The sequence below is a fragment of the Callithrix jacchus genome, chromosome 22 (genome assembly GCF_049354715.1).
Source record: "Callithrix jacchus isolate 240 chromosome 22, calJac240_pri, whole genome shotgun sequence".
Lineage (NCBI taxonomy): Eukaryota > Metazoa > Chordata > Mammalia > Primates > Cebidae > Callithrix > Callithrix jacchus.
The window spans coordinates 38,982,055-39,043,002 of NC_133523.1; the positions used below are offsets into that span (position 1 = coordinate 38,982,055).

General features: G+C 54.8%; 3 protein-coding genes and 1 pseudogene across 8 annotated transcripts in view; 3 read left to right on the forward strand and 1 right to left on the reverse strand.

Moving 5' to 3' along the window:
• BCL3 (BCL3 transcription coactivator) overlaps window positions 1-7,542 on the forward strand; it is a 14,064-nt gene extending 6,522 nt beyond the window's left edge. For 2 of the 3 annotated variants that reach the window (XM_078360109.1, XM_035285134.3), the window contains exons 3-9: window positions 3,672-3,780; window positions 4,247-4,451; window positions 4,558-4,646; window positions 4,898-4,975; window positions 5,513-5,764; window positions 5,991-6,108; window positions 6,930-7,542. In XM_078360109.1, the coding sequence (XP_078216235.1) occupies window positions 3,672-3,780; window positions 4,247-4,451; window positions 4,558-4,646; window positions 4,898-4,975; window positions 5,513-5,764; window positions 5,991-6,108; window positions 6,930-7,117 (1,039 nt within the window). In that variant the 3' untranslated portion in view covers window positions 7,118-7,542. The remainder of the gene's footprint in view (window positions 1-3,671; window positions 3,781-4,246; window positions 4,452-4,557; window positions 4,647-4,897; window positions 4,976-5,512; window positions 5,765-5,990; window positions 6,109-6,929) is intronic. The other variant, XM_078360108.1, reaches the window with a different exon arrangement.
• A 7,037-nt stretch (window positions 7,543-14,579) lies between these two features.
• On the reverse strand, window positions 14,580-15,400 carry LOC144580871 (small ribosomal subunit protein uS5 pseudogene; annotated as a pseudogene).
• A 5,931-nt stretch (window positions 15,401-21,331) lies between these two features.
• Window positions 21,332-41,552, forward strand: CBLC (Cbl proto-oncogene C). 4 transcript variants are annotated; one of them, XR_616194.5, is made up of 12 exons: window positions 21,332-21,702; window positions 24,757-24,903; window positions 25,050-25,206; window positions 25,615-25,736; window positions 27,472-27,609; window positions 29,238-29,325; window positions 32,382-32,513; window positions 33,802-33,948; window positions 34,712-34,789; window positions 39,193-39,308; window positions 39,434-39,501; window positions 39,592-41,552. XR_616194.5 is itself a non-coding variant. In XM_008988235.5 (11 exons), exons 1-10 carry the CDS (start codon window positions 21,350-21,352, stop codon window positions 39,494-39,496), a joined length of 1,425 nt encoding a protein of 474 aa, XP_008986483.3. In that variant the 5' UTR covers window positions 21,332-21,349; the 3' UTR covers window positions 39,497-39,501; window positions 39,592-41,545. The 4 variants fall into 4 exon arrangements, 1 of the variants encoding a protein (XP_008986483.3); XR_013530980.1 differs by having other exon boundaries at window positions 24,757-25,206; XM_008988235.5 differs by lacking the exon at window positions 39,193-39,308 and having other exon boundaries at window positions 39,592-41,545.
• A 5,163-nt stretch (window positions 41,553-46,715) lies between these two features.
• Window positions 46,716-59,718, forward strand: BCAM (basal cell adhesion molecule (Lutheran blood group)). The gene is made up of 15 exons (XM_017967654.4): window positions 46,716-46,816; window positions 48,928-49,049; window positions 49,909-50,143; window positions 50,230-50,300; window positions 50,986-51,082; window positions 51,180-51,362; window positions 51,881-52,017; window positions 52,326-52,482; window positions 56,453-56,568; window positions 56,672-56,813; window positions 56,984-57,120; window positions 57,269-57,413; window positions 57,496-57,640; window positions 59,012-59,129; window positions 59,224-59,718. Exons 1-15 carry the CDS (start codon window positions 46,744-46,746, stop codon window positions 59,227-59,229), a joined length of 1,884 nt encoding a protein of 627 aa, XP_017823143.2. The 5' UTR covers window positions 46,716-46,743; the 3' UTR covers window positions 59,230-59,718.
• Window positions 59,719-60,948: the final 1,230 nt, after the last annotated feature.

Here is a 60,948-nt window from a genome sequence, read left to right on the forward strand (position 1 = left end):
TGAGTTCCCCCTTCCCCCGCCCCATTCTAGGATGGAAGTTGGGGTGCCGGGGGTGGCCAGGGTAGATCCCCGGCGAGACAGGCTTCCCTCCCCCGGGAGCAGGAAGCGGAGCCCCGCCCAGCAGACCTGTTACTGGAAGTCCGAGGGCTGGGTCGCCCCTCCCGTCCCCACTTCCTCCAGCCCCGCCCCACCCCCTGCGGCCCGCGCGTTTATGGGAACTCGGCCTGGACGGTTTCTCTGAAATCATTCGCTCCTTCTGCCCTCACTTAACCTCGGCTACCCCGAGAGGGACCCAGGCCAGGCGTCCTGGGAAATGGTCCCGGCCCAGGTCCCGCCCCTCCAGCAACATTTTTTTTTTTACATTTGGCTTTCACGGATTAGGATCAGGGTTCAGCAGTTCACCTGCACGATCTCACCCTGGCTTGTGGGCGCTGTACTTTACATAAGAGAAAACTGAGGCTTCGAAAGGCCCCCATGGCTTCGCCCTAGCACGCAGGGAGGCTAGGAGGGGTTGTGGCCCAATCTGCAACTCTGGCCCCAGGATTTCTGCACTGCCGTCAGAATCACCTGGGAGGCTGGTTTAAACTGGATTCTACAGACACATTTCATAAGAGAGGCGGGTGGTGGTGAGAAAGGAATTACTTAGTAAACAGACTTTAAATAAAGAACGTGCAGGCCGGACGAAGTGGCGCACGCCTACAACCCCGGCACTTTGGGAGGCTGAGGCAGGTGGATCACAAGGTCAAGAGATCAAGACCATCCTGGCCAACATGGTGAAACCCCATCTCTACTAAAAATACAAAGACTAGCTGGGCACGGCGGTGGGCGCCTGTAATCCCAGCTACTCAGGAGGCTGAGGCAGGAAAATCGCTTGAACCCAGGAAGTGGAGGTTGTAGTGAGCCGAGATCGTGCCACTGCACTCCAGCCTGGCAACAGTGCAAGACTCCATCTCAAAAAAAAAAAAAAAAAAATCGTGCAGCCCACCTCTGGCCCTCCACTCTGTCCCTCAGCCCCTGCAAACACATACAGGCACGCGCGCGCGCACACACACACACACACACACACACACACCAGTGTCCGAATAGCTGTTCTGGGTTGGGGTCTTTGGAAACTGAGCAGGAAGTTTATTGGAAATGCTCTCCATCAACACCTGTGGGATGAAGGAAGCCCATTTGGGCAGAGGGAGGTGGTGAGCTGCTGTGTCGTCTCCACACGGCCTCAGCCGTCCCACAGAGAATACTGAAGCTGGAGTGGCCTTCGGCATTAAGGCCAGGAGGCAAGGCCTTCTTTGCTGACATTAACCAGTGACTGGATCCCATTAGAGGGCAGCTGCCCTTGATCCACATGGGGTGTGACCTTGGGTGAGCGGCTCTCTTCAGCTGAGAGCAATTCCCAAATTGTCTGAAAGCTGACGATCGTCCCAGAAGCTGAGGGAGTGAGTCCTTCAGTCTGGAAGGGGGTTCTGGGCTGTACAACCTGCCTCGCCAACCCAATTTGTCCTCACCTCACTATTTTTATTTTATTTATTTTTTTGAGATGAAGTCTTGCTTTGTTGCCGAAGCAGGAGTGCAGTGGCACGATCTTGGCTCATTGCAACCTCTTCCCTCCCAGGTTCAAGAGATTCTCCTGCCTCAGCCTCCCGAGTAGCTGGGACTACAGGCGCATGCCACTGCATCTGGCTGATTTTTTATTTTTAGTAGAGACAGGGTTTCACCATGTTAGCCAGCCTGGTCTTGAACTCCTGACCTCAGGCGATCTCCCAGCTTCGGCCTCCCAAAGTGCTGGGATTACAGGCATGAGCCACCCCACCCAGCCACCTCCCTTTTAGTCAAAACTTTTGTTCCAGGCTGGGCATGGTGGCTCATACCTATAATCCAGCACTTTGGGAGGCTGAGGCAGGAGGATCACTTGAACCCAGCAGTTATAGACCTGCCTGGGCAACATAGTGAGACCCTCTCTCTACAAAAAATCAAAAATAAGCCAGGGTTGGCAGTGCATGCCTATAGTCCCAGCTACTCAGGAGGCTGAGGAGGTGGGAGGATCTTGAGCTTCGGAGGTCAAGCCTGCAGTGAGTCATGATTGCGACACTGTGCTCAACTTGGGCAACAGAGCAAGACCCCATCTCAAAAAAAAAAAGTTTTTGTTCCTCATAGGCAGCCCTTGTATCTCTTAGGTTGGAGGCTGATACGTAGTCACAACTAGCAGAGACCTTCATAGCACCTAGTTCGTCCCCATTCATTTCACAGATGAGAAAACTATGGCCTGGAAAGGGATTGGAACTTGGTTACCAGCTTCACAGATGGCCCAGGTGATCACTAAGATGGATTCATTAATTCAGAGCATGTTTGTGGAGCGTCTGCCCAGCATTAGGCACCATTCCAGGCATTGCCAAGGGCATGACGCAGGCAAAACACACCTATAATCCCAGCATTTTGGGAGGCCAAGGCGGGTGGATCACCTGAGGTCAGGAGTTCAAGACCAACGGCCAACATGGTGAATCCCTATCTCAACTAAAAATCAAAAAATCAGCAGAGCATGGTGGCAGGCACCTGCAATCCCAGCTACTCGGGAGGCTGAGGCAGGAGAATCGTTTAAACCTGGGAGGTGGAGGTGGAGGTTGCAGTGAGCCGAGATCGCAGCATTGCACTCCAGCCTGGCAGACAAGAGCAAGATTGAGTCTTAGAAAACAAAAAACAACAACAACAAAAAAAACGCCCTGCCCTGAAAGAAACGCCATTCTATGGGGGAGATTCAGACAGAAAACACACACTGTACAGTGTGTCAGATGATGACTGGGGAAAAGGAGCAGGGGGAGGGAGAGGGAGCAGCTGCTATACCATCTTAGCAGAGGCCCAAATGAGCGGGAGGAACCCTGCAGACATCTGGGGAACACTGTTCCAGGCAGAGGGAACAGCCAGTGCAAAGACCTTGGGAGGCAAGTGTGCTTTGTACATGGGAGAAACAGCAAGGAGCCTAGTCTGGTCCGGGAGAGGAAGGAGATGGGGCCAAAGGGGATTGATGAGGATGAGACAAGATCACATAGGGCCTACGGGCCACGGTAAGGACTGGGGGATTCATGATCTGACTCAGGTTCTAAAAGGGCCCCTCTGGGCCGGGTGTGGTAGCTCACGCCTATAATCCCAGCACTTTGGGAGGCTGAGGCAGTCGAATCACTTGAGGTTAGGAGTTCAAGACCAGCCTGGCCAACATGGTGAAACCCCATCTGTACTAAAAATAGAAAAATTAGGTGGGCATGGTGGTGCATGCCTGTAATCCCATCTACTCGGGAGGCTGAGGTTGGATGATAGCTTGAACCTGGGAGGCAGAGATTGCAGTGAGCCAAGATAGTACCACTGCACTCCAGCCTGGGCAACAGAGTAAGACTCCATCTTAAACAAATAAAATAAAATAAGTAGTCCCTCTGGCTGCTGTGTGGGGGACAGACAGTGGAGCACGGGTGGAAGCAGGGAGGCCATGAGAAGGGAACTAACTGTGCTAGCCCAGCAGGAAGCCAGTGGTGGCTGAACCAGGATGGAGGGAGTGGGTGGGGAGAAGTGCTTGGATACTGGGGACATTTCCAAAGTTTTCAACACATTGGAGTTAGCACTGCCAAAAGCATAGGGGCGAGAGGTGAGCAGTCTGTGATTCCTTCACCCCTCCCCCCACCCAGGCCTCTCCATATTGCTGTGGTGCAGGGTAACCTGCCAGCTGTGCACCAGTTGGTCAACCTCTTCCAGCAGGGGGGCCGGGAGCTCGACACCTACAACAACCTACGGCAGGTGAGGCTGGGGGCTGGGACTCCTGGGTCTGAGGGAGGAGGGGCTGGGAGCCTGCACTCTTGGGTCTGAGGGAGGAGGGGCTGGGGGCCTGGACTCCTAGATCTGAGAGAGGAGGGGTTAGGGCCTGGACTCCTGGGTCTGAGGGAGGAGGGGTTAGGGTCTGGACTCTAAGTAGCCAGGTGCTCCAGGCTCCTGGTTCCGGGGAAAGAAGGGTTCAGTGGCCTAAGGACCTCCTAGTTGAGGAGGGAGGGGGCTGGGGACCCAGAACCCAGGTACTAGGGAAAGAGGAGGTTGGAGGCCGGGTCTTCTGGGTCCCAGGGAAGGAGGAGCACGGAGAGGCGTCTCGGGTTTCTGTTCCTGGGTGAGACTGCAGGGATTGATAAGGAGTCAGGGTTCAGAAAACCTGAGGGAGGCGGGACTGGAGAGCAGGGCTGGACACAGGTCCCTCACCGTCACCGTTCCGCAGACACCGCTCCACCTGGCTGTGATCACCGCATTACCGTCTGTGGTCCGGCTCCTGGTGACGGCTGGTGCCAGTCCCATGGCGCTGGACCGCCATGGCCAGACGGCCGCCCACCTGGCGTGCGAGCACCGCAGCCCGACCTGTCTGCGAGCCCTGCTGGACAGCGCAGCTCCGGGCACGTTGGACCTGGAGGCCCGCAATTACGATGGTAAGCACCTACCGCGGGGCATGGCTGGGCTGTCCAGCGGACCTGGAGTCCATCTGTGGCCGCAAAACCCCAGGCCTAGGTTTCACCAAGCCTTCCCCTCCCTCAGGGCTCACCGCCCTGCACGTGGCAGTGAACTCTGAGTGCCAAGAAACCGTGCAGCTCTTGCTGGAGCGCGGCGCCGACATCGACGCAGTGGTGAGGCGCACTAGGAGCTGTGAGGGATGGGGGCTTTAGCAGGGGCGGGGCCTTCGCTGGGTGGGGTCTTTTTTGCGAGGGCGGGGCCAGTGTGGGGTTGGCGTGGGAGAGCGCCCGGGTGGGGCCGGGCTTGGAATATCGGACCCATGAGAGAGGCTTGGACCCCGCGAATGGGATGCGGACGGGATGCGGGCCACGGGCTGCTGGAGCAGAGCTTGGAGAGACTCAAAGACCTTCCCTCCCCGCCGCAGGACATTAAGAGCGGCCGCTCCCCGCTCATCCATGCCGTGGAAAACAACAGCCTTAACATGGTGCAGCTGCTGCTGCAGGTACGTACAGCCTCCCTGAGCCTCGTGCCCACGCCATCCCCTGACCCCTACCCGGCCCTGGTCCCAGCCCCTAGCGCTGACCCCGCCTTCCAGTTCTGGCTCCGGCTCCAGCTCCGCGTCCAGCTCTGACCCTTCCTTTAAGGCTCCCGCTCTCTCAGCCCTCGGACTCCACACCAGTGGCTGCAAACATGTCCCATTCCTCCCCTGCCTTCTCAACGGCCTAGGCCCTGCCCTGCGCTGGCCTGGCCGACCCCGCCTTCCATCTAGGCCCTGTCCCCGCACTGTGCTTCACCCCGTTAATTCCCCCCACCACCCCCGACTCCTTGGGGCGCAGGCCTCGGTGTCCAGCTCCGGTTCATTCAGCGCCGCCAGCGCAGTCCCGCTAGGCCCGCCCTTGCCTCTCGCTCCCACCTTCCTGTGACCCCACCCCGATCCGGTGCTGCTCCACGTACCGGCCACCCACCCGGGCCCCCAGCCTCTGTTCCCCTACCACTGGCGACCCGCGAGCCCCCCTGACCCGGCCCTCTCGTCCCGCAGCACGGCGCCAACGTGAACGCGCAGATGTACTCGGGCAGCTCCGCGCTGCACTCGGCGTCCGGCCGCGGGCTCCTCCCGCTGGTGCGCACGCTGGTCCGCAGCGGCGCTGACAGCAGCCTCAAGAACTGCCACAATGACACGCCGCTCATGGTGGCGCGCAGCCGCAGGGTGAGCCGGTGCGGCTGGGGGCATGCGCCTTGCACATCTGTGTCCGCGGGCAGGTGGCAGACGAGTGTGCCAGGGCACAGAGGTGTGAGTGTGCCTGTGCTGTTGCTTGGAGGGGAGTGGGTGAGCCTCTGAAAGTGCGGGTGTGAGTTCCAGACATGAGAGACTGGCACCAAGAAAGGAAGTGCCTTGCCTATCTTTTCTTGCTGAGAAATGGAGAGGCCCCCACCTGGATCCAGCGAGCTAAGAGGGATAGAAGGAGGGAGGGCTGTGAGGCAGGGGTGGCTCTGTGGTGACGCCCATCTTCCTACAGGTCATCGACATCCTGAGGGGGAAGGCCACCCGGCCTGCTTCCACCTCCCAGCCAGACCCCTCCCCTGACCGGAGCACCAACACCTCCCCAGAGAGCAGCAGCCGTCTCAGCTCCAATGGTGAGAAACCACTCCCAACCTCCAGCCCTGCCGCCTCCTCCCTCAGACCCAGGAATCCTAACCCATAGCCCCTCCTCCCTCAGACCCAGGAGTCCCGGACCCCAGCCTCCTCTCTCAGACCCAGGAATCCCAACCCATAGCCCCTCCTCCCTCAGACCCAGGAATCCCAACCCATAGCCCCTCCTCTCTCAGATCCAGAAGTCCAGGCCCCCAACCTCCTGACCCTCAGACCCAGGAATCCCAACCCATAGCCCCTCCTCCCTCAGATCCAGGAGTCCAGGCCCCCAGCCTCCTCTCTCAGACCCAGGAATCCCTACCCACAGCCTCTTCTTTCTCAGACCCAGGAGTCCAAGCTCCCAGACCCCTCTGTCCTCAGACCTCCAGCCTCCTACCCACCCAATCTTCTGACCCCAACTGGGCTCTCACCCCAGCCCCTCATGCTGACCTCCCCTTCCAGTTGTGGCTACCACTCCTGCTCTGTGTCCAGCTCTGACCCTTCCTTTAAGGCCTCATTCTCTCATCCCCTTGGACTCCATGCCCCTGGCTTCAAACCTGTCCCATTCCTCCCCTGCCCCCAAACAGCCTAGGCCACACCCTGTGACTGCCCCCGGCCCCTCCTCCCTCAGACCCCAGTCCCTCCTCCCTCAGACCCAGGAGTCCAGACCCCAGCCCCTCCTGCCTGAGACCCCCAGCCCCTCCTGCCTCAGACCCAGATGGCCCCAGCCCCTCCTCCCTCAGACCCAGGAGTCCAGACCCCAGCCCCTGTTCTCTGGGTCTAGCCTCTCACCACCCTCCCGCTTCTGTCTCTCTTCCTTCCACAGGTCTTCTCTCTGCATCACCATCCTCCTCACCCTCCCAGTCTCCCCCCAAAGACCCCTCTGGATTCCCCATGGCTCCTCCCAATTTCTTCCTTCCTTCCCAATCTCCACCTGCCTTCCTGCCCTTTGCTGGGGTCCTCCGAGGCCCTGGCCGGCCAGTGCCCCCCTCCCCAGCTCCAGGAGGCAGCTGAGAGGGATGGGGGGGCAGATCTTGGACTCATGAGGAGGGGCCCCCTGCTCTGTGGGGTCAACCCTTCTGGAAACTGTGAAGATCTCACTCTGCCCCCCCCCCATCTTCGGGACCAGGATTTGCACAGAAGCACATGCACCTCCCCATATACCCCTCTTCTGAGCACAGATGTTCCCCCATCTCGCCCCCTGCCCAGGACTCTGACCCTGTTACTCTCAGGCACCAGTCCCTGTCCAGAATTCCACCCTCATCTTCCATTTCCTTGTCCTCTCCCAGAGCTGGTGGACCCAGGGAACAGCCAGCCACTCTGCACTCTATCAGATCACTGAGGAGGGGGGAGGTGGGCCGTCACAGGCACAGATCATGATGTAAATTATTAAGCATTTTGGTTTGATTTCTTTTGTAATAAACTATTTTTGTACCATATCCCTTGGGTGCCTGGGCTCTTTCATGAGATGGACCTGGAGGAAGTGCATTCGCGTGTGTGCACACCCGCGCTGAGTCCAGCTGACTCCCAGAGCGATGCTGTGAGACTCAGACAGGAGCTTGTCTAATCAGTCTCCTGTGTGTCACTCCGGGACTCCTGGTGTGTTTGGTTATGAATGCTGCCATCATTGTCACTGTGCCATTGTTTCTAAGGAGGACATGATGTGATACCTTTTTTTTTTTTCAAGATGAAGTTTCACCATATTGGCCAGGCTGGTCTCGAACTCCTGACCTCAAGTGATCCACGCTCCTCGGCCTCCCACAGTACTGGAATTACAGGTGTGAGCCACCACACCAAGCCCAAATTTCTTTTTTTTTTTTTTTTTTTTTTGAGACGGAGTTTTGCTTTTATTACCCAGGCTGGAGTGCAATGGCACAATCTCGGCTCACTGCAACCTCCGCCTCCTGGGTTCAAGCAATTCTCCTGCCTCAGCCTCCTGAGTAGCTGGGATTACAGGCGCGCACCACCATGCCCAGCTAATTTTTTGTATTTTTAGTAGAGACGGGGTTTCACCTTGTTGACCAGAATGGTCTCGATCTCTTGACTTCGTGATCCACCCGCCTCAGCCTCCCAAAGTGCTGGGATTACAGGCATGAGCCACTGCGCCCGGCTCTTTTTTTTTTTTTTTTTTTTGAGACGGAGTCTGCCTCTGTGGCCCAGTGAAGTGGTACAATCTCCCCTCCCTGCAATCTCCGCCTCCCAGGTTCAAGTGATTCTCCTGCCTCAGCCTCCCCAGTAGCTGGGACTATAGGTGCGTGCCACCACGCCTGGCTAACTTTTGTATTTTTAGTAGAAACGGGTTTTACCATATTGGCCAGGCTGGTTTCAAAGTCCTGACCTCGTGATCTGCCCGCCTCAGCCTCCCAAAGTGCTGGGATTACAGGCATGAGCCACTGCGCCCAGCCCCAAATTTCTTCATTTTTTTTGACACAGTATCGCTCCATCACCCAGACTGCAGATCAGATTTCAACATGAGGTTTTAAAGGGAAAAATATTCAAACCACAGCACTGAGGTGTTTTGGTTTTTGATTTTAATCTGTGGGGGCTTCTGTGGGTCTTCAGGTGAATTGCTAACAGCGGACATTAATCACCATCACTCTGCAATGTTGTTGCATCTATGAGGCCAACTGCCTTAATGACTTCCTGGATGACGTCACTGGGGTCTGTGAATGGCTGTGTGTGCACACAAACACTCATGGACACGGACTTCGGGATGGATGACCTGTGTGAGCGCTGACTGGGTGGTTTGTGTGTCTTCCAGCCCACCTGACTGGGATGCTCATGGGTCTTTCTGTTTGCAACCATGTGTCAGTGTTTCTGACCCAGACCCCGTCTCTGAAGCTGCCAGGCTTAAAGAGTATGTTATGCCCTATGCCCTCTTGCTGGCCAGGCCGGATGGCTCACACCTGCAATCCCAGCACTTTGAGAGATTGAGGCAGGAAGATCACTTCAGGTCAGGAGTTTGAGACCAGCCAACAGGGTGAAAGCCCGTTTCTACTAAAAATATAAAAATTAGCCAGGTGTGGTGGTACACACCTGTAATCCCAGCTACTTGGGAGGCTGAGGCAGGAGCATCGTTTGAACCTCGGAAGCGGGAGTTGCAGTCAGCCGAGATCACACCATTGCACTCCAGCCTGGGCGAAAGAGCAAGACTCCATCTCAAAAAAACAAAAGGCATACCTGCCATTCAGAGCACAGACCCTGGAGTGAGAACTGGGTTCAAGTCACACTCTTCCACTTCCTGGCTATGTGATGTGACCTTGATGAGGTGGCTTCATGGTCCTAAGCTCCAGTTTTCCCACCCATAAAAGTGAGGGCACAACGACAGCATCCACCTTGCACTATGTTTGACTGATATTCATGTTTGTTTGTTCTTTTGGACAGAGTCACACTCTGTCAGCCAGGCTGGTGTACAATAGCGTGATCTCAGCTCACTGCGACTTCCACCTCCCTGGTGTAAGCAATTCTGCCTCAGCCTCCTGAGTAGCTGGGATTACAGGTGTGCGTCACCATACCCAGCTGACTCTTTTTGGAGGTGGAATGTTGATCTGTCACCAGGCTGGAGTGCAACATACCAAGACCCTGTCACTGCAAAAAAAATAAATAAATTAGGTGCCTGTGGTTCTAAATATTCAAAGGCTGAGAGTAGTTCGAAGCTGCGATAAGCTAAGATCATGCCACCACCCTCCAGCCTAGGCAACGGAGACAGACCCTATCTTTTAAAAAAATAAACAGCCTGAGTAACATGGCAAAGCTTGGGTAATGTGGTGAGACCCTGTCTCTACAAAAAAAAAAAAATTAGCCAGCCATGGTGGCGTGCATCTATAGTCCCAGCTACTCAGGAGGCTGAGGTGGGAGGACCACTTGACAGTTAGAGATCAGGGCTGCAGTGACCTACGATTGCACCACTGCACTCCAGCCTGGGTCACAGAGTGAGACCCTGTCTCAAAAAATATAATAGATAAAAGAAGAAATATAGTACCTTTTTTGTTTTTTGTTGTGTTTTGTTTTTTTGAAACAGAGTCTTGCTGTGTCACCCAGGCTGGAGTGCAGTGGCGCAATCTCAGATCACTGCCACCTCCGCCTCCCAGGTTCAAGCGATTCTCCTTCCTCATCCTCCTAAGTAGCTGGGATTACAGGTGTGCGCAACCATGCCTGGCCAATTTTTGTATTTTTAGTAGAGATGAGGTTTCACCATGTTGGCCAGGTTGATCTTGAACTCCCAACCTCAGGTGATCCACCCACCTCAGCCTCCCAAAGTGCTGGGATTACGGCATGAGCCGCCATGCCCAGCCTATAGCAGCTTAATTAAGATGAAAGTCTATCTATCTCTCATGTAAAGGCGCAGTGAATAGTCTAGAATAGTAGCCAAGAATGTCAGAGACTGAGGCGCCTTCTGCCTGGTTGTTCTGCTGCCCTCACCTCACACCTACATTGTGTGGTCCAAAACAGCTGCTCCAGCTCCCACCATCACATCCACATTCCGACCACTGGGAAGAAGTAACAAAAGCCAACTGTATGCCCCTACCCTTTAAAGCTACAACCCAGAAGTCATACACATCACATCCTATGTGCCCAAACTTGAGTCACATGGCCACACCTATCACAACAGAGGCTGGGAAATTCGGTTTTATCTGGGTGGCATTTACCCATTCAGCCAAAATTCAGGGGTTCTGTTACAAAAGGAAGAGGAAAGGCTGGGCATTGGTGGCTCACGCCTGTAATCCCAGCACTTTGGGAGACAGGCAGGTGGATCACCTGAGGTCAGGAGTTCAAGACCAGCCTGACCAACATGGTGAAACCCTGTCTCTACTAAAAATACAAAATTAGCTGAGCATGGTGGCTTATGCCTGTTGTCCCAGCTTCTCAGGAGGCTGAGACAGGAGAACTGCTTGAACCCAGGAGGTAGAGGCCACAGTGAGCTGAGATCGAGCCACTGCACTCAAGCTTGGACAAGACAGAGTGAGACTCTGTCTCAAAAAAAGAGAAGAGGAAAGAATGGCTTTTGAAGGACCACAGGTGTATCTGTCACAACCAGGGCTCCGCCACCAAATGACTAAATGACTCAAGGTGAAGTGACTTCACCACACTGTTGAGTATTTAATAAGCCTCAGTTTGGCATTTAATGAGAGTCTGGGTATCAGGCACTTAGCACAGGACCTGGCCCGTCATCAGCCTGGCGTGTGTCGGAAGTCATCTTGTGCCTGTGGTATAGGCTTCGGGTGATGTGGCTCTTTGTGTATGAGAAACTGTCCCTGAGCCTTAGAGCTGAACCCAGCACTGAACTTGGTAAGTAACTTCTCTAAAACAAGGGATCTGGCCTCTGCACACATGGAAATCCCCTCTCTGCCTCCTAGACCTTGGGACTGGGCACGTGTCCTTCCACTCTTCCCCTTCTGCTGGAGAAACACAGACTTTGAAGATGAGGGGGAGGGTCCTGCTTGGGGTCTCCAGCCTCCCAGCCTTCACATAATTCAGCACTTACAGCCTGGCCAACATGGTGAAACCCCATCTCTACTAAAAATATAAAAATTGGCAAGGTATGGTGACACACATCTGTAATCCCAGCTACTAGAGAGGCTGACGCAGTAGGATTGCTTGAACCCAGGAGGCAGAGGTTGCAGTGAGCCAAGATCATGCCACTGCACTCCAGCCTGGGTGACAGAGTGAGACTCTGTCTCAAAAAAAAAAATGTAAGCATTCACCTCTCAACTGCCAAAGCTCCTCTGGGTGACAGTCCCAGCATCCCGGGGACAGCTCTAATGCCAGAAGTCACACCCTCAATGCATTTCTTAGGTGTGACTTGTTCTCACCACATCCAATAAACCCAGAAAGGCAGAGAACATCTCCCCTAGACGTGTACATGAAATCTGCTAAATCCTAAATGCCTCCAACATTCAAAAAAAATGACTAGGAGTGTGAGCCCTGGCCAGGCACAGTGGCTCACACCTGTAATCCCAACCCTTTGGGAGGCCGTGGTGGGAGGACAGATTGACTCCTGGAGTTCAAGACCATCCTGGGCAACAGAAATAGATGCCGCCTCTAACCCCACACATGGTGGCAGGTGCCTGCAGTTCCAGACACTCAGAAGGCTGAGGTGGGAGGATCACTTAAGTCCAGGAAATGGAGGCTGCAGTGAGCTGTAAGCATCCCACGGCACTCCAGCCGGAGTGTCAGAGACCTGCCCCCGCCCCACACACACACACACACATAGGGCATGGTGGCTCACACCTGTAATCCCTGCACTTTGGGAAGCCAAGGTGGGTGGATTGGCCAGGAGTTCAAGACCAGCCTGGGCAACATGGCGATACCCCATTTCTGCAAAAAATACAAAAAATACCCAGGCATGGTGGTGCCCAGCAACTTGGGAGGCTGAGATGAAAGGGTCACTTGAACTCCGAGGCAGAGATTGCAGCGAGCTGTGATTAAGCCACTGCACTCCAGCCTGGGCGACAAAGGGAGACTCTGTCTCAAAAAAAAAAAAAAAAAAAAAGAGTGTGAGAGGTAAACAGAACACGCCTGCACTGTAAGTGTGTTTGCAGACCTCTGTGTAAGCCAAACTTTTACCTTACAGAGAGGGAAACTGAAGGGTCCAGGGAGGGAAGAGACTGACTTGGTGAATCAATGGGTCTGGGGTTTCATGATTCACAATAACCAAGTGGCCAGATTCATCAGCACTCCTGGGACAACCAGCATCGTGTGCCTCTTGATATGATATACAGAGAAGGACACAGCATCACTTCTGTAACGCTCCTCCCACCAGAATCTAATTGCAAGGAAATATCACACAAACCCAAATAAAGGAGACCTTCCCCAAAATAACTGGACTGTCGTCTTCACAACTGTCAATTACACGAAAAACAGAGAAAAGCTAAGGAACTGTACCAGACTGAAGGAAGCTGAAGAGATGAAAATGTTTTGCCATGACAGATAGTTTGGGGACAGCTGGCAATTTGAATACGGGCTGTACTGCACTGTTGATACGAGTATCACTGAGAAATGTACACTGCTCTGCTGTACTTGGAAATACAACTGCAGCATTTACAGGCAAAGGGACGTAATGTCTGAAACTATTACTGCAACTTCTCTGTAAGTTTAAAATGACTTCAAAAGAAAAAAAAAATGATTTCAAAGTAAAAGTCATGATTTAAAAGTCTATGGCTTTGGCCAGGCACGGTGGCTCTTGCCCATAATCCCAGCACTTTGGGAGGCCAAGGTGGGCAGATCACTTGAGGTCAGGAGTTCGAGACCAACCTGGTCAACATGGTAAACTCCTTCTCTACTAAAAATACAAAAAGTTAGTCAGGTGTGGCGAGATGCACCTATAATCCCAGCTACTCGGGAGGCTGAGGCACGAGAATGGCTTGAACCAGGGAAGCAGAGGTTGCAGTGAGCCGAGATTATGCTGCTGCACTCCAGCCTGGGCAACAGAGAAACTCTGTCTCAAAAAAACATAAAAAGAAAAGAAAGAAAGAAAGAAAAGTCTATGGTCAGTCAGGCACGATGGCTCACGCCTGTAATCCCAGCATTCTGAGTGGCCAAGGCAGGCGGTGGATCACGAGGTCAGGAGATCGAGACCAGCCTGGTCAGCATGGTGAAACTCCGTCTCTACTAAAAATACAAAAATTAGCCGGGCATGGTGGCACGTGCTTTTAATGTCTCTGGAGGCTGAGGCAGGAGAATCGCTTGAACCCGGGAATCAGAGGTTGCAGTGAGCTGAGATGGCGCCACTGCATTCCAGCCTGGGCGACAGAGCCAGACTCCATCTCAAAAAAAAAAAAAAAAAAGGAAAGAAAAGTCCATGGTTTTAAGTACTGTGTTTCCAAGGATCTCTAAGTCTGTGCCTGCATTTGTGGTCAGAGTCTGGGGAGTTGGCAGCATGAATGAACTGCTTTGAGGGTTCGACCAGGACCTTAGCCTGTGGTTAAGGTCTAGGTGTGGTGCTAGAGCCTTGGGGGTGTGACCAGAGTCCTGGAGGTGTGGCCAGAGCCTCAAAGGTGGGGCCATAGTTTGGGGCGTGGCCAAGAAACTCAGTTCCCAAGGGAGGAGGTAAGCCTGTGCTCATTGCACCCTCTTGTGGCTGTCCCCAGGTCTCCACTTTTTATTTAATAGCTTTATTTCGTTTTATTTTTTTCAACTTTCATTTTGCGCAGGTCTGTTACCTGGGTATATTGCATGATGCTGAGGTTTGGGTACGACTGAACCTGTCACCAGGTACTGAGCGTAGTACCCAACAGTTTTTCAACCCCTGTCCCCTCTCTCCTTCCCTCCCCCCTTCAGAAAGACCTAGTTTCTATTGTTGCCATCTTTACGTCCCTAAATACTCAAGGTTCAGCTCCCACTTACAAGTGAGAATGCGCAGTATTTAGCTTTCTGATCCGGCCTAACCGTTTTATTGAGAGCTATAATGTGTATATCGTACCATTTTTGTTTGTTTTTCAGAGTTAATTCACTTTATTTTTCTTGTATAAAAACCCTATGTTGTAGCCTCAGCTGGAGCCTGGGTCCTCTGCACAGAGACTCTGGCGCAGGCCTTGACAAAGTGGTCAGCGAATTCTCGATAGGGAGACTTGGTGAATACCATCTCCTTCCAAAGGTTAGGGGTCAGGCTGCTGTAGGGCTTAGAGATGGCATCAAAGGTGGCCTTGGTGAAGTTGCCCAGGGTGGCAGTGCAGCCCCTGGCTGCGGTGTAGCAGTTATCGACACCAGCCTCCATGAGCAGCATCTTGGCACAGGTGCCGAGACAATGCCAGTGCCCCTGGGCGTGGGGATAAGGCGCACCAGCACAGAGCCACAGCGGCCTGTCACCTTGCAAGGAACGGTGTGGGGCTTGCCAATCTTGTTCCACCAGCAGCCTCTGCGGACCAGGACAATGGAGAGCTTAGCCAGGATGATGGCCCCACGGATGGCAATGGCCACCTCCTTGGAGCACTTAACACCCAGACAGACGTGGCCATTGTAGTCCCCAATGGCAACAAACGTCTTGAACCTGGTGTGCTGGCCGGCTCGGGTCTGCTTCTGCACCGGCATCATCTTCAAAACCTCGTCCTTGTAAGAGACTCCCAGGAAAAAGTCAGCGACCTCAGATTCCTTGACAGACAGGGAGAAGAGACAGGTCTCCTCCAGGGACTGGATCCTCATGACCTTGACCAGGCAGCCCAGCTTGGTGACCAGCATCCACTCCTTATCCCCTGCCCCGGATGCCGCTGCGGGAGCCTCCGAGGAAGCCACCACGTTTCCCCATCCCAGGGCACCTGAGGCCTCCGGGACCCCCGCTGCACCGGCGTCATCTGCCATTCGGTGTTTTCTCAGAGAAGTGTATCATACAATTTACCTTTTTTTTTTTTCTTTTTCTTTCTTTCTTTTTTTTATTTATTTTTATTTATTAATATTTTTTTTTTTGAGATGGAGTCTTGCTCTGTCCCCCGGGCTGGTGCAATGGCCTGATCTCGGCTCACTGCAACCTCTGCCTCCTGGGTTCAAGCAACTCTCCTGCCGCAGCCTCCTGAGAAGCTGGGATTGCAGGTGCATGCCACCATGCCCGGCTAACTTTTTGCACCTTAGTAGAGATGGGATTTCACAGTGTTGCCCAGGCTAATCTCAAACTCCTGAGCTCAGGCAATCCACCCACCTCAGCCTCCCAAAATGCTGGGATTACCGGTGTGAGCCACCACATCCCACCCACCAGACTCTACTTCAAAACATTTGTTCACCCCTCAAAAAAGCCCCATACCCATTAGTAGCCACTCTATTTCCCCTCAACACCCTTCCAGCTCCAGACAACCACTAACACTTTTTTTGTATTTTTTTGATGTATCATAGTTGTACATATGATGGGGGTACATGCGATGTTTTGATGCATGTATACAACGTGCAGTGATGAAATCAGGGTAACTGGGATATCCATCACCTCATTTACTTTTTCTTTGTGTTTAGAACATCACAATTATTCTCTTCTAGCTTTTTTATTTTTTTTTTTTTTTGAGATGGAGTCTTGCTCTGTCGCCCAAGTTGGAGTGCAATGGCACTGTCTCAGCTCACTGCAACCTCCACCTCCCGGATTCAAGAGATTCTCTTGCCTCAGCCTCCCAAGTAGCTGGAAGTATAGGTGCCCACCACCACACCCGGCTAATCTTTGCATGTTAGTAGAGACGGGGTTTCATCCTGTTGTCCAGGCTGGTCTCGAACCCCTGACCTCAGGTGATCTGCCAGCCTTGGCCTCCCAAAGTGCTGGGATTACAGGAACGCACCACCACGCCCGACTAATTTTGTATTTTTTATAGAGATGGGTTTATCCATGTTGGTCAGGCTGATCTTGAACTCCTGACCTCAGGTGACCCGCCAGCCCAGCCTTCCAAAGTGCTGGGATTACGGGCATGAGCCACCACACCTGGCCACTTTCATTCTTATTAATGGCCAAACAATTATCTGTTGTATGAATAGACCACATTTTGTTCATCCGTTCTTCAGCTGATGGACATTTAGGTTGTTTCCGCAAGTCTTTGGGTAGATGTGTGCTTTCAATTCTCTGGAATATATATATACACATAGGAATGCTCTAGCCCTATGTTTAACATTTCGGGGAGCTGCCAAACTATTTTCCAAAGCAGCTGCACCATGTTACATTCCCGCCAGCAGTGTAGAGCTTTCCAATTTCTCCACGTCCTTGCCAACACTTGTGATTGTCTCGTTTATGACGGTCGTCCTAGTGGATGTGAAGCGGCATTCACTGTGGTTTTCATGTTCATTTCCTTAACAGAACATATTGTGGAGCATCCTTTCATGTCATTCACTTCGTTTGTATCCACTTTGGGTCAAATCTGGAAATACAGTTCATATAGTTGCAAAGTGGATACAAAAAACCTGGATCAGCCAGGCGCAGTGGCTCACGCCTGTGATCCCAGCACTTTGGAACGCCGTGGCAGGCAGATCACGAGGTCAAGAGATCGAGACCATCCTGACCAACATGGTGAAACCCCGTCTCTATTAAAAAAAATTTTTTTGTTTTAATTAAAAAAATTTTTTTAAAACCTGGATCAAATCTGGGAAAAGAGTTCATATAGTTGCAGATTTTTTTTCTTTTTTTCTTTCTTCCTTTTTTTTTTTTTTTTGAGATGAGGTTTTCTCTCTTTTATTGCCCAGGAGTGGGGTGCAATGGCGTGATCTTGGCTCACTGCAACCTCTGCTTACCAGGTTCAAGCAATCCTCCCACCTCGGTCTCCCGAGTAGCTGGGACCACAGGCAGCATGCCACTACACCTGGTCTTTTCATTTTTCTTTTTTTGCAGAGATAGGGCCTGGCTATGTTGCCAAGTTGATCGCAAACTCCTGGTTTCAACCAATCCTCCCACACTGGGCTCCCAAAGTGCTAGGATTACAGGCGTGAGCACCACCCTCTTCCAGCGTTCGCCGATCGTCCTTGGTATTCGTTGGTTATAGATGCATCACTCCAATCTCTCTGCTGCCATCATCACACGTTTCGTGTGTGCGTGCTCATGCGCACAGGCACAGCTGTAACGGTATCCAAATCTCCTTTCCATAAGGACATCAGTCAGATTTAGGACCCACCCCCAATCCAATACGAACTCATCCTAACCTGATTACATATCCAAAGGCCTATGTCCAAATATGGCCACATTCATAAGTTCCAGCCGACGTGAATTTGGCAGGGAGGGGACGATTCAACCCAGGCCACTCATCATTATGTGTTCATGACACACACGGTTGGTATTTGTGTCCAGTTCACTCACCTTAATTGCTGCACAAGGGTTTTATTGTGAGAGCACGCCACAGTTTATGTCGGACTGATGGTGGTGAACACCCGCCCACCTTGTTTCCACTCTCCTCCACTTCCGACAAGAACGCAATTAACATCCCTGAACATGTCTCTTGGAGTTTCTTAGGGCAGTATTTTTCAAACGGCCGAACAAGATCCATTAGTGGGTTGCAAAATCAATTTAGTGGGTTATAAACCATGTTTCCCTTAATAAAATGAAATTAAATAGAAGACATTAGAGTCCAGGCTCACAGTCCGAGTGAGAGCTCTCCTGTGAAACTCTCACTTCAGGTGTTTTGCTGTCCCAATGTCTCGACATCAGCAAAAGTGTTTACAAACCACAGCTCTGAAAGAGGCAGCCGGACGTGGACCCGCCCTGTCCATTTGGCCAAAGGTCTCGCAGATGCTGCTAAGTTGCTCTCCAATCTAGCTCGTCCATTTGCACTCACACCACCTCCTTGCCAACACTTGCATAGTCAACGCCTGGGTTTCCATCCCGGTTTTTTTGCTTTTTTTTCTTTTTGTTTTTTGTTGGTGCTGTTTTTGAGACAGAGTCTCACTCTGTCACCCAGGCTGGAGTACAGCAGTGTGATCTTGGCTCACTGCAACTTCCGCTCCTGGGTTCAAGCAATTCTTCTGCCTCGGCCTCTGAGTAACTGGGATTAGAGGCACACCACCATGCCCGGCTAATTTTTGTATTTATTTATTTATTTGTTGAGATGGAGTCTTGCTCTGTCACCCAGGCTAGAGTATGGTGGTGTGATCCTGGCTCACTGCAACCTCCACCTCCCAGGTTCAAGCGATTCTCCTGACTCAGCCTCCCAAGTAGCTGGGATTACAGGCACCTGCCACCACACCTAGGTAATTTTTGTATTTTAATAGAGATGGGATTTCGCCATGTTGGCCAGGCTGATCTCAAACGCCTGACCTCAAGTGATCCACCCACCTCGGCCTCCCAAAGTGCTGGGATTACAGACGTGAGCAACTGCGCCTGGCCTAATTTTTGTACTTTTAGTAGAGGATCACTTGAGCCCCGGAGGTCAAGGCTGCAATGAGTAGTGATCACACCACTACACTCCAGCCTAGGAGACAGAGCAAGACCCTGTCTCAAAAAAATAAAACAGCCGGGCACAGTGGCTCACGCCTGTAATCCCAGCACTTTGGGAGGCCAAGGCGGGTGGATCACAAGGTCAAGAGATCGAGACCATCCTGGTCAACATGGTGAAACCCCGTCTTTACTAAAAATACAAAAAATTAGCTGGGCATGGTGGTGCATGCGTGTAATCGCAGCTACTCAGGAGGCTGAGGCAGGAGAATTGCCTGAACCCAGGAGGCGGAGGTTGCAGTGAGCCAAGATTGCGCCATTGCACTCCAGCCTGGGTAACAAGAGCGAAACTCCGTCCCCCCCAAAAAAAATAAAAATAAACAAAATAAAAGTGGATTATTACTATTTACTGATTCGAAGCTCTCTAGATAGATGCACATTTGAAATCAGAACTTGGCCTGGTCTGACCAGGCCTGGTGGCTCACGCCTATAATCCCAGCTCTTTGGGAGGCCGAGCAGGGGGGATTGATTGAGCCCAGGAGAGCCACGCTGCAGTGAGCTATGATAGGGCCACTGCACTCCAGCCTGAGCTGCAGAGCAAGACCCAGCAAGACCCTGTATCACAGAAGAAAAAAACGTTTTGGCCAGGGGTGGGGCGTGGCTGGAAGGCACTAGGGGCGGAGGGAAGGCGCGGCCGACAGCGCCCCGTGTGGCTGCCCAGCGCGCAACCAGGCTGACGTTACGGGTTCCACAGGTTGGGTAAAAGCCGCGCGCGGCCGCCCCTGCGCAAATCAGTCGCTCTCCGCCACCGCAGTCTTGAACCCCATCTTCCCGCCTGGCTTCTTCGGGACTCAGGGGTATCTTACTTAACTCAGGCCTGATTTCTCGCAGGCCACACCGTCGTGGGGACCCAGGAATCTTGTTGCCAAATTCCTGCCCCTCAGACACCTATTTCCAACCCTTCTGAAAGGAGACCCAGGGGCCTGGTGGCTCTGTGCCTCCTTCCTCGAGGACAGAGAGATAGCAATGCCTCCCTGACCCGTTCCTTCTTGAAATCTCAGCTCTCTGACCTTTAACCCCGTGCCACGACCAAAGATCCAGACCTCCACCACGACTCAGGAGGGCTGAGTCCAAAGTCCCACCTCCCCGGTAGCTCCCAGACCTCTCCCGCCCTCCGACAAGAGTTCCCCGGCAGGGCGCGCTGGCTCACGCCTGCAAGCTCAGCACTTTTAGGAGGCTGAGGTGGGCGGATCTCTTGAGCTCAGTTGTTCAAGACCAGCCTGGGCAACATGGTGAGACCCCCATCTCTGCTAAAAACACAAAAATAAAATAAAATAGCCGGGACTCGTGAGGCGTGCCTGAGTTCCCAGCTACTCGGGAGGCAGAAGTGGGAGGATCACTTGAGCCTGAGAGACAGAGGTTGCAGTGAGCTAAGATCTCACCACTGTACTCCAGTCTGGGAGACAGAGCAAAACCCTGTCTCGGAAAAAAACAAAAAGCCAGACACGGTGGCTCACGCCTGTAATCCCAGCACTTTGAGAGGCTGAGATGTGCGGATCATAAGGTCAGGAGTTTGAGACCAGCCTGGCCAATATGGTGAAACCCTGTCTCTACTAAAAATAACAAAAATTAGCTGGGCATGATGGCGAGTGCCTGTAATCCCAGCTACTCAGGAGGTTGAAGCAGAAGAATCACTTGAATCCAGGAGGCGGAGGTTGCAGTGAGCCAGAGACTGTGCCATTGCACTCCAGCCTGGGTGACAGAGCAAGACTCAGTCTCAAAAAAAAAAAAAAAAAAAAAAAATCCCAGGCCTCCCATGGCCCCTTGCCCTTCTCTGAAGAGACCCAGATATCCTACCTGCACTTCCCACCCACCCACTGAGAAGCCCCCTCCTATCGCTACCCACCTAAACCACCCCATCCTGCTCCTTTTTGAAAATCAAACTCAAACCACACCAACTACTTTGTGTGTGTGTGTGTGTGTGTGTGTGTGTATTTTTAGTAGAGACAGGGTTTCACCATGTTAGCCAGGCTGCCCTCGAACTCCCGACCTCAGGTGATTCTCCCACCTCGGCCTCCCAAAGAGCTGGGATTACAGGTGTGAGCCACAGCGCCCGGTCAAATTTCATTTTATTTTTAAAAGATATTTTTAGAGATGGGGCCTCACTATGTTGCCCAGGCTGGTCTTGAACTCCTGGTTCACGTGACCCTCCCACCTCGGCCACACAAAATTCTGGGATTACAAGCATGAGCCTCCGCTTCCGGCCTCCAAATCCCACCTCTTGAAAACCCACGTGCCAGATCATCCAGCCACGCCCCCTTTGGAGACACTAGTACCTGCAGTCCCCTCCCCGTTCTCTAGGGCCCGCCCTCTCCTTTCACTCTGGGCGAGGCCGCGCCTATTCCGGCGGCACTCGGGATTCTCCCATGGCTGTGGCGTTGGCCCCGCGGGGGCGACAGTGGGAAAAGGCCCGCGCCTTTGACCGGGCGGTGAGGCTGCTGCAGCGCCTGGAAGAGCAATGCAGCGACCCCCGGCTGTCCATGAGTCCCCCTTCGCTTCGGGACCTGCTGCCCCGCACAGCGCAGCTGCTTCAAGAGGTGGCTCAAGCTCGTCGGGCTGCCGGCGGAGGCGACCCGGGGGATCCCGGAGGCTCCGAGAACTTTCTAGTTATCTACCTGGCCAATCTGGAGGCCAAGAGCAGGCAGGTAGCCGAGCTGCTGCCGCCCCGGGGCCGAAGGAGCGCCAACGACGAACTCTTCCGGGAGGGATCCAGACTCAGGTGAGCCTTCCCCCGAGAACAGAGTCCTCAGGGGTGAGGCCCAGGTCTCTCGCTCCCAGCCCTCCTCCCTCAGACCCAGGAGTCCAGGCCCCAGCCCCTCTTCCCTCAGACCCAGGAATCTAGACCCCAGCCCTTCCTCCCTCAGACCCAGGAGTCCAGACCCCCAGCCCCTCCTCCCTCAGACCCAGGGGTCCAGGCCCCCAGCCCCTCCTCCCTCAGACCCAGGGGTCCTGGCCCCCAGCCCCTCCTCCCTCAGACCAGGGATCCAGGCCCCCAGCCCCTCCTCCCTCAGACCCAGGAGTCCAGGCCCCCAGCCCCTCCTCCCTCAGACCCAGGAGTCCAGGCCCCCAGCCCCTCCTCCCTCAGACCCAGGAGTCCAGGCCCCCAGCCCCTCCTCCCTCAGACCCAGGAGTCCAGGCCCCCAGCCCCTCCTCCCTCAGACCCAGGAATCCAGACCCCAGCCCCTCCTTCAGACCCAGGCCCCAGCCCCTCCTTCCTGAGGGAACCTGGAAAATGTACCACCCAGTTTTCTCCTTCCTTGGGCACCCATGTCCCTGGCCCCCATTTTGCTTTTTCCTTGGTCCCCCAGTAGCCCTATTCTGGTTCCCACCATCCCACTATCTCAGAATTCAGGGCCCTCTTGGGGCTGCCTACTTTGAGGATAAAATAAAAGTTAGCTATTACTATTATTCTCTGATTCGAAGTTCCCCAGATGTGTGCACATTTGTGATCAGAACTTGGCCTGGTCTGGCCGAGTACGGTGGCTCGAACCTGTAATCCCAGCTCTTTGGGAGGCCAAGCTGGGAGGATCCGGCCTCAGAATGTGGGGACCCCATGGGCTCCTAGGTTGAGGAGAAGTAGATGGACACAGCCGAAGAAACTGATCCTTAGGCCCCCATCATGGACTCTGCCTGGACCATCCACTTGGTCTTTAGTTCCCGGGGAACAGCTGGCTCCAGACCCAACCTTGCCTGGAGACCACCCCCATTCTGTTCTGCACTGAGGAAGGAACGAACCTCAGGAGTGACAGGGCAGGCAAGGTTTGGGGCCCAGAACAAGGTCTGTTTCAGTGACCCCATGCCACTTTGTTATATCAGATATTTTATAGTGTTTCCGTTTTTTTTTTTGAGACAGCGTTTCACTCTTGTTGCCCAGGCTGGAGTGCAATGGTGCGATCTTGACTCACTGCAACCTCCACCTCCCCAGTTCAAAGCAATTATCCTGCCTCAGCCTCCCAAGTAACTGGGATTACAGGCATGCACCACCACGCCCAGCTAATTCTATATTATTAGTAGAGATGGGGTTTCTCCATGTTGATCAGCCTGGTCTCGAACTCCTGACCTCAGGTGATCCACCCGCCTCGGCCTCCCAAAGTGCTGGGATTACAAGTGTGAGCCACCTCAAGGCTCTCATGGCTGTGGGAGCCTTTTTTTTTTTTGACACTGTCTTGCTCTGTCACCCAGGCTGGAGGGCAGTGGCACCATCATGACTCACTGCAGCCTCAAATTCCTGGGCTCAAGTGATCCTCCCACCTCAGCCTCCCAAGTACCTGGGACCACAGGTGCACCACATGCCAGGCTAATCTTATTTTTTGGTAGAGAGGAGGTCTTGCTCTGTTGGCTAGGCTGGCCTCAAACTCCTGGCCTCAAGCAGTCTTCCCACTTCAGCCTCCCGAAGTGCTGAGATTACAGGCAAGAGCCACCAAGCCCGGCCCAGTATTTCCTTAATTCATCCTGAAATGACATGCAGAGTTTTAACAACCTACCCACTCATAGTTTTTTAATCATTGTAATGTCCAAATTATAAGAGAGTCATAAGATTAATGTTTTTTCCTAACATATTATCTATGTTTTGAATGAAAATGCCAAGGCATAATTATTCTGGAAGGCAGAATTGACTAGTCAGACATCGTACCTGTAGGTAGAACCACCATGATACAGAATCAAATAGTCTTCCCTTAATGTATAGGAGAGCTGGATTTCTGCAAAATTCAGCATAATTTTTTTTGAGTCGGGGATCTTACTCTGTTGCCCAGGCTGCAGTGCAGTGGCACAATTTTGACCCACTGCAGTCTCCACCTTCCGGTTGAAGTGATTCTCCTGCCTCAGCCTCCCAAGTAGCTGAGATTACAGGCACCTGCCACCACGAAGGGATAATATTTGTAGGGTTTTTTTTTTTTTTTTGAGACAGAGTTTCGCTCTTGTCACCCAGGCTGGAGTGCAATGGCGCCATCTCGGCTCACCGCAACCTCCGCCTCCTGGGTTCAGGCAATTCTTGTGCCTCAGCCTCCCGAGTAGCTGGGATTACAGGCACGCGCCACCATGCCCAGCTAATTTTTTTGTATTTTTAGTAGAGACGAGGTTTCACCATGTTGACCAGGATGGTCTCGATCTCTTGACCTCGTGATCCACCCGCCTCAGCCTCCCAAAGTGCTGGGATTACAGGCGTGAGCCACCGCGCCTGGCCAATATTTGTAGTTTTTATTAGAGACGGGGTTTCACCATGTTGGCCAGGCTGTTCTCGAACTCCTGTCCTCAAGTGATCCACCCGCCTTGGCCTCCCAAAGGCATGAGCCACCGTGCCCAGCCAAAATCTAATAAAATCCATGTATATCGTTTTTAATTTTCTTTTCTCTCTTTTTTTTTTTGTTTGTTTGTTTGTTTTTTGGGGTTTTCTTGAGATGGAGTTTTGCTCTGTCACCCAGACTGGAGTGCAGTGGCCCAATCTGAGCTCATGTCACCCTCCACCCCCCAGGTTCAAGCAATTTTCCTGCCTCAGCCTCCCAAGTAGCTGGGATTACAGGTGCCCGCCATCACACCAAGCTGATTTTTGTATTTTTAATATAGACGGGGTTTCACCATGTTGGCCAGGCTCAGCCTCCCAAAGTGCTGGGATTACAGGCATGAGCCACCGTGCCCTGCAGGAATGGACTCTCACCTCGCACTGATGAGAGAGGGTCTGGAGCCTTATCCCTGCAGGCGTTCCCCTTTCAGGGAGGAAGAGGGTGTTGTTGGAAGCCCCAAGAACAGCGGGAGTCCTTTCCCCTCCCCACAGGCGCCAGCTGGCCAAGCTGGCCGTCATCTTCAGCCACATGCATGCAGAGCTTCGAGCGCTTTTCCCTGGGGGAAGGTACTGCGGACATGTGTACCAGCTCACCAAGGCCCCAGCCCACGTCTTCTGGAGGGAGCGCTGCGGAGCCCGGTGAGTAAGCCCTGTCCTCAGGGACCCTCGCCTCCTGGAGCCCCGTCCTGCCCTGGCCAGGCCACTGCTGCTTCCCTCCTGGAGAGCCGTCATCGTCCTTGGCTCCCAGAGGCCTCAGCGGTGTCTCCCCCACCCCTCCCACCCAGGTGTGTGCTACCCTGGGCTGAATTTGAGTCGCTCCTGGGCACCTGCCACCCAGTGGAGCCAGGCTGCACGGCCCTGGCCTTGCGCACCACCATCGACCTCACCTGTAGTGGGCACGTGTCCATCTTCGAGTTCGATATCTTCACCAGGCTCTTCCAGGTCAGGAAGGCCACGGCTGGGAGCCAGGCTCAGGTCCTGGAGGAAAAAGAGGGCTGGAGCCTGGGTCTGAGGGAAGAGGGGCTGGGGGCCTGGACTTCTGGGTCTGAAGGAGGAGGGGACTGGGGCCTGGACTCCTGGGTCTGAGGGAGGAGGGGCTGGGGGCCTGGACTTCTGGGTCTTAGCGAGGAGGGGGTGGGGAACTGGACTCCTGGGTCTGAGGAAGGAGGGGGCTAGGGTCTTAAACTCATGAATCCTGGAGAAAGAAGGGCTTGGGGTCTTCTTTTAAGGGATATGCCTGAGGCCCCATGGGTGTAAAGGAGGTGGCTGGACTGTCAGGTCCTGGGGACTGCTTAGGGATGTGAGCTGCTTCCCTGGTCTCTCCGTGACCCAAGCCCTGCCCCTCCACAGCCATGGCCAACACTCCTCAAGAACTGGCAGCACCTGGCAGTCAACCACCCAGGCTACATGGCCTTCCTCACCTATGACGAGGTCCGGGAGCGTCTGCAGGCCTACACGGACAAGCCGGGCAGGTAAAGGTCCAGGACTCGGGAACCAGGCTGAGGGCTCCGGGGTCTGGGTTCTGGGCTGGAGCGGCGTGGAGCCCAGATGTCCTTCCAAGAGTGGGAACAGAGGTACCCGGGACCCCAGAGAGTTGAGAGCTTAGAGGCAGGACACTGAGTGCCCCTGCCATCCTGCCTCTTCTCTCAAGCCCTCCCATACTGTCCCATAATCCTGCAGCTTAGGGACAGTCCCTGGTCTAGCAAGTAGCCCAAAAACCCTGCTTCAGGTTAAGGTCCATTTCTGGTAGGTCAGAGCCATGTGACACCATCTGTTCAATATTTTGAGTATGATAGGAGACCGAGAAACTAGACATGTGAGTCCTTAAATTATTTCAAGCCAAGAGTTCTGTGCTGTTGGGTCCCCCCGGAGAACTGAGCTGTCTAGAATACCAAGAGAACAGGAGGTCAGGTTTGTGAGTCTCTGCAGGGCTGAGGTGCAGGGGTCGGGAGGTGAGGGCATTGGCACTCTTCCAGTTACACTGCAGCTGATTTAAGGGAAAAGAAAAATAAAAGAATAAATTCTTGTAATTGAAAAGGCCAGGCCAGGCGCGGTGGCTCACGCCTGTAATCTCAGCACTTTGGGAGGCCGAGACGTGTGGATCACGAGGTCAGGAGTTCGAGACCAGCCTAGCCAACATGGTGAAACCCCGTCTCTAGTAAAGATACAAAAAAAATCAGCTGGGTGTGATGACACATGCTTGTAGTCCCAGCTATTCGGAAGGCTGAGGCAGGAGAATCACTTGAACCTGAGAGGCAGAGGTTGCAGTGAGGCGACATCACGCCATTGCACTCCAGCCTGAGTGACAGGATGAGACTCTGTCTCAAAAAAAAAAGAAAAGAAAAGGCCAGGCCAGGTGTGGTGGCTCACACCTTTAATCCCAGTAGTTTGGGAGGCCGAGGTGGGCATATCACAGGATGTTGGGAGTTTAAGACCAGCCTGGCCAACATGGTGGAACCCCGTCTCTTCTAAAAATACAAGAAGTAGCCAGGCGTGGTGGTGTGTGGCCTGTAGTCCAGCTACTTAGGAAATTGAGACGCAAGAATTGCTTGAACCTGAGAGGCAGAGGTTGCAGTGAGCCGAAATTGCGCCACTGCACTGCAGCCTGGACAACACAATGAGACTCTGTCTCAAAAATAAAAAGGAAGAAAAGAGAAAAAAGAAAAGAAGGTCAGGTTGTGGGTTTCAGGCACAGCTACATCCGGGTGCTCAGTGGCTATTGTCAGGGATCAGTTCCTGTTCATCCCCTTTCTCTACTTTCCTCTGTGTTGGCTTCATTCTCAAACACGGTTTCTCTTCATGGTGACAGATGACTTCCAAAAATTCCAGCTGTGTACCCCGTCTTCTTAGCAGCCTCTGTAAAAAAGAGGGCACCTTGTTCTGATGCTTCCAACAAAAGTCCCAGAAAGGGCTTCCATCACTGTGGTCAGGGGTCCTGAGATGCACTGATTGTTTAAACTGCAGTGAAGCCGGAAGAGCTCTCCAAATGGAAACAGGACTGTTTTTTATTGTAAAAGACCCAAGCAGGCAAAAACAGCAGATATCCCTGTAGAGGCAGGCAGGGATCTAGCACACGCCGTTGCCTAAAGGATGGGAAGCTGGGGCGAGGACTTAGACACCTGGATTCCCAGGTCGGGGGACTGGGAGTTCGCGGGAGGGACGGTGGTGAGCACTCCCTCACCACTTCCTGCCTCCCTCTCCCTCCAGCTACATCTTCCGGCCCAGCTGTACTCGCCTGGGGCAGTGGGCCATCGGCTACGTGAGCTCAGATGGCAGCATCCTGCAGACCATCCCTGCCAACAAACCGCTGTCCCAGGTGCTCCTGAAGGGACAAAAGGACGGCTTGTGAGTCTCCATTCTGGTAGGAGGAGGGTGTCAGCAAAATATGGTTCAAAAAATCTTGGATGTTGAGCACTGCCGGTAGCCACCAGGTTTGAAGGCGCAACCACTCACAAAGCAGACATCTCAAATCTGCAGTACTACAGGGTTCCAGCAGGTGGCAGTCAAAGGCCTTGAGGAAGGGGCACCTCTGAGGTTTGCACCAAGTGGCTGTAGATAAATAGGGCCCAAACGGATCATGAGGTCACGAGTTCAAGAACAGCCTGGCCAACATGGTGAAACCCCGTCTCTACTAAAAATACAAAAATTAGGCCAGGCGTGGTGACTCACGCCTGTAATCCCGGCACTTTGGGAGGCCGAGGCAGGAGAATCACTTGAACCCGGGAGGCGGAGGTTGCAGTGAGCCAAGCAGGTTTCTTTTCCTTTTTTTTTTTTTTTTTGAGGCGGAATCTCACTCCGTCACCCAGGCTGGAGTGCAGTGGCACAATTTCAGCTCACTGCAACCTCCATCTTCCCGGTTCAAGCGATTCTCCTGCCTCAGCCTCCCAAGTAGCCAGGATTACAGGTGCCTGCCACCATGCCCAGCTAATTTTTGTATTTTTAGGAGAGACAGGGTTTCTCCATGTTGGCCAGGCTGGTCTCCAACTCCTGACCTCCAGTGATTTTTCCTCCTCAGCCTCCCAAAGTGCTGAGATTACTGGCATGAGCCACCATGCCCGGCCAAGAAGGGAGGTTTCTTTTCAGTTTCACCTTCAGCCAGAACTTCCTTTTTAAGAAGCCTCTACATAGGATTTACTCCTGAACGGAACTTGACCTCGTGACCTGCCTCAGCCACCCAGTGTGCTGGGATTACAGGCGTGAGCCACTGCGTCTGATCTAAGCCAGGAATTTTCTTTTTTTTTTTTTTTGAGACGGAGTTTCGCTCTTGTTACCCAGGCTGGAGTGCAATGGTGCGATCTCGGCTCACCACAACCTCTGCCTCCTGGGCTCAAGCAATTCTCCTGCCTCAGCCTCCCGAGTAGCTGGGACTACAGGCGCGCACCACCATGCCCAGCTAATTTTTGTATTTTGAGATGGTGTTTCACCTTGTTGTCCAGGATGGTCTCGATCTCTCCACCTCGTGATCCACCTGCCTCAGCCTCCCAAAGTGCTGGGATTATAGGCGTGAGCCACCATGCCCGGCCTTTTTTTTTTTTTTTTTTTTTTTTTAAGACGGGGTTTCACCATGTTGGTCAAGCTGGTCTTGAACTCCTGACCTCCGGTGATCTGCCCGCCTTGGCCTCCAAAATGCTTGGATTACAGGCATGAGCCACCACGCCCGGCCAAGCCAGAAATTTTCATCCTATGTTCTGGTTCTTATTCTATCTCATCCTTGTTTTTAGAGCTTGAGTCACCGAGGTTTTGTGTCCCCTTCTTTGGGGGTCTGAGTGCACACAGCCCTGCCCTGGGGTATTTGAGAAGACACAGTCCCGATTAGAGGAGGGCCGAGGGAAGAGAACCCCAGGCCAGCAATGGATTTGGGACAGATCCTCATCTCAGGGAAATATGGGGCCCTGTGGGGGAAAGATCCTTGTTCATCCTGGGGTGGGAGATACGGGATGGTCCCCCAGTCACTCTCTCTTCCCTTCCCCCAGCTACCTCTACCCAGATGGAAAGAACCACAACCCAGACCTGACTGAGCTCTGCCAGGCAGGACCCCAGCAGCGCATCCACGTGTCAGAGGTGAGACACGCGCCTGCACCCTCTGTCCCCGTTCCCCGACCCTGCCACACCCACGCTGCCTGGCCTCAGAGGCCTGCGGTGGAATGCTGGCTTGGTGGCTGTGTGACCTTGGGTAAATCACTTGACCTCTCTGAGGCTCAGTTATTCTTCCAGAAAATATGGCTCCTCCTGCCTCTCTCCCAGGGGTGATCACAGGGATTAAATAAGGAACTGACACTGCTGAGATCATCAGGATAGCAAATGCATTTGAGCACTAGCCAGTGATAGCCCCTGCCAGCTCCTGATCTTCATAGCCACCCCATGAGTGAGACAGAAACAACAAATAATTTATTTTTATTTTTATTTATTTATTTATTGAGACAGAATTCCGCTCTTTTTGCCCAGGCTGGAGTGTAATGGCACAATCTTGGCTCACCCCAACCTCCGTCTCCTGGGTTCAAGCGATTCTCCTGCCTCAGCCTCCCGAGTAGCAGGGACTACAGGCATATGCCACCACACCCAGCTATTTTTGTATTTTTAGTAGAGATGAGGTTTCGCCATGTTGGTCAGGTGGGTCTTGAACTCCTGACCTCAGGTGATCCACCGGTCTCAGCATCCCAAAGTGCTGGGATTACAGGCTCGAGCCACTGTGCCCAGCTAAATAATTTATTTTTATTTTTAGAGATAGGGTCTCTTCTGTCACCCAAGCTGGAGCACAGCGGTGCAATCATGGCTCACTGCAGCCTTGACCTCCCAGGCTCAAGCGATCCTCCCACCTCAGCCTCCTGAGCAGCTGGGACTACAGGTGTGAGCCACTGCACCCAGCTAATTTCTGTATTTCTCTGTAAAGATGGATTTTCACTATGTTGCCCAAGCTGGTTTTGAACTCCTAAGTTCAAGCGATCCTCCCACCTCTGCCTCCCAAAGTGCTGGGATTACAGGCGTGAGCCACTGTACCTGGCCCTACATTTTTTTAGTATAAATATATCCCATGCAATATTTGGAACATTCTTACACTTCAAATTGTATTCAGTGTTTATGTGAAATTCAAATGTAGAGGCCGGGTGTGGTGGCTCATGCCTGTAATCGCAGTACTCTGGGAGGCCAAGGCAGGCGGATCCCTTGAGATCAGGAGTTCGAGACCAACCTGGCCAACACAGTAAAGCCCCATCTCTACTCAAATTACAGAAATTTCTCAGGTATGGTGCTCACACCTGTAATCCAAGCTGAGGCATGAGAGTTGGGCGGCTGAGGCACAAGAATCACTTGAACCAAGATTGCGCCACCGCACTCCAGCCTGGGCAAGAGAGTGAGACTCCATCTCAAAAAGAAAAAAAAAGAAATTCAAATTTAGGTTAGGTGCAGTGGTTCATACCTGTAATCTCAGCACTTTGAGAGGTTTGGGAGGCTGAAGCAGGTGGATCACCTGTGCTCAGGAGTTCAAGAAGGGCCTGGGCAACATGGTGAAACCCCATCTCTACCAAAAATGCAACAAATTAGCCCACCTACTTGGGAGGCTGAGGTGGGAAGATCACTTGAGCCTGGGAGTTGGAGGTTGTAGTGAGCTGAGATCGTGACCCTCAACCTAGGTAACAGAAGAAAGAAAGAGACAGGGAGAGAGGGAAGAAAGGGAAGGAGGGAAAGAAAGGAAGGAAGGGAGGGAGGGAGGGAGGGGAAGGAAGGAAGGAAGGAAGGAAGGAAGGAAGGAAGGAAGGAAGGAAGGAAGGAAGGGAGGGAGGGAGGGAGGGAGGGAGGGAGGGAGGGAGGGAGGGAGGGAGGGAGGGGAAGGAAGGAAGGGGGGAGGGGAGGGAAGGGAGGGAGGGAAGAAAGGAGGGAAGGGAAAGAGAGAGAGAGAAAAAGGGAAAGAGAAGAGAGGAGGGAGGGAGGGAAGGAAGGAAGGAAAGAAAATTCAAATTTAGTAGAATCCAGTATTTTTATTTGCTAAATCTGGTACCACTGGGTATAGACAACTAGGGAGAAGTCTCATAACAAGGAGTAAAGATGTGGCCGGGCGTGGTGGCTCCCACCTGTAATCCCAGCACTTTGGGAGGCCAAAGGAGGCAGATCACTATAGGTCAGGAGTTCAACACTAGCCTGGCCAACATGGTGAAACCCCATCTCTACTAAAAATACAAAAATTAGCCAGGCGTGGTGGCCCATACCTGTAGTCCCAGCTACTAGGGAGGCTGAGGCAGGAGAATCACTTGAACCCAGAGGCGGAGCTTGCAGTTAGCTGAGATCATTCCATTGCACTCCAGCCTGGGCACAGAGTGAAACACCATCTCAAAACATATACACACACACACACACACACACACACACACACAAAATGAGTTAAGACATGTAGGAGGCAGTTGGACATGCTCACCTTGAACTTAGGAGAGGGTTCAGGTCTGGCGTAGAGGTTTGGTTTATTATTATTACTTTTTTTTTTTTTTTAAAGACAGTGTTTCATCATGTTGGTCAGGCTGGTCTTGAACTCCCGACCTCAGGTGATCCACCCACCCTGGCCTCCAAAGTGCTTGGATTACAGGCGTGAGCCACCGCGCCCGGCCTACTATTATTTTACATAGAGACATGGTCTTGCTGTGCTGCCCAGGTCGGTCCAGAACTCCTGGGCTCAAGCAGTCCACCTGCCTGGACCACCAGAAGTACTGAGATTACAGGTGTCAAGTCAGAGGTTTGGGATTTTGTTTTGGTTTTCTGTTTTTTTTGAGATGGAGTTTTGCTTTTGTCGCCCAGGCTGGAGTCCGGTGGCGCAATCTCGGTTCACTCCACCTCCAGGGTTCAAGCGATTCTCCTGCCTCAGCTTCCAGAGTAGCTGGGACTACTATTAGCCACCACTTCCAGCTAAATTTTCTATTTTGAGTAAAGACAGGGTTTCAACATGCTGGCCAAGTTGGTCTCGAACTCCTGACCTCAGGTGATCCGCCCGCCTCTGCCTCCCAAAGTGCTAGGATTACAGGGATGAGCCACCGTGCCTGGCCGAGGTTTGGGATTTTCTTCCTGTGGCCCGAGTTGCGTCCCCACGGCTGACACATGCCCCTCACGGTCTCCTCTATCATCTCACCTGCCAGGAGCAGCTGCAGCTCTACTGGGCCATGGACTCCACATTTGAGCTCTGCAAGATTTGTGCTGAGAGCAATAAGGATGTGAAGATCGAGCCATGTGGACATCTGCTCTGTAGCCGCTGCCTGGCTGCCTGGCAGGTGGGCCTGATCCCTGCGCCACCTTCCCGGCTGGTCTCCCCCTCTCCACAGTGAAAGCCCGGAGAGGACCTCCTCTATACCTCATTGATCATATGGGGAAACTGAAGTCCAGAGAGGGCCGAGAGCAGCTAGGGACCTCTCAGGAGCCCGGCTGTCTTTCCCCGGGCCTCTCTGGTTCCATCCCACTCTGCACACACTGCCTCTGTTTCGCCCTCTCCAGCTATGTTATAGGTGGAAAGCTCTCCTTCCTACCCTGCTGGGTGATCCCGAGCCAATGGCTTCACCTCTCTGAGCCTTGGCCTCGTCTCCTGGAGAATGGCGCTGAGGATAGTGATCTCCCAAGGGCCACAGTAAGGCCGGGCTCAGTGGCTCGTGCCTGTAATCCCAGCACTTTGGGAGGCCAAGGCCGGTGGATCACTTGAGCTCAGGAGTTTGAGACCATCCTGGCCAACATGGTGAAACCCCATCTCTACTAAAAATACAAAAATTAGCCAAGTGTGGTGGTGGGTGCCTGTAATCCCAGCTGCTCAGGAGGCTGAGGCAGGAGAATTGCTTGAACCCAGGAGGTGGAGATTGCAGTGAGCAGAGATCACGCCACTGCACTCCAGCCTGGGTGACAAGGAGACTCTTGCCTCAAAACAAAAAAGAGTCAGCCGGGCGCAGTGGCTCATGCCTGTAATCCCAGCACTTTGGGAGTCCGAGGTGGGTGGATCACGAATCAGGAGTTCAAGACCAGCCTGGCCAAGATGGTGAAACCCCATCTCTACTAAAAATACAAAAAAATTAGCCAGGCATGGTGGCAGGTGCCTATAATCCCAGCTACCTGGGAGGCTGAGGCAGGAGAATCGCTGGAACCCAGGAGGCAGAGGTTGCAGTGCGCTGAGATCGTGCCACTGCACTCCAGCCTGAGAGAGCAAGGCTCTGTCTCAAAAAAAAAAAAAAAAAAACCAAGGGCCAGGGAGGTTTGAGCCTGGAAAGGCCTGACCTGGAAGCTGTGGCCACTGCCCCTGATTCGTGATCCACCCACCTCGGACTCCCAAAGTGCTGGGATTACAGACCCCAGCCTGTGCCAGCCCCTCCTGACCTGGGCTCTGGCTCCGTTCCCCTCTCACCTTCCCTCCCAGCATTTTCCTCCACATCCCCCTTCTCTCCAGGACTCCTCTTCTGTCCTTCAACTCCCTTCCTCTGTCCGTCCTCCCCACATCAATCTTTTGGGCAGGGAGCTCCTCCTTGGCCCAAGAGGAGGGCAGGTGCATTAACCCTTTCCCTCCCAACCCCGCCCCCCCAGCACTCAGACAGCCAGACCTGCCCCTTCTGCCGCTGCGAGATCAAGGGCCGGGAGGCTGTGAGTATCTACCAATTCCATGGCCAGGCTACTGCTGAAGACTCAGGAGATGGTAGTCACCAGGAAGGCAGGGAGCTGGAGCTGGGGCAGGTGAGCAGGGCCAGGCAGGAGATGGAATCCAGATTCCTGCATCAGAGGGAGGAGGGGCTGGGGCCTGGACTCCTGGGTCTGAGGGAGGAGGGGCTGGGGGCCTGGACCCCTGGGTCTGAGGGAGGAGCAGCTGGGAGCTTGGACTCCTGGGTCTGAGGGAGGAAGGGCTGGGGGGCCTGGACTCCTGGGTCTGAGGGAGAAAGGGCTGGGGGCCTGGACTCCTGGGTCTGAGGGAGGATGAGCTGGGGGCCTGGACACCTGTGTCTGAGGGAGGAGGGGCTGGGGTCTGGACTCCTGGGTCTGAGGGAGGAGGAGCTGGGGGCCTGGACACCTGTGTCTGAGGGAGGAGGGGCTGGGGTCTGGACTCCAGGGTCTGAGGGAGGAGGAGCTGGGGGCCTGGACACCTGTGTCTGAGGGAGGAGGGGCTGGGGTCTGGACTCCAGGGTCTGAGGGAGGAGGAGCTGGGGGCCTGGACTCCCGGGTCTGAGCGGGGAGGAGCTGAGGGCCTGGACTCCTGGGTTCTAAGAGAACAGGGGCTGATAACAATATTCTCAGGTCCTAGGGGCCTGATCTTTTGCTTCCCCAAAGGCTGGGGCTGAGGCTTTCCCTGCTTGTAACCCTCCTCAGTGTTGGTACTTTTCTTGGTCTTGGTTATATCCTGAGTCTAGAACAGTGCCTGAATGCCAGGCCTAGGCAGGACAACATGAAGGTGAGAAGAAAATGGCAGCTGGAAAGCTCCCCTGTCCATGTCTGTTCCCTCCAGGTGCCCCTTTCGGCCCCTCCACTGCCCCCACGGTCAGAACTTTCCCCGAGGAAACTCAGGAATGCTCAGACAAAGGTGGTGAGTCGGGCGCTGGTCTGAGGTTGGGGCTGGGTCCCTGGTCCACCTGGCACTCAGGGGTGCCAGGGCAGAGACTCATCCTTGGCACCCATCCCCTCTGTGACCTCTTCCCTTGTTTTCTTTTCTTTTGTTCTTTTTTTTTTTTTTTTTTTTGAGACAGATCTTTCACTGTCACCCAGGCTGGAGTGCAGTGGTGCTGTCTTGGCTCACTGCAACCTTTGCCTCCCAGGTTCAAGCAATTCTCGTGCCTCAGTCTCCCGAGTAGCTGGGATTACAGGCATGCACCACCACACCCAGCTAATTTTGTATTTTTAGTAGTGATGGGGTTCCACTGTGTTGGCCAGGCTGGTCTCAAACGCCTAACCTCGTGATCTGCCTGCCTTGGCCTCCCAAAGTTCTGGGATTACAGGGGTGAGCCAGTGCACCGGGCCCTTATTTTTTGTTTTGTTTTAAGATGGAGTTTTGCTCTTGTTGCCCAGGCTGGAGTGCAATGGTGCAATCTCAGCTCACTGCAACCTCTGCCTCCAGGTTGAAATGATTCTCCTTCCTCAGCCTCCCAAGCAGCTGCGATTACATGCATGTATCACCACTTCTAGCTAATTCTGTATGTTTTAATAGAGACGGGTTTCACCATATTGGTCAGGCTGGTCAGTAACTCCCAACCTCAGGTGATCTGCCCGCCTGGGCCTCCTCCCAAAGTGCTGGGGTTACAGATGTGAGCCACTGCGCTCGACCTACTTATTTTTTAATGAGCCCTGCCCTGGCTTTCTTTTCTCCCCACGCTGCCACCGCAGGATTTTGGGGACCCTGGATTGCTGGGGAGAGGCAGATCTCTGCTCCCATCTCTGGCTGAGTACACACAGGCTTCGATCAATACTCAGCTGCCTTCAAACAAACAGCTCAGGAAGTCCGGGAACATTATTCTACCACAGCAAACAAGAGAGCCGGCAGGAAGGGGGAGGGGGCGGAGGGGGGAGGGGGGGCAGCCAGCCAGAAAAGCTAAAAACAGATCCAACCTGCAGCCAGAAGCAAATGGAAACATTAGGAGGCACTCAGCCGGCTCCCTGAGGACAGTGACAGGGGAACAGCCAGGACAGCAGGCAGGCAGGCACCTCGAGCCTGACGGTCACAGCTTTGCCAGGCCGTACCCTCCACCTCACCCGTCCTTTCCTCCTCTCCCCAAACCCTGCCTGATTAAAATTCCAGTCCACTCCTACCTACCCTTTCTTTCTTCAGAACATACCACGGAAGAGACAGCCTTGGGTTTGCTCTTCTCAGCAAGGCAACTGTCAGCACTTTTTTTTTCCTTCTTTTTTTTTTTTTGAGACGGAGTTTCCCTCTTGTTACCCAGGCTGGAGTGCAATGGCGCGATCTCGGCTCACCGCAGCCTCGGCCTCCTGGGTTCAGGCAATTCTCCTGCCTTAGCCTCCTGAGTAGCTGGGACTACAGGCACGCGCCACAGTGCCCAGCTAATTTTTTGTATTTTTAGTAGAGACGAGGTTTCACCATGTCAACCAGGATGGTCTCGATCTCTTGACCTCGTGATCCACCCGCCTCGGCCTCCCAAAGCGCTGGGATTACAGGCTTGAGCCACCGCGCCCGTCCTTAAACTCTTGATCTCAGGTGATCTGCCCACCTTGACCTCTCAAAGTGCTGGGATTACAGGTGTGAGCCACCGCGCCTGGCCCTGCTTTTTCCTTTTTTTTAAGATGGGGCCTCTGTCACCCAGGCTGGAGTGCAGTGGTGCAGTCACAGCTCACTATAGCCTCAATCTTCTGGGCTCAAGTGATCCTCCCTTCTTAACCCCCAGAGTAGCTGGGACCACAGGTGCACGTCACCACACCTGGCTCATTATTAAATTGTTTTTCAGAGATGGGGGTGGAGCTGCTGTGGACACTGGATGTGGTGGGACTGTGTCAGTGGTCAGTGTCACTGTGGTTGTGATCTGTGTATGGTGCTGTGTCCCCTGGGCTTGCTCTCTGCACACTGCTTTCTCCATCTGAGAAACCTACCTTTAGGATTCAACACTGCCATTGAGCTGAACCTCTTCACCCCACTGACCACTGGGGATCTCTCTGGCCCTCGGGGTATCCATGGGGATAATGGGGACCAGCCTGGCACAAGCCCCATGGGCTGGTTTTGGTTTTGTTTTGTTTTTTAAAGACAGAGTCTTGCTCTGTCGCCAGACTGGAGTGCAATGGCACGATCTCGGCTCACAGCAACCTCTGACTCCCGGGTTCAAGCAGTTCTCCTGCCTCAGCCTCACAAGTAGCTGGGACTACAGGCGCAGGCCCCCACACCCAGCTAATTTTTGTATTTTTAGTAGAAATGGGTTTTCACCATGTTGGTCAGGGTGATCTCGATCTCTTGACCTCGTGATCCACCCACCTCAGCCTCCCAAAGTGCTAGGATTACTGGCATGAGCGGCTTCGTCTACCCTCTCCATGAGTTTTGATGAGGCCAGGAGATCAGTCATCTGTAACCTGAGTCTTATCCCCTCCCTCACGTCTCAGAAATCCCCACTGGCGGCCGGGCGCAGTGGCTCACACCTATAATCTCAGCACTTTGGGAGGCCAAGGTGGGCAGATTGCTTGAGGTCAGGAGTTCAAGACCAGGGCCAACATAGTGAAACCCCATTTTTACTAAAAAATACAAAAATTAGCTGGGTGTGGTGGCGAGCACCTGTAATCCCAGCTACTCGGGCGACTGAGGCAGGAGAATCGCTTGAACCCAGGAGGTGGAAGTTGCAGTGAGCAAAGATGGTTGCACTCAGTCTGGGTGACACAGCAAAAACTCCATCTCATAAAAAAAGAAAGAAGGAAATTCCTACTGCCTCCCCAGGGCCCCAAGAACTCAAGTCCTCTTGACTCCCTAAAGACCTGGGACTGGGGATGTGACCTCCTTCCCCACCTCTTGCCTTCCCCCACTCCACCTCCTTTCCAGCAACACTGGACGCTTGCTGCCCTTCCAGCTAGCCAGCAGGCCCCATCCACTGGGAGCCTCTGGATCCTTCTTGCTGTCAGGCATCAGCTGGGTCATCCCATCTCCAAGAGGCTTCCCGGCATCTTCCTCTCTCCCAGGCGCTCTGGGAGGAACACACTCTGAGACATTGCCTTCTTCAGGAGCCGATCAGTCACTGCAAGGCTCAGGCTCAGGAGAGCATCAGCTGCACCAGGACGAAGATAGTTTCTCATCTTATTCTCAGAGCTGAGAACAGGGCCTTGGCCTGGAGCGGTGGCTCCTGCCTGTAATCCCAGCACTTTGGGAGGCTGAGGCGGGAAGATGGATTGAGCCCAGGAGGTCATAGCTGCACTGGGCTATGTCTCATCGCTGCTTCCAGCGCAGGCAACAGAGTGAGACTTTGTTGTGGTTTTTTTGGTTTTTGGTTTTTTTTGAGACGGAGTCTCGCTTTGTTGCCCAGGCTGAGTGCAGTGGCGTGATCTCAGCTCACTGAAACCTCTGCCTCCCGGGTTCAAGCAACTCTCCTGCCTCAGCCTCCTGAGTAGCTGGGACTACAGGAGCCCACCACCACCCGTGGCTAATTTTTGTAATTTTAGTAGAGACGAGGTTTTCACCATGTTGGCCAGGCTGGTCTTGAACTCCTGACCTTGTGACCCACCCACCTTGGCCTCCCAAAGTGCTGGGATTACAGGCGTGAGCCACCGCGCCTGGCTGTTTTGTTTTGTTTTGTTTTGTTTTGCTTGAGACAGAGTTTCGCTCTTGTTACCCAGGCTGTAGTGCAGTGGTGCAATCTTGGCTCACCACAACCCCCACCTCCTGGATTCAAATGATTCTCCTGCCTCAGCCTCCCAAGTAGCTGGGACTACAGGTGTGCGCCTCCATGCCTGGCTAATTTTGTATTGTTTTTCACAGACTGGTTTTTCACCATGTTAACCAGGTTGGTCTCAAAGTCCTGACATCAGATGATCCGCCCACCGTGGCCTCCCGAAGTGCTGGTTTACAGGCGTGAGCACCGCGCCCACCGGGCACCTGTTTTTTCTTTGTTTGTTTTTGTTTTTAAAAAGAAGGAAAGAAGAGAAGGAGGAAGGGAGGGAGGAAGAGAGGGAGAAAGAGAGAAAAATGAAAAAGGAAAGAAAAAGGAAAAGAAGGAAGGAGAAAGGGAAAGGAGAGGGAGGGAAGGCCCGCTCTATTGGAGGGGTTCGGGGAGTGTGTGGGGCGCAGGAGTGAGCAGAAGTGATAGACACATGGATGGACAGGTGAGCAGACAAACTAAAACTTCTTCCTACACAAGTTAGAGGCGAGAGGGAAAAGGCAGCATGGGCTGGGGACAAGGCCAGGGGTCCAGTCATGTGTCCTCCCTGTCCAGGTCCTCTGAAATGACGTCCCCAGGCCCCAGGCTGCAGCTAACGGGACATTTCTTCATCTCCTCCCCCCACCCCCAGGCACCTGTGGCCTTCCCCAGACTTCGGGCCCCTCTTCCCTTGCCGAGAATTAAGACTGTGGCCTCAGCCCCACCGGAAGCCACCTCCAGCCCCCACGCCAGGGAGGGGGCTACAGAGTAAGTGGAGGGACTGGAAGGGTGCTCTGGGACTCCCAGGTCTAAGATAAAGGGGACAGGGAAGAGGAGAAGCGGGAAAGGCTGGATGCCGAGAATCAACCACCCTCTCAAACTCTGCATTGCAGAGACTTCTAAAGGGGAACTTCCCTCCAGCTGCCCTAGGAGCCCAGGACCCTGCCCCGGCCTGAGGCGGGTGAGTCCACTCTCCTAACCCTCCCTGGCCCACTCTACCTCCTCCACCTGCAGGTGCCCTAAACTAACCCGCTCCTCTCTCCGCCTGCAGGGCCCCAAGATGTGCTGCTAACGGGAGCCCCAAGGTCTGGAAGGGGGTGGTGAATAGGAAATAAACTGCCAAGCCTGCTCTGTCCTCCAGGGTGCAAAGAGTGCAGTGGCCAGCAGGGGGTAGCACAGGGCAGCGGGCACTGGGAAAGGGCAGTCCCCAGGCCTGGTCCCCACCTGACCCACAGGAGTCCAGACCCCAGCCCCTCCTCCCCTCATATCCAGGAGTCCTGACCCCAGCCCATCCTCCCTCAGACCCAGGAGTCCTGACCCCAGCCCATCCTCCCTCAGACCCAGGAGTCCAGGCCCCCAGCCCCCTCCATCCTCATACCCAGGAGTCCTGACCCCAGCCCCCTCCATCCTCATACCCAGGAGTCTAGGTCCCCAGCCCATCCTCCCTCAGACCCAGGAGTCCAGGCCCCCAGCCCCCTCCATCCTCAGACCCAGGAGTCCAGGCCCCCAGCCCCCTCCATCCTCATACCCAGGAGTCCAGGCCCCCAGCCCCCTCCATCCTCAGACCCAGGAGTCCAGGCCCCCAGCCCCCTCCATCCTCATACCCAGGAGTCCAGGCCCCCAGCCCCCTCCATCCTCATACCCAGGAGTCCTGACCCCAGCCCCCTCCATCCTCATACCCAGGAGTCCTGACCCCAGCCCATCCTCCCTCAGACCCAGGAATCCAGACCTCAGCCCCCTCCTCCCTCAGATCCAGGAGTCTAGGTCCCCAGCCCATCCTCCCTCAGACCCAGGAGTCCAGGCCCCCAGCCCCCTCCATCCTCAGACCCAGGAGTCCAGGCCCCCAGCCCCCTCCATCCTCAGACCCAGGAGTCCAGGCCCCCAGCCCCCTCCATCCTCAGACCCAGAAGTCCAGGCCCCAGCCCCCTTCACCCTCTGATCTTCTAATGGAATCTTGGATCTGGCACAGTGCTCACACTTGTAATTCCAAGGCTTGGGGAGGCCAAAAGGGAAAGATTAAGCCTGGGAAGCCAACGTTGCAAGGAGCTGTGATCGCACCACAGCACTCCAGCCTGGGTGACAGGCCGAGAGGAAAAAAAGGAAACTGGGCCCCCAGGCTTCTCTGCGATACACAGGAGTCCTGCTCTCAGGATTTAGGAGTCCAGGATCCCAAGTTCTCAGAGAATCAGGCATCCAACCTTCCTTCTCCATCATGGGGAAAAAAAACATCCCTAGACCCAGCCCCAGACATCCAGTTAAGTCTCTGTGAAAATGACCACACGTTTTCCTGATGGCCATCCACCCTGCCCTGCCACGCTCTGCTCTTACCCTTCTCTCTGTCCTTCACTCCTCTCTGACATCTTTCTCCCAGAATAACTAGTAATTTCCAGTCTAACTCTTGCTGAGGAATAAGAGATACCACCTCATGACTCATCTTGGAGTGACCGAAGCCTCCTCCACCTTGTTTAAAATGCCGGTCAGGAAGCCTCGAGCACTGCCCCACTAGGGCTCACCTTCCAGTAGAGAGAAGGGACCCGTACCTAGGTAGTGATGACCCAGAGTGGGCACGACTGGGGTAGGGAATCCCAGGGGGTTGCAGGAACCCAGAGGGGGCACCTGACTCAGCCTGGAAGGTCAGGGAGTGCTTCCAGGAAGAGGCAGTGTCTGAGCTGAGACTTCAAAGATGATGAAGTCAGACGTGGTGGCTCACAGCTGTAATCCCAGCACTTTGGAAGGTTGAGGCAGGCAGGTCGCTTGAGCTCAGAAGTTTGAGACCAGCCTGAGCAGCATGATGAAACTCCCACCTCTACAAAAAATTTTGGAAAAATTAGCCAGGCATGGTGGCACATATCTGTAAGTCCTAGCTACTCAGGAGGCTGAGGTGGGAGGATGGCTTGAGTCCGGGAGGTCGAGGCTGCAGTCAGCTGAGATTACACCACTGCACTCCAGCCTGGGCAACAGAGCAAGACCCTGTCTCAAAAAGGAAAAGAAAATGTTTTGAATGATCAAAAATATTTCAACAGACAAAAGGCTTAAAAGAATGTATCACAGATTTGGTTCCAAGCAACAGACACCACCTCAGGGGCAGAAAGGGAATTTATGGAGAGGATCTGGGGTCACTCGCAAAATCCCAGGAGTGAACTGGGGAATCAGGATTGGGAAGTGAGCAGGAAGAATCCTCGCTGCTGGCCAGTAGTGGTGCTGCAGCCACAGTCACCCAGAACCGGTCTGATGGGGTCATGCTAGTGATGACCACTGGACATTGTAGTTGTCTTGCTGCCTCTGCTGCCCCAGAAACAGGATGTGGCTGCTCTTCTCATTAGCTGTGGCTGGTAACAAATCACTTCACAACTTAGCCACAAATAACAGCAACCATTGCATTAGGTCTTATGGTTGCTGTGAGCCAGGATTTGGAGAAAGGCATGGCTGGTTTGTTCTGGCTCAGGATGCAAATGGTGCAATCAGTGATGCTTGAAGCAGGGCAGCTGCAGGTGCTGGACAGGTGGGCGTCTCTTTGTGGTCTCAGGGCCTCCCCCACCATGTGGTATCTGCCCTGGTTAGCTTGGGCTTCCCCACAACATGGCTGCCTCAAGGTAGTCAGACTCTTTATATATGGGTGCTGAAGACCCAGGCAGAAGCTACTTGGCCTTTTCTAGCTCATTTTGGGGATTCCACAACTTCTCTTCAGCTGAATTCTGTTGGTTACATGGAAGCCACCAAACTGCACAGATTTGAGAGAAGGGTGCCATAGATCCCACCTCTTGATGGAAAGAGTATCAGGCTCTGATTGTAGAAACACATGTGGGATGAAAGAGATTGTTGCAACGTGGTGAAACCCCATTCCTACCAAAAACCAAAAAAAGAACTAGGAGTGGTGGCACACACCTGTACTCACAGCTACTCAGGAGGCTGAGGTGAGAGGATCATTTGAGTGCTGGAGGCTGCAGTGAACCACGATCATGCCATTGCACTCCAACCTAGGTGACAGACCAAGACCCTGTCTCGAAAAGAAAAAAAAGATTGTTGTAGCCATCTTTGGAAAATAGAATCTGTCCCAGTTGCCATGCATGGCTGAAAGAGATGGCCAATTCCTGATGCTTCTGCGATATTCAAAAGTGTGGGAGGGGCTGGGTGAAGTGGCTCATGCCTGTAATCCCAACACTGAAGAGGCTGAGGCGGGTGGATCACCTGAGGTCAGGGGTTTGAAACCAGCCTAGCCAATGTGGAAAAACCCCGTGTCTACTAAAAATACAAAATTAGTTGGGCCTGGTGGTACATGCCTGTAACCCCAGCTATTTGGGAGGCTGAGGCAGGAGAATTGCTTGAACTTGGGAGGCTGAGGTTGCAGTGAGCCAAGATCACGCCATTGTGTGATCTTTCACAAAAGTGAAACTCTGTCTCAGGAAAAATGAAAAGGCAAATCTGGCCAAGCGTGGTGGCTCACACCTGTAATCCCAGCACTTTGGGAGGCCGAGGCAGGAGGATCACTTGAGCCCAGTTTCAGAAAAGATAAGTCTTACAAGTTAAAATATATGAGGATGGCCAGGCATGGTGGCTTATGCCTGTAATCCCAGCACTTTAGGAGGCCAAAGTGGGCATATCACGAGGTCAGGAGATCAAGACCAGACCATCCTGACTGACACAGTGAAACTCCGTCTCTACTAAAAATACAAAAAATTAGCCAGACATGGTGGCACGTGCCTGTAATCCCAGCTACTTGGGAGGCTGAGGCAGGAGAATCACTTGAACCTGGGAGGCGGAGGTTGCAGTGAGCTAAGATCGTGCCATTGCACTCCAGCCTGGGCAACAGAGCAGGACTCCATCTCAACAACAACAACAAAATACACACAGATACAAACACACACACACACACACACACACACAAGGATCTATACATGCGACAGCATGGATGGAATGAGAATGTTACTGAATTCAGTCCACAAGTATGTACTCATCCCCGCCTCATGCCAAGCACTGTTCTAGACACTGGAGATGCAGAGGTGGACAGAGCAACTTCCTGTTCTTTTGCAAATTCTGGAAAAGATAAACAAAAAGTAACCAAACATGATTTATCTGGCAGCAATAGATGCTATCAAGGAAAATGCAAGCTAAGAAATAAGGAGTGGCTGGGATAAAAGGAGTTGCTATTTGATTTGATTTGATTTTGTTTGCGACAGGGTTTTACTCTTCCACCTAGGCTGGAGTGCAATGGTGCAATCACGGCTCACTGCACCCCCGACCTTCCGGGCTCCAGTGATGGATCCTCACGCCTCAGCCTCCCATTTAGCAGGGACTACAGGCATGCACCACCACACCCAGTTAGTTTTTGTATTTTTTGTAGAGACAGCATTCCACTGTGTTGCCCAGGCTGGTCTCAAACTCCCAAGCTCACGTGATCCTCCCGCCTCAGGCGCCCAAATTGCTGGGATTACAGACTTGAGGCCCTGAGCCTGGCCTGGACCTCAGCTTTTACCCTGAGTGAGACAGAAGTCATGGGAGGACCCTGGGGCAGAAGAGTGACATGAGTTGACGCACATTTAACAGGGATCCCTCAGGCTGTTCTGTGAGAATGAGTTACAGGGAACAAAGGCAGACGGTGTTATGAGACTGATTTCTGCAAGTCTCCAAGCGGCCAGGGCTGCTGTTTTGATGTTTCTGACTTCTCTCCCTCATACACGAGCCATAGAGTTGTCCTTCCTCACCTAGAACCTTTTTTTTTTTTGAGACGGAGTTTCACTCTCGTTGCCCAGGCTGGAGTGCAATGGCGCGATCTCGGCTCACTGCAACCTCCACCTCCCGGTTTCAAGTGGTTCACCTGCCTCAGCCTCCTGAGTAGCTGGGATTACAGGCATGTGCCACCATGCCCGGCTAATTTTGTATTTTTAGTAGAGACACGGTTTCACGATGTTGGTCAGGCTGGTCTCAAACTCCTAAACTCAAGTGATCCCACTGCCTCGGCCTCCCAAACTGCTGGGATTACAGGCGTGAGCCACCACTGCACCCAGTCTCAGTCTATGGTATTAATAGCATCATTTCCAAACTAAAATATCCAGTATCTGGGTCCACATCTCAGCTGTGTGATTTTGGGCATGGTACTTAACCCTTCTAGGCTTCAGTTGTCTGTTTTGTAAAACGGGAACAAAATACCCATGAGTTCATTTGTGTTGTGTATCCTGGGATGCTCCAGTTTGGGTGGAACCTGCACGTGAGCTTGTGTGCTTTGCAAACCTTCCCTGAGCACCTGCACTCTGTCTGGTCTTGCACTGGGCGGGGTGCCCAGGGGAGGAGCCCTTAGCTCACCACAGTGATCACGACATCCCTGGCCCTGCCGTCATAGGCTCACAGTCCACTGAGGGGGACAACACATCCCCAGCCAGGGACTCAGAGTGTGCAGGGCTGAGGTGGGGAGCTCAGAGGGGGAAACTGACCCAGCCAGGGAAGGCAAACGAGACTTCCTGGAGGACGGGATGGTACAGCTAATCCTAAAGGGTCATCTTTTCCAGTTTAACAGTTGCTCTCTCGGATGGATTCAGTGGCTCATGCCTGTAATCCCAACACTATGGAAGGCGAGAGGATCGCTTGAGCCCAAGAGTTGGAGACCAGCCTGAGCAACACAGTATTACCCTGTTTCTATTACAAAAAAACTACAGGGCCGGGCACAGTGGCTCACATCTGTAATCCCAGCACTTTGGGAGGCCAAGACGGGTGGATCATGAGGTCAAGAGATCGAGACCATCCTGGTCAACATGGTGAAACCCCGCCTCCACTAAAAATACAAAAAATTAGCTGGGCGTGGTGGCGCGTGCCTGTAAATTCAGCTACTCAGGAGGATGAGGGAGGAGAATTGCCTGAACCCAGGAGGCGGAGGTTGCAGTGAGCCGAGATCGCGCCATTGCACTCCAGCCTGGGTAACAAAAGGGAAACTCCGTCTCAAAAAAAAAAAAACAACTACAAAAATTAGCTGGGTGTGGTAACACACACCTGTAGTCCCAGCTACTTGGGAGGCTGAAGTGGAAGGATTGCTTGAGCCCAGGAGGTGGAGGTTTCAGTGAGCTATGAGTGCACCACTGCCCTCCAGCCTGGGTGACAGAGCAAGACCCTCTCTAAAAACAAAAAACAAAAGCGTTGCTCTCCCGTGTGGCCAATGGATAAAGCAGCCTTGACCAGTCTAGTAACTCCCAGGCTCACCTGTAATCCAAGCCTTCTCTGTGTTTCTGAACAGGCAAAGCCCACCTCCCCAATCCCCCCTTCTGACCACTGTCCTTGGCTAGCTTCTCCCAGGTAACTAGTGACATCTAGTGGGGGATTTTGTCCGAGTCTGACCTGGCCTTTAGGGGGCTCCTGCCGTCCGACCTGTGACCCCACCCTTCCCTGCCGCGGCTGGACTCCTCCCCCTTCCAGCAGGTGCCCTGGCCTCCTCCCTACCCTTCTCACCTGCTCCCTCCAGCCCGACTCCTCCCCTCCCCACGAGGTTGCGAGGGAATCGAGCGAGAGCGGGAAGGAGAGAGGGAGGGTGGCATTCCTGGGATTCTCTGGATTGGGGGACGAGTGGGAGGGCCTTCCATGGGTGAGCAAGCGAGAGAGCACCCCGCACTCCACCCCCAGCCCCATCATCAAAGTGGCCTAGGAGGAACTGGATTTGAAGACCGTTGGAGATAAGAGGTTAAACGGGTTGATTCCAGGCGACTGGGCAGACGCGGAAAGCCGCCCAGAGCACTGACCACAGGGGAAAACATACTGGGAGCAGCTGCTTGGGGCCACTGGTTAGACTGGGAGAGGCCAGTGCGGGCCACCGGTTGTAGTGGGGTCTGCTGGTTAAAATCGACAGTGCCACCCTAGGCTGCTGGTCCCCGTGGGGACGAGTCCCCAAGTCACACTAACGGGGAGAGGGTCCACGATTGCCTGGGGAGACCCTAGCCCGGGTCACTGGCTACACGAATCGATCAGGACCCCCGCTGTGGGCGCTGGCCAGTTACCCGGGACAGCCCTGGACTTGGGGGCGGAGGGAGCCCCGAGCCTGGCCCCGTGCACTGGGAGGTCCGCTCCGGGTAGTGGGAGGTCCTGGCCCCGCGCCCGGGCACGGGGGGACGAGGGGGGCCTGGAGGGCGGGGCGGGGCGGGGCTGCCGGGGGCGGGGCCTCTGGCTCCCAGCCCCGCAGCGGCCGAGCTGCAGCCCGGACTCAATCGCCGCCGCCGCCGTGAACATGGAGCCCCCGGACGCACCGGCCTGGGCGTGCGGGGCGCTGTTGCTCGCAGTCCTGCTGGCGGCGCACCCAGGTATGGTCCAGGCTGAGAGCAAGGTGGGACTGGGGGGAGGCCCCTGGAGACCCCAGGAAAGCAAGGAGAAAGGGCTTTACGCTGACTCCAGGAAGCAAAATGTGGGGACCCCAAGGAGGAGGGATGCGGGAGTGTTGGAAGGTTCGCCTTCCAGTGAGAGATCTGGGGACAGCCAGGCGGGAGAGCTGGGGATGCCCAAGCGGTGGGTCAGAGACAACCAGAGAAGCCAGCCCCCTTCCCACTCGGCACCCTGGAATCCGGGTCCCACCTGCCTCCTCCCTCAGGCCCTGGAATTTGGGCCTTCCAGCCCCTCTTTCCTCAGACCCAGGAGTCCAGGCCTCCAGTGGCCAGAATGGCTTCCCCCAGGGCACAGAGAATGAAAACCCCAGGACTTCCTCCCTCAAAGGTCCTCAAGTTTTGAGAGGGCCTGGGACCCCTTAGAGAATCGAGGACCACGTGTCCCGCACCAGCGATCCATACATACTTAGGAATTCCCAGAGTCCAGTATAAAGAAACCGCCTCCCTCAGGAAGGGGCTGGAGCACCAGCCCCAGGCAGTGACAGTGGAACAAAATGTTTCCAAGTGACAGGCCCCGTTCCTGGGGCCTTAGCTATTCACACACCTGCATGGGGACAGACAGAGAGGAAGCCCTGGTGGGGGGCCAGGGACAGAAGAACAGAGATATGACAGGCTGGGAAAGAGAAGAAATCTCTGCCTGCACTTGCTATCTGCGCCTCAGACTCTCGGCCCTAGGCACCCGCCTGGCCCCCTTTGCCCCTCTCTGGGGACTGGCTGGGGCCAGAGGTGAGTGCCTGGGAATCCAGGACCCTGGCACATTCACGGTCAACAGTGGGTCCCCAGGGGTAGGGTTGGGCCAGACTGAGCGGGGAAGGGAAGGGAGGTTCTGAGAACTGATGCCAGGATGCCAGCCCAGAGGGTGAGGGAGGGTGAGGTTTTTCTACAAGAATGACTCCACCAGGCCCCAGCCTCCTCTCCCTCTGCTCCCAGGAGTCCAGGCACCCGGCTTCCCAAGATCCTGGGCCTCAACATTATCCTGTTGCTAGATGACTCACCTTATCCCATTCGCTGTTGTATCAAATGGAGAGGGGGGCCAAGAGGCGGTGGGGGGGGCGGTGGGGGGCTCTGGCTCCAGGCCGGGCAGGTCTCAGCCAGCCTGTCCCTCCCACATTCCTGAAACCTGCCCAGCCCTGTCCCCCCTCACCACCCCCACACACCCATCCCGCCTAAGCTCCAGGCCCAGCTGCAGCCCACACCCCAGCCCCTCACTCACGAGAGGGTGGAAGAAACTCAGGAGCTGAGAGGTGCAGGTGCAGAGAGAGGCAGAGTCAGGGACAGAGATGAAGACCCAAAAGGAGAGACACACACAGAGGTGGAGACCAGGATGGAGAGAGACATTTATCCAGCATCATGGAGATGGCCCTGCCCAGGGTGCTGGAGGGGAATGGCTGCGCCAGACCTGCTCCTGCCCTGGGGAGGGGCATGTGCTCTGTGGGGGGTAGCAAAGGCAGGTGCAGGATTACCCCACTAGTGTTCCCTGGAGGCTGCAAGGCCCTGTGCAGCCCAGGAGGAGCCCTGGGTTCTGTAAGTGCGGAGAGAGATGTGTCTGAGACCACAGATGCAGGAGAAGGGATGCAGGCGAGATGACCTCAGGAATGAGGGGTTGGGGGCCTGGACTCCTGGGTCTGAGGGAGGAGGGGCTGGGGCCTGGACTCCTGGGTCTGAGGGAGGAGGGGCTGGGGGCCTGGACCCCTGGGTCTGAGGGAGGAGGGGCTGGGGGCCTGGACCCCTGGGTCTGAGGGAGGAGGGGTTGGGAGCCTGGACTCCTGGGTCTGAGGGAGGAGGGGCTGGGGGCCTGGACCCCTGGGTCTGAGGGAGGAGGGGCTGGGGGCCTGGACCCCTGGGTCTGAGGGAAGAGGGGCTGGGGGCCTGGACTCCTGGGTCTGAGGGAGGAGGGGCTGAGGCCTGAACTCCTGGGTCTGAGGGAGGAGGGGCTGGGGGCCTGGACACCTGAGTCCTGGGATAGAGGGGACCCTGTCTGGAGGGCTCCTCCTCTTGGTGTGGGGGACGATGGCTCAGTTGCCCTCTTGCAGATGCCCAGGCGGAGGTGCACCTGTCTGTGCCTCCGTTGGTGGAGGTGATGCGAGGAGAGCCTGTCACCCTGGACTGCACCCCTACGGGAACCCACGACCATTATGTGCTGGAATGGTTCCTTGTGAGTGTTTGAGGCTGGGGTTCGGGAGGGGGGGGAGGGGGCTGGAGTCAGGGCACAGCAGGGAACAGGGTCATTCTCTCATCAGTGCCTATGGCCTGTAGAGATCCACCAAGCCACACTGTGAGTCTTACCAAGGGGAAGGAATCTGCAGGGCACCCCGTGTTTGGGCACGGCTGAATCTAGAATGACATGGTCCTGCTGTGGACTGCGGGCTCCTGAGAGAGAACCATCAGAGACAGACACCAAGAAAGCAGGAGAGACCAGGCATAGTGGCTCCCGCCTGTAATCCCAGCACTTTGGGACGCCCAGGCAGGCAGATCACCTGAGGTCAGGAGTTCAAGACCAGCCTGACCAATATGATTAAACACCATCTCTATAAAAATACAAAACTTAGACGGATGTGGTGGCGGATGCCTGTAGTCCCAGCTACCTGGGAGGCTGAGGCAGGAAAATCACTTGAACCCGGGAGGTGGAAGTTGCAGTGAGCCAAGATTGCGTCACTGCGCTCCAGCCTGGGCAACAGAGCGAGACTCCATCTCAAAAGATAAAAAGCAGGAGACGAGGGGGGGTCAGGGAGGACTAAAGAGAGAAAATGAAAGACAGGTGGGAGAGGGAGAGACAGGAGGAGGGATGGGGCCGGCTGAGATGGAGAAAATGAGATGGAGAATAGGAGGCAGAAAAAATCAAGAGCTGATAGGAGGCCGGGGCAGGAGGAGGCGGGAAGGGACAGAGGGACCAGACGGAGCCATAATGAGAGGAAAAGAGGCAGAGCCAGGAGCCACAGAGAGAGAGAGAGAAGCTGAGGAGCGCGTGGACAGCCCGAGCTGAGAACCACCCCCTCGCGTGCGCGCGCCCGCAGACTGACCGCTCAGGAGCTCGCCCCCGCCTGGCCTCCGCGGAGATGCAGGGCCAGGGCTCAGAGCTCCAGGTCACAGTGCACGACAGCCGGGGCCGCAGTCCCCCGTACCAGCTGGACCCCTGGGGGCGCCTGGTGCTGGCTGAGGCCCAGGTCAGTGACGAGCGAGACTACATGTGCGTGGTGAGGGCAGGGGCGGCAGGCACTGCCGAGGCCACCGCGAGGCTCAGCGTGTTTGGTGAGTGTCCTCGGACGTCCCCCAAAGGGAGGCAAGCAGGGAGGGGCACAAGGCAGGGGCTCCTGACAGGAACGTCTTTTTCACAGCAAAGCCAGAGGCCACCGAGGTCTCCCCCAACAGAGGAACACTGTCTGTGATGGAGGACTCTGCCCAGGAGGTATCTCTGGAGGGACCTTGGTTACAGGATTCTGGAGGAGGAGGGGACAAGGGCCTGGACTCCTGGGCCTGAGGGAGGAGGGGCTGGGGACCCCTGGGTAATAAAGGAGGAGGGGCAAGGCCAGGCGTGGTGGCTCACGCCTGTAATCCCAGCATTTTGGGAGGCAGAGGAGGGCCTCAGAGGATCGCCTGAGGTCAGGAGTTCTGGACCAGCCAGGCCAACATAATGAAACCCGTCTCTACTAAAGATAAGAAAATTAGCCGGATGTGGTGGTGCACAACTATAATCCCAGCTACTCTGGAGGCTGAGGCATGAGAATCACATGAACCTGGGAGGCAGAGGCTGCAGTGAGCTGAGATCATGCCACTGCACTCCAGCCTGGGCCACAAATCGAGACTCTGCCCACCCCCCAAAAAAAGGAGGGGCAGAGGGGGAAGACGCCTGTGTCCTGGAAAGGAGAGAGCTGGGGGACCCAGAATCCTTGGTCCCTGGAGGATGGGGCTGGAGGCCTGGACTCTTCAGTCTGAGGAGTCGGGGACTAGGAATTCGGACTCTGGGGTCCTGGGAGAGTCGGGAGTTGGGAACACAGCTCCTGAGTCTGAGTAGGGAGAACTCCTGAGGGAGGAGGAGCCCCGACTTCAGAGCCCCAGCTCCGAGCCCAGGGCCACGCCTGTGTCTGCCTCAGATCGCCACCTGCCATAGCAGGAACGGGAACCCGGCCCCCAAGATCACGTGGTATCGCAACGGGCAGCCCCTGGCGGTGCCCGTGGAGATGAACCCAGGTGAGCGGCGGGAGCTCAGCAGGGCGGGAGCTCGGCAGGATGTGGGCTGGGGTGGGCGGTGGGGCCTGGCTGACCGACACCTCCCCATCTGTCCCAGAGGGTTACATGACCAGCCGCACCGTCAGGGAGGCCTCGGGCCTGTTGTCCCTCATGAGCACCCTCTACCTGCGGCTCCGCAAGGCCGACCGAGACGCCAGCTTCCACTGCGCCGCTCACTACAGCCTGCCCGAGGGCCGCCATGGCCGCCTGGACAGCCGCACCTTCCAGCTCACCTTGCACTGTGAGTCTGTGCTGGCCTCTGACCTCTGATCTCAGGCTGCACACCTCATTGAGGCCTGACCCTCTAGCCGGTGGCCTCACACTCCCCTCTAGCCCTCCACCTCCCTACTTCATGCCAAAAAAAATGTGCTAGTGCTGGCCACTGACCTCTGGCCTCAGCCATCCTGGCCTCTGACCTCTAACCTCCACTGAGCACCCTGGCCCCCTTGGAGTTTATGACTAAACGGTGCTTTCCACCCTCTCACCCTGAACTGGGGCCCCCTATGACATCTAGCCCCACGTCTCACACTGGCCTGTCGCCCACACGGACCTCTGACTCTGGACCTAGACTCCCAGTTTATTTCAACCTCTGAACTCTGGCACTTCAACTCTGAATAAGCGCGACCCTGAGGCTTGAAACCTATGACCCTAACCTTTGACCTGCCACAGCCCTCTCCTGGGATGAAGGGTTGGCCCCTTGCCTGTACTCTAACCTCGACCCTTCCCCTGATGATTCCCATCTCCCTGCCCTTCCCTTAGATCCCACGGAGCACGTGCAGTTCTGGGTGGGCAGCCCGTCCACCCCAGCGGGCTGGGTGCGTGAGGGTGACACTGTCCAGCTGCTCTGCCGGGGTGACGGCAGCCCCAGCCCGGAGTACACGCTTTTCCGCCTTCAGGTGACCCACCCAAGGGTCCCTCTGGGATCCGCCCCCCAGCCCCTGACCTCTGTGACCTAACCTGCATAACTTCTAATGTGGGACCTGGGAGGCCCCTGGCTTAGGCAGCCACCTGATCTGGTGGCCCACAATCTCTGACCGACCCCTGATTTGAGAGAGTCAGGATTTAGCATGCACCCTGACCTGATGACCCTGACCCCTGTTAGGGTCTGACTTAGTATGACTGTAAGCCGGTGGCTTCTGACCTAGCATAACCCTGCTGAACCAGGGTGGCTTCTGAGCCAGGTTCCTTGTCCCTGGTCTCCCAGGACAAGCAGGAGGAAGTGCTGAATGTGAATCTTGAGGGAAACTTGACGCTGGAGGGGGTGACCCGGGGCCAGAGTGGGACCTACGGCTGCAGAGTAGAGGACTACGACGCCGCGGAGGACGTGCAGCTCTCCAAGACGCTGGAGCTGCGTGTGGCCTGTGAGAGCCCTGGGGGAAGAGGAAGGCACGAGGGGTCCTGCCATCCGGGCCTCTGCGCCCTCCTGTCCACAGCCTGAAATTGCTGTCATCCCGCACACTCTGCCTTCAACCCTTTCACTGCATTTCTTTTTTTTTTTTTTTTCTGAGACAGAGTTTTGCTCTTTTTGGCCAGACCGGAGTGCAATGGCCTGATCTCGGCTCACTGCAACCTCTGCCTCCCAGGTTCAAGTGATTCTCCTGCCTTAGCCTCCCGAGTAGCTGGGATCACAGGCACACACCACCACCCTTGGCTAATTTTGTATTTTAAGTAGAGACGGGGTTTCTGCATGTTGGTCAGGCTGGCCTCGAACTTCCGACCTCAATTGCTCTGCCTGCCTCTTTTCTTTCTTTTTCTTTTCTTTTTCTCAATCTCCTGATCTGGTGACCCGCCCACCTCGGCCTCCCAGAGTGCTGGGATTACAGGCATGAGCCCCAGAGCCCCGCCCCTACCATCTATTTCTAACCAATCCCTTGACTCCCAGCTTCTAAGAGCGCTTTTCAGTTCACTTGCATCCAAGCCCTGGGAAAAGGCTGGATGCTCCCTTCACACTCCTTGCCTGTCCCTTCCTGGGGCAGACCCTGCACCAGATACTGGGGACACAATGTGACCAAAACAGGCCAGCCCCTGCATTTCAGTAGGGGAGACGGACGGTAAATGCTAACCGAGCCCTTTCAGTAACAATGGTGTATCCCCAGGTGAGATCGCCAATCAGAGAGCGGGGGGAGGGATTATTGTAGGTGCTGGGTGTTGCAGTCAGCTTTCCTGGGAAGCAGGTTCTGATTTGGATGTTTTCAGGCAGAAGGTTTGTGGGAAGTACCCCAAGATCCATACCTCTTGGGTCTAGGGAAGTAAAGGCAGCAGATTTGGCAGCAGGAGAGGTTGGGCTGAAGTTTAAAGAAGGCCTTGGGCAGGGCACAGTGGCTCATTACTATAATCCCAGCACTTTGGGAGGCCGAGGCAGGAGGATTGCTTGAGCCCAGGAGTTCGAGGCCAGCCTGGGCAACATAAGGAGACTCCGTTTGTACAAAAAAAATTTTTTTAATTATTCAACCTGAGGAAGCTGAAAAAAAAATTAAAACTTAGCCAGGCATGGTGGCCCACACCTGCAGTCCCAGCTACCAGGAGGTCCAGGTGGGAGGATTGCTGGAATCTCAAAGGTTGAGACTGCAGAGCGCCTAGATTGCACCACTGCACTCCAGCCTGAGCAACAGAGAAAGGCCTCGTCTCAGGAAAAATAAAAATAGGTCGGGCACAGCGGCTCAGGCCTGTAATATCAACACTTTGGGAGGCCGAGGTGAGTGGATCACCTGAGGTCAGGAGTTCAAGACCAGCCTGCCCAACATGGTGAAACCCTGTCTCTACTAAAAAAAAAAAAAAAAAAAAAGCTAGGCATGGTAGCAGGTGCCTGTAATCCCAGCTACAGCTACTCAAGAGCCTGAGGCAAGAGAATCGCTTGAACCCAGGAGATGGAGGTTGCAGTGAGCCAAGATTGTGCCATTGCACTCCAGCCTGGGCAACAAGGATGAGACTCCATCTCAAAAAAATAATAAAATAAATAAAGAAGGCCTCGGTTAGCCCCACAGGCACTTGGAATCCCGGATGGCCCTTCACAGTTGTCCTCAGTTGGGGTGAGGGGCTGGGCCTTAATGCCCATACCACTCCTCAGAGGTGTGCTGGCCTCAGGCAAGAGGCTCTCAGCAGCTGAGGCAGTTCCCAGAGAGCGCTGACAGCTGCAGGCTGACAGCTGTCATCTTTCTCAGCAGCTGGCGGAATAAGTCCCGTGCTGTAAGAAAGATCTCGGTGTCCACAATAGGGGAAGTGGGGGAAGCCTCTGAGAAGAGACATTTGAGTGAGAAAACACAGTGGACTCAGAAGCACAGAGAGTGCCCAGGCGAGCTGGCTCACACCTGTCATCCCAGCACTTTGGGACCCCAAGGCAGGTGGATCACCTAAGGTCAGGAGTTCAAGACCAGCCTGCTCAGCATAATGAAACCCCATCTCTACTAAAAATACAAAAATTAGCCAGGCATGGTGGTGGGCGCCTGTAATCCCAGCTACCCAGGAGTGTGAAGCAGAATTGTTTGATCTTGGGAGGCAGAGGTTGCAGTGAGCTGAGATCACACCATTACACTCCAGCCTGGGCGACAGAACGAGACTCAGTCCCCCAAAAAAGAAAGAAAGAAAATGCAGAGAGCTACAAGAAGAGCACTGCAGGCAGAGTGAGCAAGCAAGTGCAAAGGCCCTGAGGCAGATCCAAGTTGGCCTACTCAAGAAAAACAGCAAGAGAACAAGGTAGCTGGAGCACAGGGAGAATGCTGGAGAGTGGGAGACGCTTCAAGAGGTGGGTGAGGGCCAGACCAGGCAGCATGCTGTAGGCACCCTTGAGAAGTTTGGCCTGGATGCCAGGAGTACTGGGTAGCCACTGCAGGGTTTGATGCAGAGGGGAGAGCTGACCCACATGTGTTTCAAAGAGATCCCTCTGGCTTGTTCGGTGGAGGATGGAGAGAGGGAGCAGCAGCCTAGTGAAGAGGTGGTTGGGATAGTCAAACCTGAGGCCAGAGATGGAAGAAAGTGAGAGGATCTGTCCTGGGAACAGACCAAATACAGACTTGCTGAGGCCAGGAGCAGTGGCTCACGCCTATGATCCCAGAGCTTTGGGAGGTCAAGGCGAGAGGATCACTTGAGGCCAGGAGTTTGAGACCAGCCCCGCCAGCATAGTAATAACTTGTCTTTGTTTTTTTTTGTTTTTTTTTTCTGAGACAAAGTCTCACTGTCACCCAGGCTGGAGTGCAGTGGAGTGATTTCGGCTCACTACAATCTCCACCTCCTGTATTCAAGCAATTCTTCTGCCTCAGCCTCTGGAGTAGCTGGGACTACAGGTGCATGCCACCATGCCTGGCTATTTTTTTTTATTTTTTATTTTTTAGTAGAGACGGGGCTTCGCCATATTGGCCAGGCTGGTCTTGAACTCCTGATTTCGTGATCCTCTGGCCTTGGCCTCCCAAAGTACTAGGTTGACAGGCATGAGCCATTGCACTGGGCCCTTGTCTTTATTTTAAAAAAATTTTTTTAAAAGCCGGACACGGTGGCTCACGCCTCTAATCTCAGCACTTTGGGAGACCGAGGCAGGCAAATCACCTGAGGTCGGGAGTTCAAGACCAGCCTGGCCAACATGGTGAAACCCTGTCTTTTTTTTTTTTTAAGATGGGGTTTCACCATGATGGCCAGGCTGGTCTAGAACTCCCGACCTCAGGTGATCCACCCACTTCAGCCTCCCAGAGTGCTAGGATTACAGGTGTGAGCCACCACACCCAGCCAAACTCTGTCTTTACTAAAAATACAAAAATTTATCTGGGCATGGTGGCGCATGCCTATAGTCCCAGCTACTCAGGAGGCTGAGGCAAGAGAATCGCTTGAACCCGGGAGGCAGAGGTTGTAGTGAGCCAAGATCATGCCATGCACTCCAGCCTGGGCTACAGAGTAAAACTCTGTCTCAAAAAAAAATTAATTAATTTTAAAAAGCTTTGCAGATAGGATGTTTGGGGTACCAGGGAGGTTATCCCAAGGGTTGGGGTTTGAGCAAAAGGTTTGGGTGCTGGAGTCACAAAAGGAACACCTCCACCCACTCAGGTTATACACTAACCTTGGGCTCGGATGTCAGCTCTGAAGAAGAGTTATTGACTTGGATGTGTATTTTGGGGTCCAAATACATGGACCCCAACTGCTCGGTTTAGACTGCTCGGTTTTTGGTTGGAGGGTCTGGCTGGGAGGATGGAGATTTCATGGAGATGAGGAAACCAGGAGGGATGGTTGCTGTTCTCTGCTTGCAACTGTCCACTCCTGTTTGAACCCCCAATGGCCCCTGCAGGGCCCCTAACTGAGTGGGTGGGGCTCTGGGAAGAGTGACAGACTGTCTGTCCCCCACTGCAGACCTGGATCCCCTGGAGCTCAGTGAGGGGAAGGAACTTTCCTTACCCCTGAACAGCAGTGCAACCGTGAACTGCTCCGTGCAAGGCCTGCCCACCCCTGCCCTACGCTGGACCAAGGTGAGAGGGAAAGGAGCCCGCTCGGGCCCTGCACCTGCACCCTCCCCTCTCCCCTTGCTCCTGGGCCTCTCACTACATCTTCCTCCTCCTCTGCCCTCCCCAGGACTCCGTTCCCTTGAGCGATGGCCCCATGCTGTCACTCAGTTCCATCACCTTTGATTCCAATGGCACCTATGTATGTGAGGCCTCCCTGCCCACAGTCCCGGTCCTCAGCCGCACCCGGAACTTCACGCTGCTGGTCCAAGGTTCAGGGGGCGGGGAGGGGGTGGGCTTGGATGGGGACAGTGCGGGACATGGGGCCTGGACAAACAGGACACGTCCCTGTGCCCCTGGCCGGGACCTCTGTCTTCTGCTCAGTTCCTCTTTTCTCTCTCCCTCCTCTCCCTTCACTTTCTATCCATCCCACCAACCACAGGTTCGCCAGAGCTAAAGGCACTGGATACGGAGCCCACGGCAGATGGCAGCTGGAGGGAAGGAGACGAGGTCACGCTCATCTGCTCCGCCCGCGGCCATCCAGAGCCCAAACTCACCTGGAGCCAGCTTGGGGGCAGTGTAAGGGACCTTCCTCTCCACCCTGAACCTCCCCTCAGTCACCCACGCATTACGTCCTCCTCTCCACTTCTGGGGGACTGGAAGTCACCTCTGCCCTCACCCCCAGCCCTTGACCCCATGGTCTGGGGCCTGACTGGAGCCTCCACAGCCCGCAGAGCGGGTCCCCGGAAGGCAGGGCTGGGTGAGCAGCTCTCTGACCCTGAAAGTGACCAGTGCCCTGAGCCGTGACGGCATCTCCTGTGAGGCCTCCAACCCCCACGGGAACGCGCGCCACGTCTTCCACTTCGGCACGGGTGAGTGGTGGTGGAAGAGCTGGGCATGCGGCAGACAGAGCCCGCTGCCTGACCCCTGCCTCTCTCCACCTTGTCCCTGCAGTGAGCCCCCAGACCTCTCAGGCTGGAGTGGCCGTCATGGCCGTGGCCGTCAGCGTGGGCCTCCTGCTCCTCGTCGTTGCTGTCTTCTACTGCATGAGACGCAAAGGGGGCCCCGGCTGCCGCTGCCGGCGAGAGAAGGGAGCTCCGTGAGTGGCCTGCTGTCTGCAGTGACCACATAGCCTAACCCATCCCCACCCTCAACCCCAAGCTCAACTCTTAACCAACCTCAACCACATCTGTCCTCCACCCCGGAGCCCACCACATCCACCCCCATCCGAAACCCATCCTCATCCCCACCCATCCTCATCCCCACCCCATCCCCAACCCATCCCCGTCCCCACCCCATCCCCAGCCCATCCTCATCCCCACCCCCATCCTCATCCCCACCCCATCCCCAACCCATCCTCACCCCCACCCCGTCCCCAACCCATCCTCATCCCCACCCCCATCCTCATCCCCACCCCATCCTCATCCCCACCTCCATCCCTACCCCATCCTCATCCCACCCCACCCCCATCCCCATCCCCACCCCCATCCCCAACCCATCCTCATCCCCACCCCATCCCCAACCCATCCTCATCCCCACCCTATCCTCATCCCATCCTCATCCCCAGGTACAGCCCCACATCCAACCCCAAACTAACCCACCCCCATCCCCAACCCATCCTCATCCCTAACTCCATCCCTAACCCATCCTCATCCCCAACTGCAGCCCCAAATCCAACTCACACATCCCCAACTACATCCTCATCCCCAGCTACAGCCCCAAACCCTTCCCAGAGCCATTCCCAAACCTGTCCCCAAGCCAAACTCAATACCATCCCCCTCCCCAATCTCCTCTCCTGCCCCCAGCTCAGCCTCATCCCCAACTCCATTCCTGTCTCCCATCCCAACCCAACCCCCAACCTCCCTTCAACTCCAATCCATAACCCCCTTCAAACCATCCCCATCTGAGCATCTCTCCAGGCCAGGCCACATCCCTGTCCTCCCCTGACCTCCAGCCCCAGCTCCCATCGTGCCCCTGAGCTCACCCTTAACTCCAACTTAGCCAATCCCATCTCTCACCATCCAGCCCTCATCTAGCCACTTCCCAGCCCTAGACCCCCACCATCCCCAAGCCAACTTCATCCCTGTCCCTATACCCCATTCTCGACTCCAACCCCCAACCGCCAAGCCTCTCCCAGCGGCTCCTCAACTAACCTCTTCTCCAGCCCCACCACATGGCCGTCCTCATCTCCAATCCGTAACCATCCGAGACCATCCCAGATCGATCCCAAAGCCAGCTCCAGCTACATTCCCATCTCCAACCCCAATAGCATCTGCATCCCCTCGCCCAGCGCTGACCCCAGTGTCATTACCACCCCCTCACCCATTCCCACGCCATTCCCACCTAGCACACCCCCATCCTTACCTCCACCCCCAGCTGCCTCCTAGCCCCACCCACCCCCATCCTCAGCTCCTCCCCCTACCTGGTATACCTCCAACCCAATGCCTCCCCTGATGCCTCCTCCCCGCAGGCCGCCAGGGGAGCCAGAGCTGAGCCACTCAGGGTCGGAGCGGCCTGAGCAGACCGGCCTTCTCATGGGAGGTGCCTCTGGAGGAGCCCGGGGTGGCAGCGGGGGCTTCAGAGATGAGGTGGGTGAGGGCCTGGGCCCCCTGGTGAGAGGGACCTGCTGGGCAGTGGTGCAGGGCCTGTGGGCAGAGGCTGACCTCTCCGTCCGCTCCGCAGTGCTGAGCCAAGGGCCTCCTAGAGGCAGTCCCTGGACCTCCAGCTGCAGGCATCAGAGAACCAGCCGTGCTCACGCCGCACCCGCCCCCGCCTTCCCTCTTTCCTCTCCCTGCCCAGCCCTCCCTTCCTTCCTCTGCTGGCCAGGCAAGGACCCACAGTGACTGCCTGCCTCTGGGAGGGAAGGAGAGGGAGGGTGGGTGGGTGGGAGGGGGCCTTCCTCCAGGGAATGTGACTCTCCCAGGCCCAAGAATAGCTCCTGGACCCAAGCCCAGGGCCCGGCCTGGGACAAGGCTCCGAGGGTCGGCTGGCCTGGGCTATTTTTACCTCCCACCTCCCTTACTGGTCCCCCCACCTGACGCTGACGTCCTGCTGCAGAGTCTGACACTGGATCCCCGCCCCTGCCCCTGCTCCCGCTCCTGCCCCGCCCTACCTCCGCCCCACCCCATCATCCGTGGACACTGGAGTCTGGAATAAATGCTGTTTGTCACATCGACACTATCCTGTGGCTAGAGCTTCCTCTCGGAGGAGGGAGGGGAAGGGCGAAGCAGGTGATTTTCCCCCTCAGCTGCCCCTCCCTGTCCACCCTCTTGCAAGAGGACGGGAGAAGCCTGATGTCATGGAGAAAGAAATGAGACCGGGCTGGGTGCCGTGGATCATTCTTATAATCCCAGTGGTGGTGGCTCACACCTATAATCCCAGCACTTTGAGAGGCTGAGGCTGGGGGGTGGCTTGAGGCTGGGAGTTCAAGACCAGACTGGGCAGAATATCAAGACCCCATTGCTACAAACAATAATAATACAAAAATTAGCCAGGTGTGCCTATAGTCCCAGCTATTCAGGAGGCTAAGGTGGAAGGATTCCTTGAGCCCAGGAGTAGGAGACTACAGTGAGCTACGATCGCACCACTGCACTCCAGCCTGGGCAACGAAGTGAGACTTCATCTCTTAAAAAAAAGGAAGAAGAAAAAGAGGCCAAGCTTGGTGGCTCATGCCTGTAATCCCAGCACTTTGGGAGGCAGAGGCAAGCGGATCACTTGAGATCAGGAATTTGAGACCAGTCTGGCCAACATGGTGAAACCTCGTCTTTACTAAAAATACAAAAATTAGCCAGGCATGCTGGCCCATGCCTGTAATCCCAGCTACTTGGGAAGCTGAGGCAGGGGAATCACTTGAACCCAGGAGGCAGAGGTTGCGGTGAGCTGAGATCATGCCACTACACTCCAACCTGGGACACAGAGCGAGACACTGCGAAAAGAAAAGGAAAAGAAATGACAGCATGAGAGCCTGTGAGCACACAGACAGCGACTTAGCTGGCCGAGGGTGGAGGGAGAGATGCCGGGTCCCCAGGGCACTGATCTTGGCCCCCCAGAGACCAGAGCCTGCCTGGAGGTGCGGTGCTGTCTCCTTAAATAAAATTTCCCAGTCTGTCTTGCCAGAGCCCCAGAGGGAATTGAAGCTGGGCAAGGAAAAGCTCCCTCTTAGCTGTAGACTCCATGGAATTAGGGATGGAGCCACCTCCTCTGGGGAGGAGTCCCTGGGGAAAGAGTGGGGAGCTGGTAGGAATCCAGACAAAAGGGAGCCTGGGGCAGAGAGGACACAGACATTACAAGGCCAAGGAAGAGGGACGTGAGAGAGGGATGGAAAGATTTAGAGGGAGGCAGGAGGGATGGGCTGGGAAGCTCTGAGAGAGCCCTAGGGTAAGAGACAAAAAGAGATTTGGGGAGAGA

Excerpts from the sequence above, each read along its gene's own strand:
- CBLC (XM_008988235.5), top strand. The coding sequence starts at position 21,350 with ATGGCTGTGGCGTTGGCCCCGCGGGGGCGACAGTGGGAAAAGGCCCGC. Across the intron at positions 25,737-27,471 it reads TACACGGACAAGCCGGGCAG|CTACATCTTCCGGCCCAGCT; the intron begins GTAAAGGTCCAG and ends CTCTCCCTCCAG. Across the intron at positions 32,514-33,801 it reads GCTGCCTGGCTGCCTGGCAG|CACTCAGACAGCCAGACCTG; the intron begins GTGGGCCTGATC and ends CCGCCCCCCCAG.
- BCAM (XM_017967654.4), top strand. The coding sequence starts at position 46,744 with ATGGAGCCCCCGGACGCACCGGCCTGGGCGTGCGGGGCGCTGTTGCTC. Across the intron at positions 51,363-51,880 it reads CTTCCAGCTCACCTTGCACT|ATCCCACGGAGCACGTGCAG; the intron begins GTGAGTCTGTGC and ends CCCTTCCCTTAG. Across the intron at positions 52,483-56,452 it reads GCTGGAGCTGCGTGTGGCCT|ACCTGGATCCCCTGGAGCTC; the intron begins GTGAGAGCCCTG and ends CCCCCACTGCAG.